Below are 72,089 nucleotides of genomic sequence, written 5' to 3' on the forward strand. Positions count from 1 at the left end.
GAAGGGGAAATTTCTTATAAAAAAGAATACTCATCAACTCTGTAAGCCTGGTACTGTCCCTATTTAACGTATGATATTTATTCACCATTAATTTGAAACTATCGCCAAATATGTTCTCCTACTATATCTATTTTTTAATGTTTATTTTGGAGAGAGAGAGAGAGACGGAGACAGAGAGTGAGCGGGGAAGGGGCAGAGAGAGAGGAAGACACAGAATGCAAAGCAGGCTCCAGACTCTGAGCTGTCAGCACAGAGCCCGAAACAGGGCTCGAACTCATGATGTGAAATCATGACCTGGGCCGAAGTCAGATGCTTTAACCGACTGAGCTACCCAAGTGCCCCTCCCCTACTATATCAAAATTCAGTATATAGAAGCCAGTGAAACATCTGGCAACCTTCCATGAAAATAACCTTTCTATTTGGAATAACTGCATAATTAAAAACAAGGATAGATTTAGAACATCAGCATAATTTTTATAATTAAGAGTGATTATTCATGCTTAATTTTAAAACTATATAAAATACTGTTGTGATTTATCAAGTACAGCAGAAAACAAATATGGATTTGTAGGAAACTCCTTTCTTCAAGGTGAAAACATCTAAAACCAAGGAGAGAAATTAAAAGAATAAGTGCTCGTATAAGGGATACTGAAGAAATATAAGCAGTCCTTATAGTAAATAGAAGAACCTATAATTTCCACTAAACTGCATGTAGGCAATGTAACTATTTGATGTTCTGTTTTATGAACATATTATAAGAGCCTTGGTCTACCATGACTAAATGACACTCTTCAATACAGCAGTGTTTCAGTTCTGCAATATAAATTTATGTTTTCTTCAGAAGTAAAAATCTTTTGGCAGTGAGGTGAAGGAAGAGAAAAAAGAAAGGCTCTGGAGACAAAAGAATAAATGGAATAGATATGATAACTAGGTGAAAGCTTTTGCTTCAGTGTTAATTTGTACTACAATGAGAAGGTTCTTGGCAAGGACACAAACTTTGCTTTTTATATTTATAAGAGTTATAATATGTTGTATGTTTATTTGAAAAAAAGGTCGAATGGGCACTTCCAGTCTTTCTCTGAAATTGCTAGAATAAAAGGAAGCACTTTGGGAAGAATAGGTTGGAAAAGACTACAGGCTTTCTAGAGACCTCACTTTTATTCACACAGTCTACCATTTTATCGCATGCTGCCAAATGACTGAAGATTTAGCCAGGATAAGAAGGTATTTATTTTTAAAGAAAGCACTCAAACGTCTAGAATCAATTCCACCCTAGTGAAATATTCCTTGCTTTTTCTTTTGCATTGAAGAAAAAACCTTGCAAAAATTCTGGGACAACTTTCTTCACTTCTAGAGAAGCAGGTAACAAATGGGACAACAAAGATCCCCAAAACCTCAAGCAAATCCTCCTGGGCATGCATCCATACCTATTAAAATGACGCTACCCTCCCACCCCCCGCCAAGAGAGCAGCCTGCCTATGTGGATAGTCGTTGAAAATTCATGAGGTGCTTTCTCATTAAGAAAGAGGTAAAACAAAACTCCCACTGTTGGCCCACAACGAGGTGCTGAAGACACAATGGGGCTACTTCCTGTTGAGATCAAGTTCCCCAGCCCAGCTCCCAGGGTAATGTGCTAAACATAACTTCTTCTGAAAGAACAATTTGACAGATTAAGTAACAGTTATTTCTCCGCCTTTAAACACAGTCCCTGTCACTCATGGATGCCTTTAAGTGGATTGTTTCTTGGCCAGTAGTGATGTGTATGCCACTGAAAAGTTTACAGTGGGTGAAGGAGCAGGGGTCTGTGCAGAATCTGTTTGCGGCTCACTTGGCAATGGTAATACAAATAGAACCTACTCAGTGCTGTTTCTAAAAATTCTTTGAAAGCCACTGTTTTTTGGTTTTACATTTTTCAATTTTCATTACTAGGTAAAATTCAGCATATATTACATGATGTGCCATTGCCTAGATCATTTTTTCTGTACCCATACATTTTTATAAAGCTTGAGATTTCTAGGTGGTAATATAGTTTGTTTTTTAACTACAGGGAGCATCAATCTGGCTTTGGTAAGAAAATAGCTTTTGTTAGCATATTTACATATTTGCCAAGCTTTGCACTTGATTCAGCTTTTCTCTACTTATATGACTTTTTTTACAGGAATAGTATTTGCCTTGCATGACTTGGTTTTTTATTTGAGCTGTGAGTTTATAGCCATGCAGTTTAATGCTTTGGTCTTTTAAGAAAGAAATTTCAAAATAAGCCTAACCCTTATTCTGCCAGAGCTCTTAGCTCAATTATTTATTTTTCACTGAAGTTATTGATGTTGCAATTAAAGACAGAGAGGTTATAGTTTGCATAAACGATGTATTCTCATTTTATTTCAGAACACTACAACACTCAAACTACTCTTTGAAAAAGGAATTTGAAATATTACACATTAACCATGAGTCAGCTGGAAAGGACCCATGAAACGGCCCTCCTTGTCTCCAGCCCTTTCTCATTGCAGCTGAAAATGCAGAGTGCTGGAACTGCAAACACCTGCAATGAAAACAAAAGGTCTGGGAGGAGTCCACTAAAAGAAATAAGTGGAATAGACTATCTGAGGGCTGTTAGCAGAGGGCTGGCAAAAAGAGTATTGAAGATGGGCCTTGTGTTCTAGACTAGAAAGAAGGAGTAGAATGGCAAGAAAGAAGGCTTTTCCTTCAGAGGCCAGAATGGAAATCTTCTCCATGTATATGTTATGTATGTCATTTAGTTTTAGATACTTTCATTGTAAGTTTCTATTAAATCCTCAAGTTCTAAATTTGGTTAGGGATTTTTCCCCCGATATGTCATCTTAACATTTCCAATGAAGAATTTGAGACCTAGGGTCTACAGAAGCATTTTCATTAATTGCCATTCTAGAGCAATCCATTTTTCCTGGTGGCTGGTGTTAGAAAGAAATGGGGTTCATTTTGAGACTACTGGTTTTAACTAAGGAAACAGAGCTAATACACACAGGATCGGTTAGCCACATAGCTTTCCCACATTTGTGCTTTGGGAGGATGCTATTTTCGTGATAATTAAGTGCATTATGTAACAGTGAAGATGAAACCTGTTCCATATGCCTCAATTTTTCCATTGTGCCATCATCATAGTCACACATTTTACATGGGATGTACCACATGCAATCAAATACTGTTCATAAGGAATCAATTATTTGTTATGAATTATTTTATTCCTTTTCTTCATAGACTAGGAGATTCTTGAAGACAGAATCAATACCTTATTCACTTTAAAATTCCCACCATTGGGGCGCCTGAGTGGCTCAGTCGGTTAAGCGTCTGACTTTGGCTCAGGTCATGATCTCGCTGTCCATGAGTTCGAGCCCCGCGTCGGGCTCTGTGCTGACAGCTCAGAGCCTGGGGCCTGTTTCAGATTCTGTGTCTCCCTCTCTCTGACCCTCCCCCGTTCATGCTCTGTCTCTGTCTCAAAAATAAATAAACGTTAAAAAAAATTAAAAAAATAAAATAAAATAAAGTAAAATAAAATAAAATAAAATAAAATAAAATAAAATTCCCACCATTGAGCCAAGTGCTTGATACATAGTAAATCCTTAATAAATATTTAATGTATATTGAGTGACAAAATGCATCATCTGAGACCCAAACATTTCAACTGAAGATGTGATACCATGTTTCCAAAAGTATTTTAATTATTATTTATTTTTTAAATTACTTGTTCATATTAACATACCTAGGTGACCACTAACCAAGCCAAGATAATGGGTATTTTTGTACCTATGAGCAGTTTTCTCATGCCTTTTCCCAGTTAACGATCTCCTGAGAGAGAGTTCGTTCTAGCCATATTAATATGAATTAATTTCTTCAGTTCCCAAGCTACACATCAATGAATCCAATCCTACTTTGAATTCCTTTCTTTATTTTTAGTTTATTCCACTCAACACATTTTTGAAACATATTTGCATTGACCTGTCTAGTCTGCTCATTATTATTGCAATGTAGTACTACATTGTTTTAATACATCATAATTTGCTTATTCTCCCATTCAAACACATTTGGAATTTTTCTTGGTTTGGGTATGAAGAATAAAACTGTTGTAGACAGTCTTGTATAAAATGTTTTATGGACTTAATCATCCTTCTTAGATACATACTTAGGAGTAGAAATGTAGAGTTAGAGTAACTGTATGTTAAAACATAAAAGAAATTGACAGAGTTCCAAAGTAGTTTCATCATTTACACTCAAACTAGAAGTGTATGAAAAATGCTGTTGTTAAACATTTCATTCTATGTGGAATTTTCAGTCTATTATATTATTTTCTGTCTTTAAATAAAATATTTACATAGAATGTTACTTGTTCATACAGCTCAAAGTTTAAGTCTGGATTTTCTTCCATTTGTTACCCAATATATTTCCACCCATTTTCCAGACTGGTGAAATAAAGACCAGAAATAAAGTCAATTTGCAATATTTCACTTTGCCAACATAAATAATACAATAAATACTCTACTGTTAATTGAAATTATAGAAGTTTATCATGTATCATGCATCCCCAAACTAAGCTTGGACATTTTTCTTTTGTTAGATCACTTTCAAACACACACACACACACACACACACACACACACACACTGAAGCATCATAATATAGTTGTCCAACTTTACTGGAGTTAGTATAATTCATAATTCTCACAATATTAACATTGGTTATTTTGGACATAGAGTTTTAAAACAAGAGCTAAACCAACCAAGGCCTCTGAAAGAGTGCTTACTTTATTAGACATTGAAGACATAAACGCTTTGAAACTATCAATATATATCTTTCCAAAGTACTCCACAGGTTTACTATAGACTCTGTAAAAAATATCTGTAACAGAGACAGTGTACTTAAATTCATGCTCACTGTTCCATAATGTAGAGTTGTCACTAGAAGGAATTGGTTCATTCTGGGAATGAAATAATAAAATCTTCAGACAGCTAGGACCAAGAGTTATTATTTATTTTTATTATTTTATCCGTAATATTGATGCTAATCTTAACACAAAGTAGGCCTGTAACTACTATACAATGAAAAACCTTAGAAATCCATAGATCAATAAAATTCCTTTAACTGCAATGGTTAAAGTGGGCTTGTATTAATCAATGCCTTGCTTATGAATACACACCTTGTTTGTATTGAAAAAACATCAGACACAAAGAGATCCCAAGGTATGCAACGGGTCAAACATACTAGACATTTTATGCTCAACCATGTATCCATTAGTAGTAGCAGATCTGATTGGGGGTCAGCTTGGCTGCTACAAAAAGCTAAAGTGACATTAATAACTCTCCTATTCCCCCAATGCCACCAGGGAAGAAGAAAATACAGAGTGGGCACACTAGCTTCATGAAGTCTTGGTCTGGGAATGTCACACGTAATTCTATTTCATTAGTGGGAACACAGACTTATGGTCTCATCTAACTACAGAGAAGACAGAGAATAGCATTTCTGGGTGCCCAGTAATAAAAGATAGTGGATATTCTAGAAGAAGCTTGAAGTCACTGTGAGAACTTAGATCTAAGCCATGGTCAATGTGTATGGATTTACACTTTGTTGCTGTGAGTCATGATATAGGATTCCAGTGGCTATTTTTTTTAACTGCCCATTACCACATGTACTGATTTATACTCTGTTACTGAGTCATGATGTAGGATTCCAGTGACTTTATTTTTAGGTGTCAATTACCACAGAGCATTTGCTTTATTTCCACATTTAATTTTTTTTTAATGTTCATTTATTTGAGAGAGAGAGAGAACCCAAGCAGGGAAGGGTCTGATAGAGAGGAGGGCAGAGGATCTGAAGCAGGCTACATGTTCATAGCAACGAGCCTGATGCAGGGCTCGAACTCACAACCTTGAGATCATGACCTGAGCCGAAGGTGGATGCTCAACCGACTGAGCCACCCAGCTGCCCTGCTTTATTTCCACATTTTAGGGCTTCCTTAAAGATGATGGAATAAAGAAATACTCAGAATACTTCAAAACACCATCTCACTGTATTGTAATCAAGAATTGGCAATAGAGCATTTGTGGAAATTCCCTGAGTGTGGACACTTCGTTAATCAGACAAAATTTGATATAGTTTCCCTGAAGAATTTTATGGACTAATGTGTGATGTGCTGAGCTTCAGACCTGCTGTGGGAGCAAGGACAGGGAATGATACCAGTGTGAGCCAATGGGAAATGTCCAATTTTAATTAATAATTGCTTACATACCATTATATATCTTACATACACATTCTTAATTGGTGGGTATCACGTTGTTGACATGTTGAGGTTTGTGAGATTTTGGGCGGAGTTTATGCAGTAAATATATGGTCATCAAAAATCAAACTATTCTTCAGGTAAAGCCAGGTAAAAATTCAGAATAGCTAGATTTTGTTTTCTCCTGGACTATAGAAAGACTAACTCTTTGGAATATTGACTAGAACATTATGCCAAAATTTAAAAAGAATACATGAAACCTCCAGAGATTTTCTGTTAATTTAAATAAGAAAAGGGCTTATGTTTTATTATTAAAATTTTTAGCAATTTCCTGTTTCACCATGACTCAGTGTTATATCTGAACTGAGATTAAGATTTGCATTTATTCACTCAAGAAATACTTATGGTTATCAACCACCAGGGGGAAATCAGCAGTGAACAAAGCAACCAAATTCTTACAACTCAGCACTTAGAAGCATATGGAGCCTTATAATAAATGTCTTATAAATATAAAATATTGGATGAGTTTTTATTTACTTTAAAGTATATCAATATACATCCAATGCTTTTAGGTAAAATAATTGAGATAAACTTATACAAAGTTCTTAGTACAATGCACATCATCTATTAAGAAGGATAGTTTACTAGAACAAACATTCACTGGGCATCCACCCTGTGCTAGGCACCACACATGCATCACAATAGTCAATTCTCATCACGACCCTGTGATATAGGTATATTCATTCCTATTTTAGAGATATGGAGAATATAACTTTTCCCCACCACATTAGAGCTAAGAAATGAAATAAATTCATTCAAATTTAGTTTCCTTTAAGTGTAAATAGTATGTTCTTTCTACTACTCTACATTGCCTTCTTTTCTCTGTGGTATGGAGAACATTTAGTTGGGAAATGAAGATTTCATTTGGCAATAGACTAGTATTTTGAAGTGTGTTATTCTATGATCATTGATATTAAATTTTTGTGAATAAAAATATTGGCTTTTTAAAATTTTCAATATTTTAAATACATTATCCCATTGTCCTCTTGTCACATTATTTTCTGACGATAAATCAGATGTTGATCTTATTGGGGTTCCTTATAAGTGAAGATTGGTTTTCTCATAATACTTTCAAAATTTTCTCTTCATGTTTGCCTTTCAACATTTTGACTCTGAGGTATCTGAGTAAGAAGCTATGTGTTTATCTCATTTGTTAAGTGATTATCTCATTTGTTAAGTCTAACTTGATACTCTTGACCATACCCGTCCAAACTAGAGTTTCCATAAGACCAGGCTAGGAGGTGACAAAGAGAGTAGGTGAGGGCTCAAAGGCCACAGACTCTCTGTCCTTAACAAGATTTAGCAGATTCTCTTAAACAAACACTTCTTCATTTTCTATACGCACTTAGGAAAAATTTTTATCATCTCTAAATGATATTTTTTTCTAATTTCCTCTAGTTAAATGCTGTTTTGCTGGAGAGGGTCAATAAAATCGGTATTCTCCTATTAATAAATTCTGTTCCCTCTACACAAGAGGAAACTGAAGTACAATTTCTGGACATTAACAGAATCTGTATAGAGTTATATTAGGAATTTTGGGTGGCATATTTAAATCCTGATATGATTTTGATTGTTGTTGTAAAAGGAAATGAATAAATCAATGAGATTTTCATAATTTTTAAAATTTAAGGACAGAGACGATGCCACATTTGCTTTTGAAATTTTCACAACCTGGCATCTAATAAATGTTCAATGTATTAAATACATAATTACTGCATTACTGATTAAGGTGATATACTTATTTTCCAATATTATTTGTAATAGACTAAACATTCCATGAGAATCATGTGTGTACATTTCATTATATTCTAAGGTTGTAGCTCAGTTCTTAGCATGTAGTAGAAACACAAGACCTCTCTGTTTACTGCATCATTGAATGATCGATGATAGAGGCCCTATATGTATTGTAACCAAGCAAGCTTGTTTAGCCAGGATAGTCTTTCTGAATTAAATGCTCTATATTAGACAGAGTGACTGATCTAAGGCTCTACATTAATTTTAGAAAAGCAATGCAAAAGTTATTGCTAATAATGTTTGAAAACCATTTCTTGTTTAGGTAGATGCCGCCAGACAGACTGTCAGATTCTATCAGTGCAACTTCTCATTCTCTGAACCAGTTTGGAAGAAAAAGATGAAAAGAAATAGTGCTGCTCTCATTCCTCAACTAGGGTTGGTTAGCATGCCAATTCTTGCTGGCAGTTGTGAAGACAGTTTCTGAAAAGGCATCTAAGAAAATATCGTAACTATAAAATGTTCTTCTGTCTGTAGCAGGAAAGCAAAATGAGATTTTCTTTCTTTAATTCCAGCTTAGGCACCAGCAGATTAACAATAAAATAACAGATAACGAGCATGCCCCCATTCAAAAGCAAAGTGCTAGACCATGCACAGAGGAGACTCAGGAAATGGCTTAAACTTGATTTTGCAACACTTAACCAGCAGCCAGTGGATCCTGCAGGTTCCAGCTGGTACAGGTACATCATGAAGGAGTTTCTGTCACACTGGGCCCCTGAGTGTCTATATGGGACAGAATACCTCCACATCAACCTAAATGAATAATAGTGTAAGTAAAAAAATAGTTATTACATTAAGTTTTAAGATGTTACCACAGCATAAACTTGTCCATCCTGATCAATACTGGTATAAAAAAGACGAGACTAAAGTGGCTGAGAAAATGAACCCCTTTAGAAAATGTGTTGATCTGCTCATCAGGAGACAGCATGATGATCACCCTGGCTTCAGGTGAGGCGGAGGAGCTTCCTGGCCACCAAGATGAAAGCATGTTTTGTGTCATCTGGATCCCATTAGATACAGAGACTTAATGAAAGGAGCTAGGACTTGGTGACATAGTACGTGCCATTAAAAAAGCAGGGCTGCAGGTGACTTCCAGAATTGCCAAATAAGTATACTTATAAACTTGTTCTCCCTCAAAATTAACACAAATGTAGACAAAGGATCTAAAGTGTACCTTTTTAGAACTCTGGAAACTAACCAATGCTACAAAATGAACTAAACCTCAGTTATCCCAGAGAAAATACTTAATCTTGGTAAGACAGAGGGGTCTGTGACATTTTAACTTGGAGCTATTCCCACCCACCCACTCTCCCATAGCAGTGGTGCGGGAGCAGAGAAAAGCCAACGGCTTCTAGCCAAAGAAGATGACTGACCTCTTTTGGAGTTCCTTTAAAAGCACCATCCCTAGGAAATACTCTACACTTTGTCTACACTCGGATTCCTGGAAAATCTTTTCCTCAGGGTGTAGTGCCTATTTCATTTGACACAGAATTCAGATCAGCAAGGTAAGGTGAGCCAACTTCTAGAACATTACTGAAAAAAATAGAATTGCTGCCAACATCTCAGCTGCCTGCAGCTGTGCTTTCAATTGGAGTAGTTTGGCCAGAATGTAAAGGAAATTCTGGAGAACCAGATGAGAACAGGGAACTTTAAAAAGATCCAACACATACCTGATGATCTAAAAGGTTTCTTATATGTGCAAGGCTGTGTGTATTACCAGAAAACAAAACAAAAAAACAAAAACCATGAAAAAGGAAAGGCTGACCTTGAGACACTACACAAGTAGTGAAAGTTAAGACTGTCATAAAGTGCTTGAAATGTGAAGGTGCTCTTCTCACACAGATCACTTTACAAAGGGTAGAAAACCTATAGACATGGTAATTAAGGAAATATTCTGACTAATCATTGGCTGAACACTAAAGTATACTGACTTGGGTTTGCCCCACAAGAAGCCAGGTTTAAAAGGGAAAACAAGAACTTAAGAACAACAACTAGCTAATAAACAACTCATTGACCACAAACTGCCGGGAATACAGAATCTATAAAATTAGTGCAACAGAGTTGATAAACAAATAAGCAAGAACAATGGACACACACACACACACACACACACACACACACACACAAAATATTTAAAATGACCAAAAAATACAGTAACAACAAACCTTCAAGAGTTGAAAAATCTGACACCAGAGTTGTTACGCTACCTAGACTATCCAGTGTTCAAAATGAGATGTGAAGAAGAAACAAGAAAGTATGGTATGTATATGGGGGGGGAGGGGGCAGTGAGAAAGGTAAAATATCCCTGAGGAGGCTCAGATTTTGAACTTAGTTAAAAAAAAAATTTAAATGAGCTTTTTTAAACATGTCCAAAGAACTAAAGAACACCATGTCTAAGAAGGAATGCCAAAAACTTCTCACAAAACAATGCCACTAAAGAGAGAAAAATTATTTTAAAAAATTAGCCATGTAAGATTCTGCAGTGGAAAATACAATAACCAGATGGTATATCCACTAGAGTGGCTCAACAGATTTAATTGAGCAGAAGAAAAAAAATAGCAAGCATGAAGATAGCTCAGTATTTTTTTTTTAATTTTTTTTAACGTTTATTTATTTTTGAGACAGAGAGAGACAGAGCATGAACGGGGGAGGGTCAGAGAGAGGGAGACACAGAATCCGAAATAGGCTCCAGGCTCTGAGCTGTCAGCACAGAGCCCGACGCGGGGCTCGAACTCATGGACCGCGAGATCATGACCTGAGCCGAAGTCGGCCGCTTAACCGACTGAGCCACCCAGGTGCCCTCTAGCTCAGTATTTTTTAATCTGAGAAGTAGAAGAAAATTAACAAAGAAAAATAAACAGAGCCTCATAGACCTGTGCGACATGATAAAGCATACATACCAACATACACATAGTGAAAGTCCCACAGAAAAAGCTATCCACACCTAGGTCTATCATAGTCCCATTGACAAAAACCAAAGACAAACAGAAAAATATAAAAGCAGCAAAAGAATTTGACACTCTTGTATAAAAACAGAGTAAACTTCCCTCAAAGAAAAACTAAAGAAGTACCTCAGATTGAAATGTCAGGCCACTGAATAACTTGAATTCACACACACAAAACATACTTTTAGAAAAGCCCAGCATCTTTCATGATAAAAACATTCAACAAACCAAGACTATAAGGGAACTCTCTCAACTGAATATCAGGAATCTATGAGAAACCTATGGTTAACATTATACTTAATGGAAAAGACCAAATGCTTCCCCTGCTAAATTGAGGAACAAAACAAGAATGCCCATTCTTGCTGTACCTATTTAACATTCTGCTAAAGATTTTAGACAACACAATTAGGCAATAAAAAGAAACAAAGGACATTCATATTGAAAAGGAAAAATTATAACTATGTCTATTTGAAGGGACATGATCAAATCATAAGGAATCTACTAAATAAAACAGAGTTGAGAAATGAGTTGGACAGCAAGGTAAGATACAAGATAAATACATAAAACGGTTGTATATCTACGCACTAGTAATAATCAACTAAAAACGAACAGAGCAATCTCATTTGTACAGAATAAAATGGAAAAGGAATAAGGGATAAAATGGGATAAAATGCCTAGGAATAAATTTAACAAAAAGAAGTGTAAGACTTTTGCATTAAAAAGTGTAGGGCACTGTTAAAAGAAATTAAATAAGATCTATATAAATGAGAGATCCCCGTCTTCATGAATTGAAAGACAGCATTTTAAAAATGGCAATAATTTCCCAATTTAGCTTCAAATTCAGCATAATTCTTATCAAAATACCAGTCCTTTGCGTCTATCAATAAAATAGAATTAAGACCAAGAGATAAACACTTATACATATGATTAATTGATTTCCTGCAAGTGTTCCAGGATAATTTAATGAGAGGAAAAATAGTCTTTTCAAAAAATGTTCAAGAAACAGTTCCCATTACCAGATAAAAGTAAACCATGCCGGGCGCCTGGTGGCTCAGTCAGTTAAGAGTCCGACTTCAGCTCAGGTCATGATATCACGGTTCATGGGTTCAGGCCCCATGTCGGGCTCTGTGCTGACAGCTTGGACCCTGGAGCCTGCTTCGGATTCTGTGTCTCCCTTTCTCTCTGCCCCTCCCCTGCTCACGCTATCTGTCTCCATCTCTCAAAAATAAATAAGTGTAAAAAAAAAAAAAAAGTAAACCATGCCTATACAGTAGAATTTCATTGCCACTGCCCCAGAAACATACTTTAGCAGTCTTCTCATGACACTTGTTCATAGGTAGACTAAGAGTAGCAGGAAGAAAAAAAAATGTTCAGTGGAGTTGACTATGCCTGCTGCTATTACAACAACCTGTCCTGGTACCTTTGAAGGTAGCTTTACCTGGCATTGGGGATTATTTTATTTTGAAATTCCAAACAATTCACATTCAATTCATTGTAGTAATGAAGCCTACTTTAACCGCCCCCCCAACAACAACAAAAACAAAAACAAACAAACAACAACAGAAAACATGTGCTTAAGCTACTTAAAAATCTCCAGGAACCACTTTGGCAGAGTATGAAAAATGCAAACTGCTTTCTGAGAAGTCACATAATATGAGGATTTTATCAATGTTTTTCTGGCAATGCTGCTGTGATGACAGGATTTGTCTTCTCTGCCTTTAGAATACAAAAAAAGAGGGAGTTTGTATCAGTAAAAATCTATGGTTCACAGACTATTTCTGAGCTTTCAGTCAAAAACTCTTGCAAGAGGCATACTCTGTAATTAATTAAAACACAAACTGCTTGCCTTACATTTGACTCACTAATAAAGAAGCTGATACATACAGAGATATGGGTCTTGATTTTATTATATCCCATTTTTATAATTTCATCCACATTCTAACTAAAAACCTTTTCTTAACAACTTAAACAAGAAAAGAAAGAAAAGGAAGAAAAGAGGGGGGGAGAGAGAAAGAATCCTGTCTTTTAACGTAGTCTTTTAAACTTTGTGTTCTAATTGATGTGCTTCTATAGAACTTAAAAAATTGATTTAACTAATTAAAATCATTGTATCTCTACAATGTTCCTGGGTTTAAAGCAATGACTTAGTATGTTCCTTTCAATTTCCAGTTTTCCATGACATAAAACTGCCTAATCTTCAAAAAACCTTATGAAATGCAAATGTTCAGGTCTATATCATAATCAGAAAGAAAACAGTAAACTTCAATATATACCTAAGTGGAGAATGCCATTGTATACGTATGTGAAGGAAACACGTAAAATCAGCAGAACTAGATTCAGAGCTCAAGACAAACAAGTAGTCTGAGAGACTGTGCAGAGAAGGGGGCAGCGGAATCCTAGCAGAAGCAAAGCACAGATATAATTGCCCTCAAAAGAGAGTCTCAACCTATATGTCAAATACTAGTCTGAGATCTGACAGAGTAGATATGTGTCAATTAAAACAACCCAAAGAAAAGGACTTCAAAGTGAATAGGACAAGAGGAGGTAATCTTGGAAGGCAATGTTTCATGAGGAGGGTAAAATATCTTTGAAGAGGAGATATCTCTCAGAGGACCAGTAATAAAATAAAAATTACATATAAAAAAAAAAGAAGGATGCAAGAGGTAGAAATTAAAAGTCCCCCAGAGGGGCACATAGGTGGCTCAATCAGTTACCCCTCTTACCTTTGATTTCCACTCAGGTCATGATCCCACAGTTGTGGGATTGAGCCCCACTGTCAGGCTTCAGAGAGCCTGCTTCGGATTCTCTCTCTCCCTCTCTCCACATTCTCTGCCCCCTCCCCTGTTCATGCGCATGCTCACTCTCTCTCTCTCTCAAAAATAGATAAATTGCAAAATAAATAAATAAATAAATAAATACATACATACATACCAACCAGAGAAAAAGAATATCACAAAATTAGAATTCTGACCCCACCCCCAAAATAAAACAAAGCATCATCCATTAATGTGAAGCTTCACTGGATGAAACAAAAATGATCTGGGACTTCAGTAACATAGGAATATGGGGCAAAAATTTGCTTTGATAAAGTTTGATTTAGATATTTTCCTCAGGGAACATCTAAAATATCAAAGACTCAGTGGTACCTAAAATGGTGAAGCCCATACATTAGGTGGTAAATATATGTCATGTCATAACTTTAACATTTGTACAAAGAAGAAGCCAGTGTAAACAAAATCCCTGGTTATTCCTTCATTTTTCACTGTGTAACTCAAGGTTTATATATATTCAGAAATAATACTAGTTCTCCAAAAGTTCTTTCAAAGAGAATATAAATATGTATAATACAAGTTGCACAATTTATCAGGATTTAGGAATGCCAGAGATAGAAAGAAATTAATCTAAATTACCAAAACAAACAAACAAACAAACAAACAAAAAAAAAACATGGTTCTACTTCTCATCTTTGGTTGATCTCAATGTACTTCAAAGCATGACCTTACAGTCATAAGCCTAACTATCAATGAGGCTCAAAATCTTGTGACAAAACACTTTCACTCCTTTTAGAGGTATCAGAAGTCCTGGTCCTTTAACACCTGTGTTAGAGAAAAATTCAATGGGCTCTTTTGTGTCTCTAATAGTTTATATAAAAGGTTTTCTCAGGTGAGTAGTCATTTGTGATATTCACTTGCTCAAAAAAACATCCCTTTTTGATTGATGGTGCCCTTGTGACATTGGGCAGAAGAGTAGACTAACTTTGATTGATGAAAGAGAAAAAACTGTACTATATAAGAATGTGATCTAGAGGAGAATCTGTGGTTATTGATTCCCGTTATATAATTTTCTTTTTCCATCCTGCTAAAGTTCCTATAGCTACATATCCCAGGAAAAGGGAAAAATATTTGTATCTACACTTACATTCAAATATTAGGGTCTTATTAAATCAAAACAAACTCTAAAACAAATATATTGAATCTACTTTCATTGTCAGCTGCTTTTAGAGTAAATCTGTATCTCATCTTCAATAGGACCAGATAATATTACATGCACAACCCAATCCAATGTATGCCCCTAAATCAAAATTCACAAGAAAATTCTGCTTTTATTTACCTCCCTTAGGTCTGAAAGACTTAACAAACATATTGATTCCTAGGAAACAAATGTCAACAACAGAAATGCATTGATAAATAGGAAAATACATAAACAGACTCATAATAAAAGCATTCTTGGATAATATTAATTTAGTAACATGCCATACTCTCAACCAAATCTGGGACATACTTGAAATTATTACATTTAAAAAATCCACTTAGGGATAACAATGCAATGTCTTTTAATCCATTATTTTATAAATTTATATAATCAATGGATTTGACTCCTCTGCACTGAACTATACTATTATAAACACATACACGTGTATAATGCCCTCAGACTAGAAATTGTATATTTTACTATATTAATTATATCCTATGGGTAGTGTTAATCAGAAACTGTCCTGTGTGACACAGCCCTTACTGGAAATAGTTAACTATGGAGAATCAACGTCAAATGGGGTAAAATTTCTACTTCAGTTATGCCATCTGATTCTTGAGAAGAAGCACAAAGAAACATTTGGATCAATTCATTTAGATGGTTAAGCAGAATGTACTCATCTTAAAATAAAGGTACAGAGCAGAGATTCAACTAAATTTTGGAAGCTTGCCCAGAATCCTTTCATTTGCAACATATTTAAAAATCCTAGTAATTCCATCTGTATTCAGTGACTTAATTATTCATTAATTCATTTAGCAAACATTAATGGATCACCTTTTGTGTGTCAGGCAATCTGTAAAATGGTCTCTATGCAGACACTATACTTGGCTTTAAGGATCACACTGTTAGCGGCCATTTTCCTTCATTCAGGAATGATGAAATTGAGAGATCTGGAGCTCCCAATTGCAGTAAACACTTTATTAAAAAAAATTTTTTGAGTATACTTGACACACAACGTTACATTAGTTTCAGTTATACAACACAGTGATTCAACTTCTCCATAGTTATGCTATGTTCACCACAAGGGTAGCTGCCATCTGTCACCATGAAACACTATCCAAATATCACTGACTATTGAAAATGTCAAAAATAACAGTTGATAGTAATAGGCTGAACGCTAGTTTTCAGAAATGATGCTATATGACAACTAAAGTCTAAACCTGAATGCTTAGCTAATTCCTTACAATTACTAATGTGAATTCCTAGAAGGATTAACGTTTAAGAATATATAGCAAAGGGGTGCCTGGATGGCTCAGTCGGTTGAGCGTCCGCCATCGGCTCAGGTCATGATCTCGCGGTCTGTGAGATCGAGCGTAGCATCGGGCTCTGTGCTGACAGCTCAGAGCCTGGAGCCTGCTTCGGATTCTGTATCTCCCTCTCTCTCTGCCCCTCCCCCACTCATGCTCTGTCTCTCTGTCAGAAATAAACATTAAAAAAAATTTAAAAAAATATATAGCAAAGGTTTAAGTGACAACAGGATAATTTATTGAAACATCTATTCACTTTCTTTTCCCAATTTTAAAATACTATAGTATAAAAACAAAATGTTCTACATAGCTATTTGACTAGATTAATAATTAATTAGATAAATTGAAAGTCACGAGGAAAGTTCTACTTCTAGTTATCTATTTGTGTATCATAATAGTTATCACTTAGTGACTTCTTCCTTATTTATTATTTCATATTTATTAATACTATTAAATCTGACAGCAATAAGGAGGTGCTAAGATTTTGCTATTTAATATGTAAGGAAATTGAAGCAAGGAGGTTAACTTTCCCTAACTTACTTAATCTAGTGAATAGGGGAGCCAATGTCCCAAAGTCGACAGTCTGATTCTACTGACCATGTCTTAATATTTTCACTGTTTCGTATAGATATAAGTATGCATATTTACATAGTATTTTATACATTTAAGTGTTATTTATCAATATGTATACACGGTTTTGTGTTTTGTTTTGTTTTTCCTCTTGATCAAGGGCAATAACATGTTGAATAGTGTATCGCAAGAGTTTGCAAGTTTAAGAAAAAAGTTAATAAAGCATCTTTGAATACATTTTAATTTTTTCATGTTTATTTATTTATGAGAGAGTGAGAGAGCGAGACAGCGAGCAGGGGAGAAGCAGAAAGGGAATGGGAGAGAGACAATCGCAAGCAGGCTCTGCGTTGTAGGTGCAGAGCCCGATGCTGGGCTCAAACCTACTCAGGGTGAGATAATGATCCAAGCAGAAATCAAGAGTCAGATGCTTAACCGACTGAGCCACCCAGGTGCCCCTGAATACATTTTAAATCAAAACAATAAGAAAACCTACTAAGTAGAAGACAGAAGAAATTTGAGTACAGATCTTAAAGGAGTTTTACTTCTTGCAATGAAAAAACAAAAACAGCATTGTTATCTATATAAAAGATTCATCATCACATTCACTTAGATTCCCACTTCTTTAGTTTTGATATATGTGCAGTTTTTCAGAAATATTAATAGTATTGATGTTTAGTTGATGTCTTAAGATTAATTTCTTAACTTTTCCTTTTGGATTATGAATCACTTTTAAAAATTATCCCAATTGAATCTTTTTCCAAATGTTAAGCCTTACTTATTGTCTGTCTAAATCTCATAAGACTATAAATAGACCATCTTTATTCATACCTTCACAATGTGATAAAATGAGAAAGCAGCATGTGGCTTATATAAATATACTGAATTTGAAAACAACCCGAATAATGACCATGCTAATGAATACAAATCAGTGTAAACTTTTGATAATTTCCAATATTGAGATCAATATATTTCTCTTATGAGAGTGGTTCTCATTAAAATATACGTCATTTTAATGCCATCTATGTTCATAAAATACCTCAATTTTATTTAGTTTAAGTGATTTAATCTTCGGTAAGCTTTATCTTATTATAAGTCTAAAGCTTTTAAGACTGGAAAGTAATTTGGTAACATCCAATCCTTTTAAGGTTTGAAGATTTTTACCTTAACCTTTAAAATGTTATGATTTATGCATTACCGCATCTTTCCAAAGGTTAAAAGCAAGGTACAACCATACATGGTACCAAGAGACTAACCCACATTTCCTACTTTCATCCCCATCTTCAAAATAGATTCATCTTATACATCTCAATGGAACTTAATTATATTTTTCTAATTCTCTGAATGTTTTTGTTAAACTAAGAAGTTCGTAAGTTAATGGTTCCATTTTACCTTACTGTGTTTGCATTTTAAGAATATAATGGTAACGAGAAACAGAAATTTCTGCCAAACAACACATTTCTTCCTTTCAATCCTATTATAAATCAGCACATAGGCTAGCATCGCAATGCTAAATAGCATCTGCTTTGTTTTTAACTTACTCTGTTTTCTCAGGAAATGCAAAATTTTGTGATAGGTATGACAACAATCATTCATTTTTATACCCTACTTCTAACAAATTCATTTTCATTGAAGTTTGGAAATTATCTCCTCTAACTCTGCCAAGTTATTTACATTCTAATTTGACACATACATGGTCCCTTTTGAATCGTTATAATGACCTTTGTGATAGTGTCATCTTAATTTTTTAAAGTATGTATCATATATACTTCAGTCATTTGTGGGACTATTGACCCGTCTAATCCATGAAGCTCTGTATGCTCATAATTTTTATCGGGTAATCATTTCTGCTTCGATGGGTCCACCTTTCAAACACTGGCACAACATATGATGCCAGGCTTTACAAGACTCACCAATTGATTTTCGGGGTCCAAAAGAGATTAGAGCCAAATCTTCAAGTATACTAAGTCATTTTCAACAGTAAAACTGAAAGAGTATAAAGAAGGAAAAAACTACACATGTATCATAAAACTGTTTGAAATCACTCTTTTGGACACTCACACACACACATACACACAAAAAGCCAAAGTGGTTAAAAACAAAGAAAAAAATATGATCTCTTATTGTACCAGGGTCTTGTTTTTTTTTTTTTTTTCTTGATACCAGTAAATGTTGGGTTTTTTGGCTCGAACATTCTCCCCACATATAACCATCAACTTTGCTTCTGGTAATTCTTTAATTCTCATCTTCGATGCCATCTTCTCTGAAAAGCATCCTTTTACTTCCATTATTGTTTGTTTATTCCATTTTCTTGAATTTCACGCTCCCAAATGAGATTATGGAATATTATATTTATTTTTTTTGCCTGTATGACTACTCTGTAGACAAACTGTATATGAGAGAAGTAAGACACTACCTTTTTTTCTGTTCTATGCCAGTTTATCCTCCAAAAATTGTATAATACATGGATGGATGGATGGATGGATGGATGGTGGATGGACACTTACGCAGATCACTTAACTGAAGTCTGCATACCTCCTTTTTCTCCCTTTATGTTCTAAAAAGTCATTATCTTAGGAAACAACAGGCTTTCTCTAGAAATTCACATATCTGGCCATTATCTCTTTCTATCACATAAGGTTTTTCCCTCTCTATCCATTATAAGTAGACATACTTAACAAAGGGATGCTTTGGAGATGACATCCTCCATAAAACTAATCTGAGTGAAAAAGTTCTATATGCTCTTATTCGAACTTCTCCCTAGGCAATAAGGACTAAAAACCATACGTATTTCAGAAAGTAAAATATAGTATGTGATAAATACTTCACATGTAGCTTTTTGTCAGCTTCCTTTTGTTGATAAATTATGTCAATGTATGTATGTCATAGAAGCACAATATTATAAATGATATTTATAATGTTATATTACAAAGAAAATAGAGAAAAATAATAAAAACAGAAATAATAGTAATTACCCTTTGCAATTTAAAATAAACTGTATGAACTAGTTTATACATAGTGATGCTCACTGGCTTCTCTTTGGGAGATATTTATATTTTTCTTATTGCAGATCTAATAAATTCATTCATCCTTATTCATTCTTTTTTTTAAGGTTTATTTATTTTTGACAGAGAGAGACACAGCATGAGCAGGGGAGGGGCAGAGAGAGAGGGAGACACAAAATTCAAAGCAGGCTCCAGACTCTGGGCTCCATGCTATCAGCACAGAGCCCAAGGCGGGGTTCGAACTCACAAACCATGAGATCATGACCTGAGCCGAAGTCAGTTGCTCAAACGACTGAGCCACCCAGGTGCCCCTGCTTATTCATTCTCAAGACAGTATAATTAAATTTATCTATAACTAAAAGAAAATAAAGGGATAAATATTCATACATATATCCCCCTGCACAATTATGTATAAATAATTACAAAGACTCTCTGTACATATTTTTAATACTTTAATTCAAGTTTAAGGCTCAAAATTCAAATTTAAGACTTTTAACAGTCTTTGTTTCAGTATTTCTTATAAGAACTATTTTTGTTTTAAGATCTCTAGTTGTGTGCACTGTAAGCTTACAAGACTAAGATCAAAGTTGTTCTTCTAAATTTCTGAAGAAAATATGTCTAAGAAGGAATCTATTTCTTTAAAATGCATCTCAAGAAAAGGGAATTCAATGTTTTTACCAAGGCTTAATAAGAAATAGTACATGCAACGTAAGAAAATGCTAATGCAAATAAGTATATTTTCAATTAGAGGAATGTTCAACTTCAGAAACACAGTAACATGGTATCAGTCAATGAAATTCTTTTGTTATGCTTTTCTGTAGTAATAACAGTCCATGTGAGGAACTTTGGGCGTGCATGTGTGTGAACATCCACGTAGTATTTAACACCAAGAACAAGAGTTCCAAGACATCAAGAGTGAGACTGTAACTTTTCTAGTTATCACTTTACTGCTTTTAAAGCAGTATTATTACTGCTTATTATTTTAAAATAAGTGTATAATTATGTATTAACTATAAGTAATAATAATTAATACACTTAATACTTATTAATACACTTATTATTTTAAAATGAATGTAGTATTATATTTATTAACCATAAATATTAATCAATAATAATACACTTAATACTTATTAATAATACACTTGTTATTTAAAAATAAGTGTATATCCCTTCTCAACTTTTTTTTTTACATCTCACAATACTTCTTCTTTGGGAAAACTGAAAAATAATTCTTAGGAAAAGGATAAAAATTGTATTCTCTTTCTCAGTTAAATTACAATAAAATAAAGAAGTCATCATAAAAATTGCTTACAACTGGAAAAACAAAGTGCGATCTAGATCTGTAGGTGAGAAAAACAAAGACATTTTATTAAGTTCTTCTAAATATGAGTGTCTCCAGATGTACTGGTTATTTTTCCAGCATATAAACAGTATTACTTCATGCATTTTGATTAAATTGCCTGGTTATTCAACTGAATTGGTAAGCCATTTTTATCCAAATTGTTGAAAGGTTGTTACATTTGACAAAGTCATGGTAAATTCTATCATGATGGTAGCTATTCTAATGCACGGGGATTAGACAGGTAGATAAGTAGATACAGATACAGATATAGAGTTCCAAATTTATATACAAACACAACAGTGTTAGTAATTTTATCCCTACTGCCCATAATGCAAGCCCAATGTGAATAAATGACAATGACAGAATGACAGCTGGTCAAAGTGAACTTAGTTGACTTTGCTGAGTTTACAGTATTCAAAATCTAAGAATATGCTTTGCCCAGGTTATTTTGTTTTGATCTCCCAATTTCCCTCTTGTTACCATGCCATGACCTCAAGGAAACATAAAGAAAAACAAGAAAACACTACTACCTTTATCCATCCTACGCTAAAATATTACTTAGTTACATCCACATTTTATTTATAATGGAGACGGAAGGTATTATCCTTAGTGTGCCCTCGCCTCCACTTGGTTTCTTGGTGCTTTTGTAATTATTCACTGCTGCTTCTAACAATTGAATGGACTTTTCAAGAAATTGCTACTTAAGATGAAGAGTTACCCGTACTCATTTTTCAATTCACTGTAACTAGATTCTCTCCTAAAACATTCCCATTACTCTCATCAAGGTCACCCATGAAGACTTGGAGGAAGGGTCAGAATAAGAGAGTCACAGACTATCAGGTGGCCTCTCCCCAGTTAAGAGAACCCCTCCCTCCACTTAGGCTTTTAAGTAATGAGGATATGAGGGTTAATCATGGTCCCACTTACCCTATTTGTAACCCTGGGATATAGTACTACCTCTTCTGTTACCCTGCACATAGCCTACATCTTTTAAAATTATTACTTCGTTATTTTCAAATTACCAAATTTGTGTCTGCCAACTGTTGTCTTCAGGACTCCTGATTGGCAATCCATTTCTTTTTGAAACTACATTTCCTTTCATCTGCTCTAGTAGTAGTCGCTCCTGCTTTCCTTTCTATAATCATGGTTCATGGAACTCATCCTTTTCCATACCCTGGCCTTTGCATTTTAGTGTTTTCTAGAGGCTCCCCCTTATATTTCTTCCTAACACTCTCTCTTCATTCACTGTCCCATTGTTTAAATTGCCATCTATATTCAAATAAATTACTTACATCTTTCTTCAGCTTGGATGTCACACTCAACTTCTGGTCCAAGGTGCATATTAAGTGATAACTCCTATGTGTTCCCAAACTGATCACGCTATCTTCCGTCTCCCACATTTATTTATTTCTGAATTTGTTGAATTATACTCCATCTACCCAGCTGCTCAAGCTAAGAAACTGAGCTGTCATTGGCTAAGTCTAATTCCCTGCCTCCACTCATGAAATTCTATCAAGTCTGTCTATAATTGCTCCTTCAGTATTGCCCCTTCATTACACTTCCATTACTATTAATTTAGTTCAAGCACAAATTAATACTTGAACTGAATTATGCCAGTTCCTTTGTTACTAAAATCTATTATGGTGTTTCATGCCTCAGGGTTTCACTCAGGCTATTACTTGGGCCCTTATTTCTAAATATTGATCTTTACCTGACTGACTCTGATTCTCACATATGTGTTTAGCTTCAGCGAGGTCACCATTCTCTACAGAAAGCTTCCCTGTGTCCTCCCATCCTCGGTTACATGCTTCAGTGTGGTTCTATAGCACACTCTTCAAACGTCTACTAAAGCATTTATCATGGTGGTGGGTAAATATCTGTTCATTTATCTTTGAAACCAAGGATAGTGACATATGCATGTTTAATTACTGATATAACACCTGTAACAGTATAAGCAAGCATTCTATTAACTATTACATGAAAGAAGAAAAAAGACACAAACTCCACTCTTAAATAACTTATTTTGGGAAGTGTGCAGATACATTTAATTGCTATAAGTTCTGCTAACTTCACTGAAGTTAGCAGATTGCTCCTGCAGGTGCTATGGTGCCCCAAGATGCAGTATTCCATACCATATGGACTAGTTTTTAAACGTGAAATTCAAAATAGAATGAGAAAAGTTAAAATCATTTTGAGGTTATGTAAGTAAAGAATTAGATGCTTAATATAATTTTTACTCTAAATAAGTTCTCTTTCTTTTTAATGGATACATCACTGAAAGAGCTGATATTGCATAACGAGAGAAGAAATGGGCACAGAAAAGAGCTTTGGATTAGGCTGAGATTGTCCTTAATTTCCTTTCTCTTCAAAGTTCCCATTAATGGGCAATATCTGTATCCTTTGAAAAGACATTCTAAGTAAACTAGGGCTAAGATCAATTCTGCTCTCAGCCTGCAATAAAACTGTCATAGAGATTTACCAAATAAAATAAAATAATGATCGGCAGAGGCGCGGGATCAGCAGCTCAGTCAGACTAATGATATTGAAGGGTCTCACCAGCAGGAAGAAAGAGGCAACTTTGCCATTATATAAAAGGTAGCACTTGTTATTATTGTGTGTTGATTTTTGTGTTTTCTTTTCAGCTATAAATTGCAGAATTCAGACTTTAAGTATTTGTAGATGAAACAAGGAACATAAACTTAAATACTTCTCCTTGGAGAGGAATCAATAGTTACAGTTCTCTCTTTTAAGTCAATATTTTATACTCTCACAAAACGGAGCGCCATATCAATACTCTTAACGTCAGTGTTGTACTCATCCTTATTTAGCCACTTGTGTGCGAAGTGTCCTCTGATTATAGTAAAAACATCTGCAGTGGACTCCAAATAAAGCTCCACAGTAAAAAATAACAGACCATTAACAGTAACTTAATGAGGATATTTCTACTTCCTAAACTTAAAATTTAATCATCACTTAATTACACAAAGCATCACCTATCTAAAATAAGAAATACCACTGAATTTATGATGGGGAATGCATCTGTCCCTTCCATCTAAATGCAATGACAATGAAGAATTCAGATTTAAGTGTCCACAATTTTAATCTAATTTAATCATTAAATAAAAATAAAATAAAAGAGTATCTCAGAAATAGGACTTCAATTACTACATGGATATGATAAAATGAATACATGATATTATCCATCCTTTAAAAAGGAGGAATTCCTGCCATTTGTGACAACATAAATGAAACCACAGGACATTATGCTAATTGAAACAAAGTAGACAAATACTGCATGATTCCCCTTATATGAGATATATAAAATAGTCCAACTTATGGATGGATAGAATTTAATAAGTGGTTTCCAGGGTCTATGGGGTGGGGGAAATGGGTAACTATTATATAATGAAGTTGCAGTTATGCAAGAGATCAATAAGTCCTAGAAAGCTGCTATACAACATGGTGACTGTAGTTAACAATACCGTCTTAAACACATCAAAATTTGTTAAGATGATATATCTCCTATTTTTTAATGTTTATTTTTGAGAGAGAGAGAGAGAGAAAGAGAGAGAAAGAGAGAGAGAGAGAGAGAGAGAGAACACAAGCAGGGGAGGGGCAGAGCGCGAGAGGGAGACACAGAATCTGAAAAAGCCCATCACGGGGCTCGAACTCACAGACCACAAAATGATGACCCGGGCCAAAGTCAGACACTCAACTGACGGAGCCACCCAGGCACCCCAGATGATAGCTCTCAAATTAAGTATTCTGACCACATGTGCACGTGTGCACACACACACACACCACAAAGAGACACAAGGAAACTCTGGGAGGGGGTAAATATACCTATAATCTTGGTTGGAGTAATGGTATCATAGATGTTTGTATATACTGAAACTCATCAAATTGTGCACATTACATAAGTGCAGTTCTTTGTGTATTAAGTATACTTGAAGAAAGCTGTTTAAAAAGAAAAGAAAAAGAAAAATTTCAATGCATGCTTAATGTAACCTAGGAAAATATTTAGAGCGGTTATTTCACTGAGGCTGCATGTGTTTGTGTGTAATAGCCACCAGTTTCCAACTACTGATTAAATTATATAATCAATTCATTAGTCATTGATATTTTTCATATTCTACTAAGCTAAATTATTTCAGTCTTGATAAAGGTGAAATGACCCAGGTAAAAACAGCCTGAAGGCACACAGGCTTATAATAAAATCAAGCCTGGATCTTGGTAGTCTCATCTTTGCCCTTCCAGTGAGAATACTTGGTTTCTCTTTCTAACTCAACTTTGCCCTCAGTACTTTAAGTAGATTTCGGAATTTATAGGTACTTGAGTAGCCCAAGACTGATCTTATAGGCCTCACCATTAAATCACTCCACATTTTAATTCAATTCTAAGGAGGGTTTCTTTTCCAATAATTCTATTTGCTTACCCTTAAAGCCCCAGATACTAACATGACTTAGTTTTAGCCAATAAAATTTTGGCCTGTCTACCCACAAATTCCTATCTAGTTTATGCCCATCATCCTAGATCATTTCTCTGAAAAGCTACAGCTCTACTTTCACTATCCTGTAACCTACAGAATAAGTGAGACTTGCTGTATATCCCAATGCCTCAGAGTATGATATATATTGAGAAAACTGTTGGGTGCTTGTTTCAACTTTCAAATATTACAATACCACATTTAGGGATATCCTTACTTTGAATTTTAAATCATACCTGGGAGGTAAGATTTAACATATTCAAATACGATTCACTTTATTTTGGCCGCAGTGCAGAACCATTTCAGAAATGACATGTTATTTCCTAACGCACAGCTCCAATCAAGTCCTGAAGTCAATGAATTCTGGTCTAATTCAGTGATGGCAGATAAAGACTGATTATCACTGGTCTACCACATTATAAAGAAGCAGCCACAAGATTCAGACTTCAGTCCCCTGATCATGACAGATGATGAACTGCTATTCCCCCAACCATGGATTCTGAAGAAGAGGCAGAACAGGGCTAGATGCGAAGTTTGTTTTTTTTGTTTGTTTGGTTTTTTTTGTTTTTTTTTTTTCATAATACCACAAGATTTGATTCCAAATGCTGTTTAAATCAGGCAGAGAGATGGTTCTTTCTCAAATCAGTGTCTGCCAAATTGATGGAGCAGGGCTAGGGACCAGATTAAACAATGTCCCATAATTTTAATCCCAAGGAACCTAGCCTTAAGTCACTGCGTGAGGGGGCTTTCTGCTGTAGAGGCAATTCCTGTAGGGGCTGGCAAATAAGTTCTGAATTTCAGTGACTGGACCACAAATACGCCTTTGCAGGAAGATCGCAGCAGCACACCCCAGTGTCCAGCTCACGTTTTGAATGTCATCTGTTTTGAATCCACGTTAATTGGGTGCATACCTATTTAGAATTGTTGTATCTTTCTGGTGGATCGAATCTTCATCAACATGAAATGTTACACTTTGCCAAAAGTAATGCTTTATTCCTTAGAGTTTACTTTATCTTATATTAATAGTTACAGAAGCTTTTTTTGGGTGGGTATATACAAGGTTTATCTTTTGCCATCAATTCACTTCCAAGAATTTCGTTTCCTTACATTTAAAGCCTGTCTTTTGGAAGCAACATATTAAAATTCCAATTTGAAATATTCATCTTTTAGTTGATTTTCTGACCTCATATTAATTTGATGTGCTTAGTGATACATTTGGTTTCACATCTACCTTCTCACCATTTGTGCAATATTTAACTTATCTTCTATTCTTTTTTGTCCCCTTGTTTCCCTCCTTCTGGATGGATCAAGCACTTTATTATTTTACTTTAATATTATTTTTGCATTCTTTTAAAATAAAACAACTTTATTTGTTGTTATTTTAATTGGTCTATGATTTAAACATATATTCTGTACTAACTCTAGTATAAATCAAAGGCTAATTTTATCCTACCTTAATAGCAGTGGAACTTAGAACACTATATAGCCATCTATGCCCCTCCAAGTTTGGGCATTATTTTATATTATTTTCCAGGTTTGGATGCTACATGGATTTTAACTTCCAAAGTGTATTTCAAGTTTTGTTTCGTAAGGAAATATTTATTTACATTTACTTTCATGTTAAATTTTCATTGCTGCTCATTTTTACTATATTACTATGGTTCTATACAGAGCTTTCATTCCATTTAACATAGGGTTTAAAGTGAGGTTATCAGTAATTCTCACAATTTTGTTTCTATGCAAATATACATATTTTCTCCTCTCATTTTTTTTTCTTTTTCTTTGGTTTTAAATAGTAGACCAAACTTGAAACAATCCAACATGCAATGATATAGATGAATTTCAAAATCATTAGTCTCAATGAAAGAAGCCATATAGGAAAAAAAAATCCTATATGGTTTCAAATATTATCTGTTTTCAAAACACTAGAAAATGGAAACTAATCTGTAGTGACTACAATGTCAGTCTTGCTGGGCCTGAGAGCAGGAAGAATGGACTATAAAAATGTCTTAACTATAGAGAACAAATTGAGGGTTACTGGAGGGGATGTGGGTGGGGGGATGGGTTAAATAGGTGATGGGGATTAAGGAGGGCACTTGTTGTGATGAGCACTGGGTGTTGTATATAAGTGTTGAATCACTAAATTGTACACCTGAAATTAATATTACTGTATGTTAACTAACTAGAATTTAAATAAAACTTGAAATAAAAAAACAGAAACAAAAAAAAAATGTCTGAAGTATCTCTTTTGGGTGATCAAAGTTCTGAAATTTGACTGAGATTTTTGTTTATTCAGAGATGAAACTACTGTCAGAACTCATTTTACTGTACATTTTAAATATATGTGGCTTATTGTACATAAATCATAAATGTATATAGTTTATTATACATAAATCTAATAAATTTTAAAAGAAGGCCAAGTTAGGAGGATTATCTCTCCTGGTTACTAAGAATTACTGTATGGGGCACCTCGGTGGCTCATTTGGTTGAGTGTCTGACTCTTGATTTCTGCTCAGGTCATGATCTCAGGGTCGTAGGATCAAGACCTGCATCTGGCTCCATGCTGAGCGGGGAGCCTGCTTTAGATTCCCTCTCCCTCCCTCCCTCCCTCCTTCCCTGCCTCCCTCTCTCTCTCTCTCCTCTCCCTCTGCCCCTCTCCTCTACTTGCACTCTCTTGCTCTCTCTAGAAATTAAAAAATATAATAAAAATAAAAGAATTATTACAAATTTGTACCTATTATGAGAGCAGTCTGACATAAGGAGAGATAAGTCAATCAAAAGTAATAGTTTAGAAATAGTATAGTTATATAAATTTAATATAATTGCATATAGATGGGCATAAAGATACACATGTAATCATGTATTATATAATTATTATGTTATATATACTTTATATGTTTCAAGTATATATAATGTGTAATATATGACAATATACATATATAATATATACTTTTTATATGTGTTATAATGACTTTTTACTAAAATTTTAGACTGCTATATATTGTATTATCTTGGATTTAACCAACTGAGATTTGGCAATAATTAATATCAATTCCAGGAGATTGTCAGTACATTTGGACAACACACTTTCATAATTGTCATTTGATAATATATTAAATATCAAACCTTATAATGTCATAAAATATATGTTAACTGAATATTTATATTATACATTTTATTGTAACCACTTCTAAATGGAAATGAAGTCTTTCATATAATACCTAAAGATTTATTAGCATAAAATGCCAGAAACAAATTATATTTTTAAATATATGCTTACATGGCCTTCCTGAGCATGTTTCTATATTTCTTATTGTTTTATCATCCCAATTTATCAATTTACTTTTCTTTCTCTTTCTTTTCATTTGATTTTTTTTAATGCAACTACCCAAAATAGGCAAGCATATTATTGTATCCCAGTAAAAATGGACTCTGAGAGGTCCTGATATAAAGCAGGCAGTTATTTCTTATTATTAATTGCCCCTCCAAGTGATTTCTCATCAGTTGTGTTAAAGTGCTTGAAAACTACTCATAAAGGAAAAATGAAAAAAGAATATGCCTTGTACACTGGAAGAAATTATCCTCCTTTGAAGGTTTCTTTATAAATTGTCAAATATAACCACACTGGCACATCTTAGCCTTTTCCACATAATACGTGATGGATCTTCTTGCCCCCAGATTCTTCTATCACTATACAACCTCGCTTTACAAATTTAACTTTTTATTACCATTAAAAGGAGCATGTATTAGCTACTTTAGATGAGGCTATTTTAATTTGGAATTTCAAGCAACAATTTCAAGATTAGACACACTGGAGACCCAAACGCTTGCTAAAGCAGATAAATCAAAGTGGGGTGTTTCTTTGCCATATGAAGGAAAAGAGGATAATAAACCAACTAAGATGAGACAAACAATACAAGATAATATAATCCTAAAGAGAAAGACAGGATTCTATTAACAAGGGTTATAAATATCAGTTTAAAATCACAAGGCGAAATCATTTCTGCTACATGGTAATTTTAATATGATAACATAATTCTATTTATTCTTCTTCTGTCAAATTCACTCAATATTGTTCTCCCCAAATCTAGTTCTACAAAGTTTCAAAATTCCCTGATGTAGTAAGCTTGATTCCCAATTAATATTCACCATTTTGCTGAGTCCCTTGAAATATGCTTTTGTTGTCATAGATTTTTTAAAGAAGCAGAATATATGTGTGTATATTATACTCTACACATACCACATTGATCAAATACAATCATTCCTGTAGATACTACTTAATGGCAATAATTTTGATAATTTTTTCAAAATTATCTTTCTACAAAATTTTGTCTTCAGGTTTAAAAAATGTAGACAAACTACCAAACCAGTTCCCATAATTTCATGTCATTTTAGGTAATGAGCCATAATTACATTCATTCATCTCTTTCAGCATATACTACACTTTCAAATTCCAAAATAAACTATCTTACTGAGCATAGTTTTGAGAAAATATACATGCAGAACATACAACTAAATGAGAAGATTTTGTTTTGTTTTGTTTTTTAACAAATTACTAGAAAAATTTAGAGTAAGGATTTGAGCATGATAATCTAATAAGGAAACAAATACTTAAGCCTGATTGCGTCAGGCTTTCAAAACAAGGATAAATGTACTACATATGAAGTATACTACTTATATTATAATAACAGAAGGGCATCGGAAATATATGTGCTATAAATAATGATCATTGCTGTTTTCACTGAACAAAGTGAATCTACGATTCCAATCATTTTAAAAAATAAGCCATATGCCACTTTCCCAGAAACTCGTGACCCCAAATTTTCAATCCTTTTCCCTTCCAGACATGACCAACCAGGCATTTGCCACTGCCCATGGTTCATACCCACACACATATATACACACATATCTTTGGACACAAAGTGAAGGACCATTTTATCTACTAGAAGTTCTAGCTGTAATGAAAATTTATTTTCATCCTTATCTTTCAAGGTTTTTGTTGAATTGGGCTACAGTACATTCTGGCTTGTAACAACAGACCCATCCCATTCATTGACGAATCAAGTCTGAGTTCTTTCCTTCATCATTTCTTCATAATGGAAGCACTCTGCCCCAATATAGCCACAGGTTTGAGTTGAAAGGGGCATCAATAGTCGTCTGCTCAGGGCTCCTGGGTGGCTCAGTCAGTTGAGCGTCCGACTTCAGCTCAGATTATGATCTCACAGTGAGTTCGAGCCCCACATCGGACTCTGTGCTGACAGCTCAGAGCCTGGAGTCTGCTTCAGATTCTGTCTCCCTCTCTCTCTGCCCCTCCCCTGCTCATGCTCTGTCTCTGTCTCAAAAATAAATTAATTAATTACAAAAAATAGTCATCTGCTCTACTTACTCCTGCATTTTATGTTTTCTTTCTAACTTCGCTTGTGACCAATCTGTGAAATAGAAGTTCCATTTTTCAGTGGACTGATGCCCCATTTAAACTTAAGACAATACATCTGTTCACTTACAGCAGCTCTGGCCACATGGTCACTTGATATTCTATGGCAAGATGTTTTGTCTCTACCAAGGCCCAATAGCATGGCAATATTCAATGGATCTACTCTTAATAGACTTGGGACAGTACCCCATTTTATTACCTAAAGCTCATATGCCCTACCTCTAAGGGCAGAGTAGTAGTGGTGGAGCAGGGACCACCCAAACTTTACTGTCAACCCAAACTTTTAATCCACAACACTAGAGTTGTATTCTCCTTTTCCTATTTTTCAGTTTTCAGAGTAATTGCAGTCCATTTGTGAGAGAACAAAGGGAAATCATGATCACTTTTACTTTCTTTGAGGATCTGGCCTCTCCTTCAGTCAATGGTTTCAGGTGTAAAAACGGATTCAGGCCTGGAAAAGTTTGTGATTTTTTTTTCTATTGCAATGTCTCTCAGACTCCTGATCATCTATCCTGGATTGTTTTTGATAACATATATTGAGCAATATCATCAATATTAGCTACTCATCCATTTTACCTTTTTCTATTAAGTATCTGCATAATTCTTAGGCCCCTGATGTCACTCTGACCTTGCTGTTCATTATAAAATATCATCACCATGCTTTGATTGTTAAGCATCAATACCTGGCCTCTACTATTTTGAGATCCCATCCTCCCTATTGCTCTCAGGGACCGTGATTCTTAAAATAATCACTTGCTGATAGTGCTGACCAACAATGAGTTTCATAGTGATACTGGTATGCTCTTCATGAGTATGTAAGTTATTACCTCCATCTCTCACTAATCTACACTCAATATCATCATAAGGGTACATAAAAGAAGACTGAATATTCAGCCATCTTCCTTATTTCAAAAATATCACAAGGTATCCAAAACCAAAACAGAAGTGATAAAGGAAGAAATACAACAGCCCATAAATTGTGGGAAGGAAGTCAAGGACTCACAAATCAAAGTTGAATAGGAATAGTATACAACAACCAACAAAGAGACTTGAAGGAAATATAATTCATAATATATATATATATATATATATATATATATATATATATATATATATATAATTCAAGGCATAAAATAATACTTTAATGATTATTTCATGCTTCAAAATATCTTAAAAGCAAATAAATTAAATAAAACAAAAGTCAATTAGAAGATCATAAAAAAACAGATTTAAATAAAACCAAGGACAAATAGGAAAATAAGCAAGGGCCAAAACAACAGAATTAAAGAAAAAATTAATAAAGTACAAACTGTTTTGCAATGGGTTTTCTGACAGAACACAAGTGTCATTAAAACCACCTCTAAACCCAAACCAAAATGGGAAAGGAAAAGACTCATATCAACATCGTCATCACTAGACACATAGATTTGGGCAAGTCTACCACTAATGGTCATCTGATCTATAAATGTGGTGAGATTGACAAAAGAACTATCGAAAAATTTGAGAAGGAGGCTGCTGAGATGGGAAAGGGCTCCTTCAAGTCTGCCCGGGTCTTGGATAAACTGAAAGCCGAACGTGAAGGTGGTTATCACCTGTGGAAATTTGAGACCAGCAAGTTTTATGTGACCATCATTGATGCCCCAGGACAGAGATTTTACCAAAAATATGATTACAGGCATATCTCAGGCCGACTCTGCTGTCCCGATCGTTGCTGCTGGTGTTGGCGAATTTGAAGCATGTATCTCCAAGAATGGGCAGACCTGTGAGCATGGCCTTCTGCCTTACACACTGGGTGTAAAACAGTTTATTGTTGGTGTTAACAAAATGAATTCCACTGAGCCAACCTACAGCCAGAAGAGATAACGAGGAAATCGGTAAGGAAGTCAGCACCTACATTAAGAAAATTGGCTACAACCCTGACACAGTAGCATTTGTGCCAATTTCTGGTCGGAATGGTGACAACATGCTGGAGCGAAGTGCTAACATGCCTTGGTTCAAGGAATGGAAAGTCACCCGTAAAGATGGCAATGCCAGTGGAACCACACTGCTTGAAGCTCTGGATTGCATTCTGCCAGCTACTCGTCCAACTGACAAGCCCTTGTGTCTGCCCCTACAGGATGCCTACAAAATTGGTGGTATTAGTACTGTCCCTATGGGTCGAGTGGAGACCGGTGTTCTTAAGCCAGGCATGGTGGTCACTTTTGCTCCAGTCAATGTTACAACTGAAGTTAAACTCTGTTGAAATGCACCATGAAGCTTTGAGTGAAGCTCTTCCTGGAGACAATGTGGGCTTCAATGTCAACAAGGTATCTGTCAAAGATGTTCATCGTGGCAATGTGGCTGGTGATAGCAAGAGTGAGCTACCAATGGAAGCAGCTGGCTTCACAGCTCAGGTGATTATCCTGAACCATCCAGGCCAAATCAGTGCTGGATATGCACCTGTGCTGCACTGTGCCCGCAAGTTTGCTGAGCTGAAGGAGAAGACTGACTGTCATTCTGGAAAAAAGCTGGAAGATGGTCCCAAGTTCTTGAAATCTGGTGATGCTGCCATCATTGATATGGTTCCTGGCAAGTCCATGTGTGTTGACAGCTTCTCTGACTATCCTCCTCTGGGCCGTTTTGCTGTTCATGACATGAGATAGATATGTCATCTCATGGTTGCTGTGGGTGTCATCAAAGCAGTGGACAAGAAGGCAGCTGGACCTGGCAAGGTCACCAAGTCTGCCCAGAAAGCTTGGAAGGCTAAATGAATGTTATCCCCAATACCTACTACCCCAGTCTTAATCAGTGGTGGGAGAACAGTCTCAGAACTGTTTGTGTCAATTGGCCACTTAGGCTTAATAGTAAAAGACTGGTTAATGATAGCAATGCATTGTTAAGCCTTCAGAAGGAAAGGAGAATGTTTTGTGGACCATTTGGGTTTTTTTGTGTGTGGCAGTTTTAAGTTACTAGTTTTTAAAATCAGTACTTTTTAATGGAAACGACTTGACCAAAAATCTGTCATAGAATTTTGAGACCCAATAAAACAAAAGTGTAATGAGAAACCTGTGTCTTCTTTTGGTCAACACTGCAACCTTGTACTATTCAGGTAAAAGATTAAGAGTTGCCCATAACCTGTTCCTGGTGTTAATATCTGCTGAAACTGAGAATTGGGTTAATGGGTTGTTTTCCCCTTGGCTGGGAAACATTTTTACCAGGTAAGGGAAAGAAACAAGCACATAAAGCTATGGGAAAAGGGGATCTGCAACATAGTTTAGAACAGTAACATCATTAAGGTAAGTTGTAAATGGTTAAATTCTGTAATACCAAACTCAATGTGTTGCATATAAAATTTGTATACTATCACTATTGAGTAAACTTGATGCATTGTCATAATTGAGTTTCCTAGTTACTGGAATGCTTTGTCGCATTTATAAATCTTGTAGTTTAAAGTACCCTGAAAGGTCAGCCATTAAATAACATTATTATATTTAATAGTAGAGTTCATTGTATCCAAACTGCAGGAGAACAAAGTATATACTGGACGTTTACTGTCACTTGAGAACTAGAAACCCACCTCCAATAGGAATTTTCATCTAAGCCAAGCTTCAGTGAAGAGGGAACATTGCTGCACTGGAGATTTAAAACCCAAAGTGGCAATACTCAGCCTAAATGAGGACCTGTCTTGGACTGTAAGGTAAGCTTTGTTTTAAGTTGAAAATGTTTTCAAGATTTTGCTAAAGATGTCCTTCCAAAATCATTACCTAATGAGAAGCAATAAAAGAATGACCATTCCAAGTGAATTTGATGGATGGGTTGGAAAGTGAAGAGCTCATTAAACTCTACTGTGTTTATTTTGTAACTTCTATAAAGTGTATGTAGACTGGTAAATTAACAGTACTTTTCTTTGATTGACAACAATGTAGTCTTAAGTTCTTAGTTTTGGATAGCTGGCAAATCTCTTAAGAACACTGGTGCATTTGATAGAACATTCCATGCATCTTGACTATTTGGACGTTAATTCCGTAAGACCCTATTTGACCCCTAAATTTTAAGTTGCTTTGAAATAGGCAAAATCACAGGACACCTTGTATTTTATACTGCTAACATTTACTAAGTGGAATGTGTCCTAGAACCTAAAGTGGCCATAAATGAGAACTCCAATTGAAAATACTTTCTTTCTTCTAAACTAGGTACAATGCTTGGTCTCTCGACAGTATTACCAGAGACAGTGTAAATTAAAACTTAATAAGACTTTGTCTCCACAGCTCCAAAATACCATTAATTTTTTTCCTCTTATTTGTACAAATATGTTGATCACTATTGGTTTAAGATTAGAGGAGTGGAGATTGGTAAGATTCTTAAACAGCATGTCAATAAATGGTAGCCAGGATAAGAAATCTTATATACTGGAAGGGATTTATTGTTCACCCCTCCCCCGCAAAGAAATCACTTAGCTGCAGAAAATGCCTACCACTAAATGGAGGAAGGAAAGTGGAAATATTATCCAGAAAAGCTTCATTTGGGCTAGTTGGGGTACTTAACTCCATAAAACCCAATGCAATATAGGCTTGTGAAGACAGCCGTCTGGTTTGAGCACCACCTACTGGTAGTCCCTATAAATTATTTACAAACTGTTTCAAAAATGAATCTGTAAATTGAGGATATAGAAGTTTACTTTAGCTCTGTTGAATTTTATGTACTAATTGCCTTGTTTGTTTGAATTGGTTAAAACTAAGAGTGGTTTTGTAAAAATTAAAATTTAAAAAAAAGTACAAACTAATAGCTGTTGCTAAAAATGAACGGAGGGACTTAGGAGAAACATTTGCAAACCATGGTTTCACAAGATAAATTAAAGCAATTTTAAAGAAGGGGGGCGCCTGGGTGGCTCAGTCGGTTAAGCGGCCGATTTCGGCTCAGGTCATGATCTCACGGTGAGTTCAAGCCCCGCGTCGGACTCTGTGCTGACAGCTCAGAGCCTGGAGCCTGTTTCAGATTCTGTGTCTCCCTCTCTCTGACCCTCCCCTGTTCATGCTCTGTCTCTCTCTGTCTCAAAAATAAATAAATGTTAAAAAAAAAAAAATTAAAGAAGGTAAATTAGGGACAAAGCTAATTCATCAGATGATAATTACAAAAGAAAAAGAAAAAAGAGAGAGAACTTGAGACTGGAAACAAAGTACTAAAAAATGAATAAAGAACTGACACTAAAGATTTACACATGTCCAACAAATACAGATTACATATATAAAACACCAAAGCATACCATGGAAGAGTAAAAGCTATTTACTTATCTGAGAGTAAATATTACATCATTCCCAAAAGTTAGAAATCAGGCTGATCTCACATTTCTCCTAAAGAACATTTAATGCCAAAGAACAATGGAAACTCCAAAGTTCTTAGAGGAAAAACAATTGTAAACTGAAAATATTATTGTCAAGTACCAAGTAGACATTTTTTTAACATGTAAGAAGTAAGGCCATGTATAATCCTGGATACATAATAAAGAAAATGCAAAACAGCAAATACAGTATATTATGAATGACTCAAAAAATGAGCTCAAAAAATGAGCACACATAAAAATAACTCATAGAGATCAATGAAAACATTTAAATATAGAATTAATCTAAAAATATTTGCAAATTAGGAGTATAGAAGAGAATATAAATGTTATATCTCTGGTCATTATAAAATGAATAAGATATTCAAATATATTGATGGGAGGAGGGTGGAGTGGATTTGAGAATTATTCATTTAATTCACTTTTTTTAAATTTTTTTTAATGTTTATTTATTTTTGAGACAGAGAGACACAGAGCATGAACAGGGGAGGGGCAGAGAGAGGGAGACACAGAATCTGAAACAGGCTCTAGGCTCTGAGCTGTCAGCACAGAGCCCGACGCAGGGCTCAAACTCTCGGACCGTGAGATCATGACGTGAGCTGAAGTCGGATACTTAACCGACCAAGCCACCCAGGCGCCCCAATTTAATTCACTTTCAACACAGCAAATCAAGAGCTAATATCACATTAAAAATAATTAAAATTACAGAAAAGTAAAATTACAAATTATTTTGTACTCTTAATGTTTTATTATATTGTAATCAGTAAAAAAAATATTCAGGAAATAATGACTCTTCATGTAGCTAAAAAAATCATTTAAAACTTAAATTTTTTCTGTTTCCTTTTTTAATTTTAAGAAAACAGGTTTAATTCATAATTTTTAAATAACATATATATTATGATCCAGTTACCTTTTTCCTTATTCAACCATCACTCCCTCTCATCTATCTTCCAGCTATTTTTTCTATTGCCTCTATTTTTTTTTATCTACCACCTACTGTTTCTACCTATATTCTATATAGCTATCTGCTACTAATTATCTACATGTACTTACATTATTTTTACATATCTATCATCCATCCAAGCCTCTCTCCTCTCTTCCAATTTACCTGCTGTTTACATATCTATATGTCCATCCATCTCTGCCCTTGATTTATCTACAATTATTATTCTCTGCTGTTTTTACACCATGATAATGTTTAACTTGTTAATGAGTTATATGATAGACAAAATATTCTTTAAAGTGTCATTTCTTTAGCCTAAAAGATTAAAAGAAAATATGATTAAAATCCATTAAGGGACACCTGAGTGGCTCAGTCGGTTAAGTGTCCCACTTTGGTGGTTTGTGAGTTTGAGCCATGTCAGGTTCTGTGCTGACAACTCAGAGCCTGGAGCCTGCTTTGGGTTCTGTGTCTCCCTCTCTCTCTGCCGTCCCCCTCCCCCCACCACCACTTGTGCTCTCTCACTCTCAGAAATAAATAATAAAACATTTTTTTAAAACCATTAAAATAGGAGCACCTGGGTGGCTCACTGGACTGAGCGTCCAACTCTTGATTTCAGTTCAGGTCATGATCCCAGGGTTATGGGATCAAGCCTTGTGTTAGCCTCTACGCTGAGCATGAACCTGCTTAAAATTCTTTCTCTCTCTCTCTTCCTCTTCCCCTCTCCCCAGCTTGTGCTCCCTCTCTCTAAAAATGAATTTAAAAAAATCCATTAAAACAAATAATCCTCCCCCCCAAATTCCATTAAACCAGAAAACTTTAAGCAAAATCCTGAAACAACAGAAGGCAGAAATAAACCTGTTACTTGAAATTATTTTAAAGGAAAAGAAAAAAGAAAACAAATAAGTACATATTAAAAATAGCTATCACTTTTTGGGTAACAAACATATGCCAGGTTTCACATCCAATTAATTATCTAAATCTCACCATAACCCCATGAGGTAGAAATGAGTGTCCTGATTTCACAGATACGGAGACTGAACTTCCCAGGTGCTAGCTAGTAAGTGGTAGAGCTAGCTTTCCATTTAAACCAGGACTTGCTGAAATAACACTTGGACTTTGTTTAAAAGTTAATTGATATTAATATTCCAAAAACTGGTACAGGACAAAGTCAAGGAAAGATTTATAAGATTTTGGAAAAACTCCTTCATTTGAGACCATGATGGCTCACCACAATATGTGGCATCTGTCAAGTCCCTGAAGCCAACAGCAGAAGGAAAAGTCATAATCCTTCATAATATGCCACTTGATATTTCCATCGGAGACCCCACAGACAGACAAAATGTTCATGGACTTGACTGTGACCGAGTAGGCTATTCTGTATGGTAAGTCGCAAATAATAGGCAAGCAAATGTATATGCACTTTAAATAAATAAATACAAACATGTTATAATAATGATAAGTAAAGAATTACTTACCTCTTTTGGAATACCTTAGAATAACTGGCATATACTCTACTATAATTTAATTTAGTAAATTGGCATATACTACACTAAAAAAGCTACATATTTTTATCATAGAATTCTAACAAAAAGCTAGACTCAATACTTTTTTTTTTTTTTAATAGAGGAGTTGAATCTCAAGGACATTCGAAAATTTACCATGTATATACAGTTAGTGAATGGCAAGGCAGGGACTCAAAATCAAGAATTCCTATTATAAATCATCCTGCTATATTAGACCACTAAATATATTAGGATCAAGAGGACAAAAAAAATGTGCTCAGTTCCCCTAAAGCCCAGCATTTTTTCTTGTATAAAGGTCCTTGGGTAATACCTTGGCTAACAGTAGTACTATCTAGATCAGTCAACCTCCACCGGCCCCTCCACACACACTATCCAACCCAATATCATTTATGCGGTGCCACCACCAACCAGACACCTAACAGACACACAGACAAAGGAAAGCAGCAGCAGTGGTTTTGCTGGAAAACTTAGCCAGAAAATTGCTTCCCAATTATTTTGAAACTCAACCTAGAGAATTGTTGTGCTTCTTATGGGTATGGCTAATTGAGCAATCAGCAAAGAGGTGGAGACAACTCCAGAAATCCACAGGAGAAAAGGAGGAGAAGTATCATCAGGGCTGTGTTCCCTCAGGGGCCAGGGATAATCCATTCCTTGGCTCTACTAGCTTTTAATAACTCCAGGTATGCTTTGGAGTGCCTCCACTTATGGTAACATCACTCCAATCTCTGTCTTCATCTTCACAATGCTTATCCTTTGTGTATTTTTGTGTCTCTGCTCAGTATGTTTTTTGCTGGGATATTTGTATTGGATTTACGGCCCAACCAGACAACCCAGGATGATCACTTTTCAAAATCCTTAATTTAATTACATCTTCAAAGACCCATTCCCCACCCCCCCCACCCCCCCATGTAGGGTAATATTCACAGGCTTAAGGGATAAGATGTGAACATACAATTTTGAGGTAACCATTCACCTTAGGCACACTGGGGAAAACATTACATAAATCTCTACTGTTTTAGACACAAAATACACAGATATTAACAGAGACCATTCTTCAGGGGAAAATCGCCAAAAAAAAAAACCCAAAAAAACAAAAAAACAAAAAATGGAAAATCACCAATCGCTATTTCTTTCTTTCACATGTACACTAGTGTGCATACTTTCATTACTCCTCAATCCCTTAAATTGGTTGTACTCCTTTTTATTTTCATATTTTGTCCAAAGTTTATTACTGCCACAGGGCTAGGTTTTATCTTCCTCTATCATCGGAAGACAAAAGTCCCTAGACACATTCAATATGATTCTCTTGATACTCAGATTATTGTCTGTCCAACAACACCAGCAGCAGCCCCTGGAAGATGGCTACGAAGGTCAATTATCAGTCTTGATTAAGGGATGACTAGAACAAAATGCTCATTTCAACCTGGATACCAGTGGAGTCCTGGCATATCAAAGTTGGATTGTTACTATTAACTAGAATATACTTCCTCCTTGCCACTTACTCACACACACACACTATATAACAGTCATCATGATTCTCAATATGCCTTGAGACAAAGAAGGTACATTTATATGTTTACATGTACCAGGAGAGATAAGAAGAATTTGGAAATTGGAAGACAAATTTAGGTTATTGCAGATTATATAGTGTTGTCCCAAATTAATTTGAACTACTTATATCCAGTTCTCAATTTTACTGCCTCTTTATACTATTTAAATATTTCCCTTATTACGTATATTTTAAATGTTTTAAGATTTTCATGCTATGTACATATTAGAGAAGTACAATTTATTATTACAAGAACTCCCAGAATTCTTAACTCAGAAGCAACCTTGGAATGATTTTATTATACAATTTACAAATATATATATATAACTTCAAAAAATTTTTTAATGTTTATTTATTTTTTATTTAAAAAAAATTTTTTTAACGTTTATTTATTTTTGAGACAAAGAGAGACACAGCATGAGTAGGGGAGGGGCAGAGAGAGAGGGAGACACAGAATCGGAAGCAGGCTCCAGGCTCCGAGCCATCAGCCCAGAGCCCGACGCGGGGCTCGAACTCACGGACCGCGAGATCGTGACCTGAGCCGAAGTCGGCCGCTTAACTGACTGAGCCACCCAGGCGCCCCTTTAATGTTTATTTTTGAGAGAAGGCAAGACAGAGCACAAATGGGGGAGGGGGAGAGAGAGAGAGAGAGAGGGAGACACAAAATCGGAAGAAGGCTCCAGGCTCTGAGCTGTCGGTCATCACAGCCTGATGCAGGGCTCAAACCAAGAGATCATGACCTGAGCTGAAATTGGATGCTTAGCCAACTGAGCCACCCAGGCACCCCAATAAATAAAGAACTTTAAAAAAAAACATGACTGTTTTTATTCCTGCTTATCTTTAAAATTTACACACACACACACAATCGCTTTAAGCAATATACAAAATGATATAAAATCAAGACACACCAAGTTCCTTCCCAATTTTTAGCAGTTCACTTTTTCTTTTTATGACATTTTTACTTCAACACAGATATCCATCTAACTTACAACAGATATTTAATTTAAATGTCTGTATGTATTTTTTCCTTCAATGTTATTCCAGATCACAGACCTGATGAAATTCTTACTATGTGGCTCATTTAGAAACTCTTTGATTCTAATTCATTCTTCATGTGTCTATGGCTAGTCCCACAGTAAATAGTACTTAGCAAAACCTTTGGTTCTTCAGAAGAGAAGAGGACTGTGATGTACTGAGGGAGGTCAATGTTTGATTACGCAAATGTATAACTCCCCTGCAGCTCTAATACCGGCTGTACAATAACTAAAACAAGGATAATGGTGAATTTAAGAATCGGTATTCCTGCTTAATGTCCCTTGTCCCCTCAATAAAACATCCTAAATATACCAATGTCCAATTATGTATATCTCCTTCACAAATCATACTTGATTTGAAATTTCATGTATCTATCTATATATCCCCATCTCTATCTACCATCTATCTACTATCTATCTATCTATCTATCTATCATCTATCAATCTATCTATGTATCTAGCTTACTACTTGGAGAGGTGGCATTCCTCACTTTAAAAGAATAGTTTCCAAAGAAATTTCCTAATCATTTTTTAAAGGATAATTATCTTTTTGAAAGACAGGTAAATGTCAATGTAATTTATAAGGTGTGTAGAAAGTAATTATGACAGAGGTTAATTGAAATTTATGGAAATGTATTGACATAATTAAACTCTCAGGGATGCCAGAGAAAAATTTAGGAAGCATAATCATCAACTCCTTTCTTATCTACAGTTATACTACAGACAGTACTCTATTCATACACCTCATTTTTGAATGTGTGAATGCCAGCTCTCTTTTGTTTGTTATTTAGGTTATTTTTTATTTTTCATCATGAAAAGGTTATATTTTTATATAAATAATAGATTTTATATAAATAGATCATTTCAAAGAATAGTGAAAAGTTTTTATCTCACAATTGTTCTTATTCCCTATAGTAGCTTCTTCTGAATTATGCTATTATCTTTAAGCTTCCATCAAAAATTCTTCTATTTCAAATTCTGACCAGGTATTTGTACCTGGACACAACTTATTTGTGCTCAGGATCTCATTTTGGCTTACTTTCTCAATATTTCATTCCATTGAGTGTCTAAGGAAGAAATTTTGGGTATTTTTAAAATTTATTTATTTACTTGAGATAGAGAGAGGGAGTATAAGCAGGGGAGGGTCAGTGAGAGAGGGAGAGAGAGAATCCCAAGCACATTCTGTGCTGTCAGCACAGAGCCTGATGCAGGGCTCGATCTCAGGAACCATTAGATCATGACCTGAACCGAAACCAAGAATCGGATGCTTAAATGACTGACCCACCCAGCCACCACCATTTGCAGTATTTTCTTTAAAAACAACAGCTGGCATTGGGGGAGTGGGGAAGGAAGCACAGGAAATAGGGATGAACGAGATTAGCCATATGTTGAAAACTTAAAACCAGGATGGAGTGACATAGAAGTTTATCATACTCTTCTTTGTACTTTTGGTTATATGTAAAATTTTCTGTAATAAAACATTTAAAACTGTACCTTCCCTTGGAAATCTCCTCTTTCCTATATCCTCAAGCAGCCTTCTCTTCGTCAAAAGATCCCTTAACATTCAAATATATTCTCAGCAATCTTTTTAAAAATGAGCACCCCGGTACTTGTTTGCAGGTGCTCTTTCTCTTCTTTGTCTACATTGGTGAGCCTCTCTTGAGTCAATAATTCCCAAATGTATATATCTTCTTTATGCCTGAGATTAAGTATTCAGATCCCTTATTTCCTTATTTTCACCTCGTTTAGATGTCTTCCACATTCTAAGTTATAAAATTCCTAAGTTGATCTGTTGACACATTGACATGCATACACAGAGAACTCTGCTGTCACCTTCATTCATCCCTGTGTCAGTAAGTGGTACTGTATTATTTTACCTGTGTCAGTCAAGAAAGCTAAAATTTCACCATTGGTTCCTTTTTCTCTTATCACCCATCTACTCCATGAAGAAATTGTTTGTTTTCTACTAATAACTTATGGCTCAAATTCAACTGCGTATTTCCACTTCAATATTCTGGTCTCAGACACTATTATCAAATACCTAGATTATTACTACAACAACCTTGATCCCTGATAACAATTTGAATCACACTCACACTAGCCCCAACTTAGTTTTTGTTTGTTTGTTTGTTTAAATCCAAATCTTAAACAAAAGTTAAGTTACACCAGTGTTTAAAAATCTTCAGTGGCTTTTCACTGCATGTAGGATAAAATACCAATTCCTTACAAACATCTTGAAAGTTTTGTGTGTTCTTGTCCATATCCACCTCTGGGACTTCATCTGTTTTCACTCTTCTTTCTTCATCAAATTTGGGTCATTTAACTTTTTTCTTTACTCATTTTCATATCCTTGAATATACCAAGCTCTTTCTTATTTCAAAATATTCTACATTTTCTATTTCCACTCTACAAAAATTGTTTCAGCCTACTTTTTCAGAGGTTATATTTCTTATTTGTCTTCTCATATGATATGTTAAATATTCAGAGATATTTCTGTGAAATAGTTTCTTCATAAACTTTTCTTAAAAATACTATTTATTTAACAGCACTTTTACAAATAGTTCACTTAATTGATTACTTTGTTTTCTATGCCCTCCCCCTTTCTAAATGGTAACACTTATGACAAATCTGTTTTTATTTACTGTCTAGAATAGTATCTGGTACATGATTAATCTTTAATGTATTTTTTCAGTGAATTAGTTTCCAAAAATAAATCTTTAGAGAATATTTCAATATTAATCTGGGGGTTAGTATGTGGTACAAATTCATCTAAGTTATAAATTGTAACACATGTGTCAACATAAAAACCATTATATTTTTAAAAAGTTATTTGCAAACTTTGTTAGGTTAATATGATAACTTTTAGAAACTGTACTAATAGACTCTTTAGGACTGAAAAGGAAGCTGTGGAAATTGGACTTCAGAAATTTACATGGAAAGGTGGATCAAGTTTTCTTTGTTTTTTCTGATGTGAAAGCAGAGTGTTACTTAAGAAATACATAGTATTTATAAACACTAAATTTACCTCATACAGTGATTCTAAACAAAATGTGATTTTACACACAGTAATTATTCTGCCTTATAATCCTGGGATCTGGAAATTATTTTATTCTTATAGTACAAGGGCTTGAGTTTCAAAGAGTTATAATAGCTTGACTATGTTCACATAATTGGTGTGTAATAGGTAGTTCAGAAGAAAATGTGAAGGTCTTTAAGATGGGCAAAAGATTGGTAGGGGTCCTTTAAATGGTATCTGGGGCTTTAGTATACTTTTTGGACTTATTTAATTCTATGGGATCTGCACCTTTCATTTTCTTTGACTATTTCTCTGTAAGTCACAGAAAACTGAAGATAATGCAAGTTGGGCCTTTTTTTGTCCATAGAAATGCAAATTTCAGGTAGAGGTACAACTGTCTTCTATTCACTGAAAAGGTGATTTCAAATATTGTATTTTATAGCCCCTTAGATTTTAAACATTTCGTATCTTGGCAAGTTCAATTTGTCATTACTGATTTTCCTTGTGTACCTCTATCTGTGTTATTGCACTTCAGATATTCCTTTGCACTGACTGTAATACCTTACTCATTCTTTCGTTAATGAATGTGTTAAATAAAAGGTTTGGTGGTCATTGTATAAAAGTTAGAATTTTATCTCTAAAATTTTTTCTTTAGAAGCTGGAACACAAATCCTAATGAACTGACTACAGATTGTGGGTGGTCTTCCCATTCATGCTAGAGTTACTCGTCAGTGTGAGCTGCTTTAGGGATGCCACCTGAAAGTTGGACAAGTGCACTTAGAAAGTTTTGATTAGGCAGGAGAGGAAGCAGAGATTTCTTTGGAGGAAATGCTAAAAATATTTTGCTGAAATATTCTTCTGTATGTGAATAATTTCTCATTAACTGGTGATAGGCTCCTTAAACTTACAATAGTCATACTTCATCATAATTTTGGGAAGCCAAGAAATTTTATTGTTTTAGCTTCAAATATTGAAAATGTTATTGAAAATGTTATTGCTAGCTTTGATAATTACTTGACTATGCATGTAATTGACAAACACCAAGTGCCCCACCATGCAACTTTTAAGAAAGGAGCCCTTGTGACTCCAGACAACAACTAAAAGTCTATTTGGCTCAAATATTTAGTTTTAGGTCTTGAAAGACGGAACAACTAGTTCAGACTGTGTCCCAGTAACATGTTTTCACCCCGTTTAGATGACCAGGACTTCCACATTTCCTTTAAATTCTCATCCATATATTACTCAGTGTTATTATGTCCAACACACTTGAGTTCATGAACAGACCTCCCATATTCTTTGGATCCAGGTCCCATCAGTTACACTTGCTGCATGGAAATCCACTTAGAGGCAATGCTTACTGTTGCCATGGATGGAGCCTACCATCATAATAAGGGTTTAGCAGCAATGGTCCATCTTCCTAAGTGCTAAAACGGCAGATTTCTTATGATTCTAGGGGGAGTCTTTTCTCACTGTGATTTTTTACTGGACTTAAACTGTGCTCATTTCTTTGACCAACGTGATGGAATGAGTTTCTCTTCTATTCTGTGTTACATTTTATCACTTGAACATCCAAATGACATTTCTGGGCCACCCAAATCTGTTACTTAAAAAGAACTCTTATGGGAACATATACCAACTCTTTTCACAGAGAATTCAGAGAAGGGAAGTTGCAATGGCAATCCCTTACACCTTTCCATTTTTGCTCCTCAGTTCTATCTCACCCCTACCTTCAATTCACGGGTCTCATCTCCTGTTACATTCGTTTTCTGGATAGAAATAAACCCACAGAGTAGATGTGCATGAAACGTCTGATGTTCAGGGAGGTTCCATATTCTTCCTAAGTAGTTATGGTGACCTTCCAAGGAGACTTGTTGTGTTAGTTTTCTGTGGTGTATAAGAAATTATTACAGACGTGGTTTAAAACAATACACATTTAGTGTTTCAAATAAACATGAATTTATTCTCTTACAGCTCTGGAAGCCAGAAGTCAGAAAATGGTTTCAATAAGCCAAAACCAAAGTGTTAGCAAGGCCATGCTTCACCTGAAAACTCTAGAATACAACTTCTTTCTTTGCCTGTTCCCCCTCCTAGAGCTACACTCCTTGGCCAATGGCTCCTTTCTCTGTGTTCAAAGCCAGGAGCAGCATTGTGTTATCTTCGCATCTTCTGTGTGTAGTCAGATCTGCCTCTTTGTCCTTATAAGGCCATGTGATTGCATTCAGGGTCCACCTCAATAATCTAGGATAATCTCCCCATCTCAAAATCTTTAACTTAATGATACCTGAAAGTCAGTTTTGACATATAAGGTAGCATTCACAGGTTCTAGGGATTAATAGCTGGCTATCTTTGCAGACCATTATTTGGTCCATCACACTTGCTAACTTTTTACTACTGTTATGGTTGCTGCCAAAGCATCAAATAACAAATTACCCAGCATTTGTCAGTGCCTTCATGCAAAACATTCAGAGGAAATTAAGTGTAAACTTTAGTAAAAATTAGAAGTGAAAATTAAGAAAAAAGAAAGTAAAAATTAGAAGTGAAAATTAAAAAAAAAATGGAAGTATCACATACTACCAGGAATATATTAAAAATTATGCTGAAGAAAGATGATGTTTGGCATTTTTATAAAAGGTAAGCAATCCATGAAAAATGGAGAATTATCTTAATTGCTAGAAAATAAAATTTAAATAAAATTTTAAAGAATAAACAGAAACTTAAGAGATATTTCTAGGATCCTGATGGGAAGGACAGTATATGAATCATAGAGCAGATAATGAACAAAAGTTTGCCTCATTATATACAAAGCAAAATTGACCATAGTCCCAAAAATAACTACTGAGAAAAAGAGAGGTTCATATGCAGATTTATATTATGTAAGAGCTGAGAAAGGAATTCAGTGAAAACAACAGATGAATATATGTTAGCACAATGCTTATTTAAAAAAAATCTTTATCTGGAAACTCTTTCAGAAATAGAATGATATAAGCAGATTTCATAAATTTAAATTAGACTTGAAACTTACACAGAACATTGAACTGAATCTTCCAGCTTTTCTCTTAAATAGGAAAATATTTTCTCTAAAATTCTTGACATACTTTCCATAAGTTATGTTAAAAGTGTCTGCTAATATGTATAGAAAGTGGACATAAGACTCTTGTTGAGGATAACCCAGTAACTATCACTTTACAATCTTTATATTTATCATTAAAATATTTTATTTCACAGCAATTTGTACATACATATGAATATGTTTTAAATACACCTTGTCTTAGTTTCCTGGAGCTGTCGTAACGAAGTACCACAAACAGTGTTGCTTCAGCATCAGACATTTATTGTCTCATAGTTCTGGAAGCTACAAGTCCAAAATCAATATGTCTGCAGGGTTGGTTCCTTACAGGGGATGAGAGAGAGAATCTGCCTGCCCCATGCTTCTCTCCTAGCTTCCGATTGCTTCAGGTGTTCTATGGCTTGTAGAAAGAATTCTGTCTTCATATCATGTTTCCTCTCTGCATTTCTGTCTTTGTGTCCAAATTTTCCCTTTACATATATTTTTATAAGGTCCCTAATGATATAATCTTAACTTGCTCACCTGGAAAGACCATAAAGTGACCAATAAAATCACATTCACAGGTACAGAGGTTAAGACTTCAACATCATTGAGAGGGATGCAGTTTGTTTATTTCTTTGTTGGGATATCTGCTGTCCCTTACTATCAGAGAAAGTAGGCAAGACAGCATTTTGATAAAAATTATGAAGGAACATATTGAAATGCAGAAAACTTGCCAAAAAATTTAAAAAATTGAAAAAAAACAACTGTGTTTCTAACCCCCTCGGAATTGGAATAGGGAAAAGTTTAATGTACTTGACACAATGAGATGTGACAATCTAGCTTATTAAAAAAAATAGAGATTTTAAATCAGTTTTCTCATGGGGGACTAGAATTTTCTAAACCAGAATGAATCAAGATGAATTTCAAGTGTTTGTGATAAACAAAGCCACAAACTGAACTCTATGGGGGTTTCTCTATGTGTGAAAGCTCAGCCCACATTGTTTAAGACTCACATTTTTCCTTTTATTATTTCATGAGTTCCGTTCGAGAAAGGAGGAAGAAGGTGAAACCCAGCCTCTAAGACTTTTTTCATTAAAATCTTTCTCTAACACATTTTCCTTTAATATATTTAAATGTTTTCTTGTGATGACTCTTTTATGTTCTGTACACTCTAATCCCCCCTTATATAATTCTGTCAAAACCTTCTTCATATTTTGCTTCCCAAGTCAATTACCTTGCTTAAACTCAGTGAGAACTGAGTTCTCTTATTGAGAACTCCCATGTCTGGTCCAGGCATAGTTCTCTGACCATTCCTATTAACTCATGAAAACTCATGGTTTCCTACATTCTTAGACAACCTTAATTGCTTCTTTCCTGCAGGTATAAGTTTATACTATGCAAGCCACTATCTTGTGAACACAAAAATTTGCAATTATTTCCTGAAGTCTCTAGGAAGAATTTCTTATATATTTTTCAGAGCCTACACTCTATATAACAACTTACCACTTGGTCATGAATTAATTCTTTTAACATTTAACTGATGTTTATTAGATACATATTCTTAATGCATTATGTCAGTTGGTGCTATTGTCTGCTTCCAGACAGATAATTAAAGCATAACTGCTGTGTGCTCAAATTCCAGGATTGCAACGCCATACCGGCTTGTGGCTAATAGCTAGAGAATAGTTTGTCCGTGTAGATGATCACCTTACAAGTGAGCTCCTATAACCCATTGCTCTACTATAAAGCAGAGCAGGAAGGCATATTCTACATTAAAGTAGATCAATAGAATTTAAGAGCTCACTTCTAAGTGGTGGCAATTTTAGACACAAAGATACCAATTCAAGGACTATAAATTGTTGAATAGGCCAGACTGCTACAACAAAGAAGCATCAATACAAATCATTATCTTTGATATATATCCTTTGTTAAATCAAAGAATATATCCCACAATTACATCAGAGTTGAACAAGTCACAACACGGGATTGGGTGCTATTAACGATTGATTTCATGTTTCTTGACCTTTTCTGAGTAAAAGGTCATCATCTCACCATTCTCTGCATAATGGCCCTCACAGGGCTTAATGAAAATACACTTCTAGACACCCTACTCCAAGAAAATATGGTCAATCGAAAGTAATTTATATTGTACAATTTTCCGGATCATGAATCCTTGGGGTACAAAGTTTTTGATTACCTAATATTAGGTCATCTCAGAGATAAATCAGGAAGACAGAATATCCAAAGTAATTTCTGGTCAAGTAGTCTTCCTAACAATGGACAATGTGTGAGCATATCTGAAATTAAATATCAAATCCTTAAGCTTTTTTTTGACTTGTAAACTCTCTGCAATTTTATTTATCGTGTCTAATCCTTATGCATTCTTACTGTGGAAAATGTCCACTTGTTTGTTAGCACTTGCTATGGCATATAAAATGCGCTGTTATAACATGAGAGAGACATTTGCTACGATATTAGTCAAGGTCCTCCACAGAAACAGAAGCTATAGGATGTGTGTGTGTGTGTTTATATGGAGAGAGAGAGAGATTTTTAAAGAATCAGCTCACAACATTCTGGGTCTGGCAATCTGCAGGGCAGAGTCCTGCAGTCTAGAGACCCACGAGAGTGTTGATGATGCAGTTCAAGTCAGAAGGCAATCTGCAGGTACAAGTTTTTCTTCTCGAAACTTCACTCTGCTTCTCTTTAGGCCTTCAACTATCTGAGTGAGGCCCACACACATTTTGGAAGATAATCTAATTTTCTCAGAGTCAACTGATTTAAATGCTGATCATATAAAACAAAAAACAAAAAAACCAAAAAACTCACAGCAACATCTAGACTGGCGTTTGACCAAACATCTGGGCACTACAGCCTAGTGAAGTTGACACATAAAATTAACCAACACAGCTGCTTATTCCATTACTTTATGTGCTCTTACAGAGTAATGATTCTTTTTTATTCATGCCTCTTATCTCTACCAATATCATCATATCCCCAAAACAAAAACCATATAAAGAGTGATGTGTAAATATACAGTTGGCCTTCATTATTTTCAGATTCCCTATTTGAGAATTTTCCTACTTGTTAAAATTTATTTGTAATCCAAAAATCAACGCTCATTGTATTTTCTCATTCACAGACACACAAAACATGGCAAAAAATTCGAGTTGCCCAGTCATGCATGTTTCCAATTAAGGTCTAATAAGGCAGTGCTCTGCTTCCTTATTTCAATCTTCACCTTATAAATAAATGTCCTTGTCACAATGTATTTTGTGCCTTTTTTTATTTGTATTTTTGTATTCCTGTGCTTTTTGTAAATATGCTGTTTAATATTAGTCCCAAGTGTATTAGTGACGTACTGGCCGATAGTCTCAAGTATAAGAAGGCTCTGGTATGCTTTATGGAGAAAATACACATGTTACAATTATTGGTCGTGATTTCAACGTTAACAAATCAACAATATATTTTAAAAAAAGTTTCTTTAAACACAAACTCATATAAAACAAAGTTATGTCTTGATCAGCTGATGATAATGTTGCGACCAGAGGCTTGTACAAACCTAAGTCTATGTTTCCTCGAGGAGAAATGCTTCAGTGTTCATGAATTCAATGTTGGCAGTGACATCATAGAGTATTACCACTATGAACAATGAGAACACATTGCAGAAACTCCTTGTCTAAATGCACTAATATTCTTTTTGTCTGAGTGCATTGTTTTTTTTTTTATTTTCAATATGTATTATTTTGAGTTTTAAGAAGAATTTGTTCTACATACACAGTTATATTTACTCTGAAGAGACAGATTTAGATAGGCGAATAGATGGATAAATGCAGAGAAATTGAGAAATACCTAAATAAGTACAAGCCAATACATACATACGTTTATTTTCTAATTCACTAAAAAGGTCTCTAAGCAATGGCAGCCAGTAAACTTGAGCACCCAATTCCCAGAGCTTAGTTACCAATACTTTCTATTACTGAAAGAAACAGTCTTCCAAGGAGAAATGAGCAATTCTAGGGCTGAGAAAGTGGAAGTACAAAATGGGCCTGTAATATATTCTGCCAGAAATTAAAAATGTGGTCCAAGAATGATAAAGATATGTCAAAAAATTACAGGGGCCAGCTTCAAGGTTCTTCCACTAGACAAATCTGTGACAATCTGACAACCCATCAAATAAACTCAGAATTCATAAAAATCAAATTTTCCATAAGTGAATAAGTACTAATTCTCTTCTAATACTCACAGAAGAATGTCAAAGGATAAATATATTTAAAATGATAAACTTAGAAAATTCATCATCATGATAATTCAGAGACTAAGAATCAATGAATTTTAAATGAGTGGGTGAAAGTTGGATAAAAGGTATTTATTTGTTCTCAACATGTATCCCCACATAGTACTTAAAAAATGCAGTAAAAATAGTAACTTGTCTGTGGAGAAATCCAACAGACAAGTCCTTGACGAAGTGACAAAGTTAACATCACCAGGAATATGAGAAGTCATGTGTCCCTGATATGATATACAGAACACAAAATTACTTCTGATACTCTGCCAAAAATTCACCATCAGAATTTAATCACGAGGAAATATCAGGCAACTCCAAATGTAGACACATTCTACAAATATACTCTATATTTGTTGAATATGTAAAGATCATTAACTAAAAAAACCTGAGGATTGTTCCAGATTAAGATATTCTTTCAATCAGTAATAAATAATATCACCACATTTTCTATCTTTAGTCTGCTCCCAAATCAGTGATTATTTCCTGCTAGTGTAACTGTTAGTTAAAATAGAGTATGTGCAATATTAGAATTTTGTCTGAGTCCCCAAATTATAAAAATAAAACAAAAAATCACATAGTATATATATGCCCATAGGTGAACAGTGTCTTCACAGAATATATTTAAAGGGAATTATGGTAGCATTAGCTTACTTCTATTCGGTGAATATTTAAGAAATGACTTGAAGATTTTAAAGATACAGAATTTAGTCATTCGAATTCTTAGCTGCACTGTTGATGGAGCGCAGTGTCTGCTCCAACTATTGGCAGGCAAATTGAATGATATCATAGGCGAATCAATAGGAGAGTGTGGAATCTCTTTTGGACTTTAGAAGAGCTAGCAATTGCTACCCAGAAAGAAATCTAAGACTTACAGCTGCTACTAGAATATCTGTGGTAGCAGAACAGAGAAAGAGAGCCCTGGGTTGGAGGAGACCAAGCACTTTCACCAACAATGCGATCAAGCAACCAAGAGCATCATGAACTATCCCTCACCGGAGGACTTCATACCGGAGGAGCTTAAAGTCTCCACTGATGAATTCGTCATGTTTTCTAAGGAACCATCCAAACATCAAAATACCATCCAAACACACACACACACACACACACACACACACACACACGCACACGCACACACTTACATGCCTTCACAAATAACCAAAGCAGATTCCCAAATGTGAGGCCATTCAAAAATAAGACTAATAACACAGAAACTAAATGGAAAACTTAAAGTACCTATAATTATTTCAACCATAGGTAAAGAATGAAAATTTGAGAACATTAGAATTGAAACTTGTGGAAAAATAAAGTTCTATTATATTATTACTATGTATTAACATTATATTATTTAACTAATCATTAATAATGATATAGTAATATATAATATTAATATATGTTTATATTATATTCATCTTTTCTAAAGTCCGATTACTCAGTAGAACAATGCATTCTAAATACACAAAAATGTGTTGTTTTCTCACTTTCAGAACTCTCCATAAATCCACCCAAATTTATGTTGCATTAACTTCCAAAATACATGATTCCCTTTGATGAAGCAGATCTCTAAATTACCTGAAGCCTACACAGGTCATCATATTCTCCCTAATTTCTGCCTTTGAGACTTTACTTGCTTTTAATATTTATCATGTTGATGCTTTTTTCACTCTCAAGAGCCAAAGTCCATTGCTTTCTTAAAATCTGTCATATTCTTCTGAATTAATACATTAAAAACATATACAGGTTCTCCTGGGTGGCTCAGTTTGTTAAGCATCAGACTCCTGATTGCAGCTCAGGTCATGATCTCACGGTTCAGTTGGTGAGTTCGACCCCTGCATCAGGCTCTCTACTGACAGTGCGGAGACTGCTTTGGATTCTGTCTCTCGCTCTCTCTTTCTACCCCTCCCCTGCTCTCTCTCTCAAAATAAATAAATAAGCATTAAAAAAATAAAAATTTAAAAATACATACATAGGTCACATAATTACATTCTTTTTTATTAGCCTTTTGTGGGTTAGGTCTGCATATTTCAGTAGAGAATTAAGTTCCTGAGTGTGAACATCAAGTTCTCCATCCCTGAATGAAAGAGTCTTGTGTGCATAATGGGAATCCCATATTTATTCAATGATTCTTACTCTGATCCATAATTCAAAATCATTATAGAAGATGTGCAGTGAGGAAATACCTTAATGACTTTTAAAAGTATTTTAATGGCTCTATTTTGAGATTTTCACAATTTCAATGTCTGTAGAGAATTTATTTTTAAAGTGAAGATGGAAAGTTCAATACATTAGTGGTATGAATTTTTGAGCTATATATTTTTAGCAAAACAAATTACCCAAAAGAATTCTAAATGCTCCAAAGCATGCTGGCAGTATAACTAGTGTCTATGTATATTATTGCATTATTAATAAAACCAGATTTTGTAGGTTTTCATGAATATTTCTATATTCCTTTTATACCCACAGGAAATAAACCAGTAGTAAGATAAAGGAAATAAAAATGATAGTTCTATTGACCTCAAAATAAGTGTTTCCTGGATGAAATATGGTTACATATCAAAACTGCCTAGACATGGCAAATATAAGAAAATCAATTTTTAAATCTTATAAAATCCTTGTACTAGGAATAGACTGGTATATGCTATTGCACAAGTTTTTTTAAAGTGTGAGCCTCTGATGTGGAATGTAGAAGATAAATGCATATTTGACTGGCAAAGACTTAGTAAATCTATAAATTTGTGATTCATCCAATCATTCATTTATCTCTCCATCAATTCATCTATGTATCCATTCATCTATTCCCGGAAATACAAGTACGTAAGTTAATCAGCCTCAATCTCTTAGGATAAACTAGTTAGATGCATGGTTAAGGCAATCTTTTGTATCTTCTTGAAAAAAGAAAATATAGGGGTGCCTGGGTGGCTCAGTCAGTCAAGCGGCAGACTCAGTTTTGGCTCAGGTCATGGCCGCGCGGTTCATGGATTTGAACACCCACGTCAGATTCTGCACTGACAGTGCAGAGCCTGTGTGGGATTCTCTCTCTCTCCCTCTGTCTGCCCCTACCCTATTCATGATCACTCTCTCTCTCTCGCTCTCGCTCTCTCTCTCTCTCAAAATAAATAAGCTTAGAAGAAAAAATGTTTAAAGAAGAAAAAGAAAACCTAAATTTTGAATTCTTGTGACTAATTTTTAAATGTTACCTTTATGCATTTGTTCTTCACATATGAATATTTTAATAAAAGTTCAATAAAAGAGCATTTATAGCTATGAAATAACATTCAATAAAAATCATTCTGAACATAAAAAATGTGTCTGGGTATAATAAATACTCTACTGTAATAGAATTATAATAACATTTATACTAGTAAACTAAGAAGAAACACCTTTAGTCAGAAAATAGGGTGAGAAAAGGAGGGAAGCCAGGCCTACAGTCTTGTTATCTGAGTTGAATATCTAGTTTCTATAAATTAGACTAATTTGATGATCTGGAACACTTAATGAAAATTCCCAAGAATGCCAGAATAAAGGCTAAGACCAGACTTTTCTTAAAAAATAAGAAAGTAGATGGTTTCTACATGAAGATAATGTTTTTGTTCACCCTAATATGTCTGCTTAGGGATGACAAAGGGATATAATTTAGTGCTATGTTGGCTATATTAATGACCATTTAAAATTTGTTTTTAATGTTTTTATTTATTTTTGAGACAGGGAGAGACAGAGCATGAGCAGGGGAGGGGCAGAGAGAGAGAGGGAGACACAGAATCTGAAGCAGGCTCCAGGCTCTGAGCTGTTAGCACAGAGCCCAATGCAGGGCTCAAACCCATGAACCGTGAGATCATGACCTGAGCAGAAGTCGGACGCTTAACCGACTGAGCCACCCAAATGTCAGTATTAATGAGCATTTTAAAGAATAATCTTCCAAGTGAAATTTACAAATTGAGAATATTCATCTGGAAACATCTGAATTAGTCTATGTGCTGACCAACAAATGCAAAATGGTAAAACTCATTCCTGCACACAAAAAACACTAGAGCTGGAAAATCAAGGATCCTATTTCAATTTACAGATCAAGAAACTGAAATCCAAGAGACTGGGGAACCTGAGTGGCTCAGTTGGTTGAGTGCTCAACTCTTGATTTCAGCTCAGGTCCTGATTTCTCGGTTGGTGGGATTCAGTCCAGCACAGGGCTCTACACTGACAGCAGAAGCCTGCATGAGATTCTCTCTCTCCCTCTTTCTATCCCTCCCCCAAGGACATGCAAGTGTATATGCACTCACTCTCTCTCTCCCTCTCAAAATACATACATAAACTTAAAAAAAATGCAAGCGATTAAATGATCATGTGAGACTTTGGGTTAAAGTTGACAACCATCTGTAACATTATAATAAAGATACTGACAATTATAATGGCAACGTGTTGCCAATATTTGATCAAGAAAATGTGTAACGGGACAAGAGGGAACAAATTATTTAAAATTAATAAATTAAACTTTTCTAAATACTCCCTGAATAAGAGACCACGAAACTTCTGTCCCAGGCCAGCACTAGTACCCCATTGAGTATTTGAGGTCTCTTTTGTTAGTGCAAAAACTATATTCCTTACCCAAATTTCCTCACTTCTAGTTTACATTTCCCAACATACTGAAGGAACTCAGATTTCTGTTATTTCTCTTCTTTTCAAGAATCTTCTATCATGTGTCTGTCAATTAGTTCTAAAATAAAATTTTGGGTAATTTCTTATAGTTCTAACAGAAAGCTACTTTTTAAAAATTTTTTGATATTTATTTTTATTTTTGAAGGAGAGAGAGAGACAGAGCATGATGGGGGGAGGGGCAGAGAGAGAGGGAGACACAGAATCCGAAGCAGGCTCCAGGCTCTGAGCTGTCAGCACAAAGACTGACGTGGGGCTCGAACCCATAAACCACGAGATCATGACTTGAGCCGAAGTGGGAGGCTTAACTGACTGAGCCACCCAGGCTCCCCTTCTAATTTTTTTCTTAAAATAATCCGTCTCATAAAATAAAATCAGAAGGTATTCCCACTTCCAGGTGCACATCACTGAATTCTACTCCCCATAAGTGTCTATATTAGCTTTCTATTTGTGACATAAAAAATTATCACAAACTTGGTAGTTTAAACAACATGAAATTATTATCTTACACTCATACAGGTTAAAAACTGATGTGTATCTCATGGGGCAAGGTTTTTAGCAGGGCCACATATCCTTCTGGATGCTTTGGAGAAAAATCTGTTTCCTTGCTTTCTACATCATGGAAGGCAGAAAAATATACCTTCCCTTCAAAAAGAAAAAAAAAAAAAATGCTCATATCCTAATCTCCCAAACCTGTGAACAAGTAATGTTCTGTGAAGAGGGGAAAATAAAGTCGCAGATAGAATAGAGATTGCTGATCAGCTCTTATTGAGGTGGAGAGATCATCCTTGGATTATCTGGGTAGTCCCAGTATAATTACAAAGTCCTTAAAAAATGACAAAAGAAGGTAGGAGTCAGCTTGACAGCCAAAGATCTGAAGACACTTAGTGGCTGGCTTTGAAGATGAAGTGTGGGGCCACCAGTCAAGGAATATAAGCAGCCTCTAGAAGCTGAAAACAGGAAGGAAATGGATTCTCCCTTAGAGTTTAGAGTATTTTCAAATCTGTTCTGAGCCTGCAACTTCTCCTGGGCGTGCATAATGACTTCTAATTCCCCACACTCCTGTGGTTGCTTTTGAATACCATAGTCTTCAATATCTGGCTCCCAAAGGGGCGGGAGTGGGGGAAGAAAGAAAGAAAAATAGGGGGAAAAGACACCAGCCCCTGAACTCCCCAGGAAATATTTCAGCCACAGGAGGATGGGCTTGCAAAATATTGGGGCAAGTAAAAGCACAGTGTCTTGAGGCGTCCTCATCTGCACTTTTGTGATTAGAACCAGCAATCAGCAACCAGAGCACAGCTCTCTGACACTGGGAAGGTGAGTGCTCTTTGCTTACCCTGCCTTTCTCAGCCTATGTGAAAACTGCTCCAGGGACACAAGCTGCCTGCCAACAGGGTTGAGGGCACAGGATGGGTTGGGTTGCTGCTAAGGTGCTAAGAGCTGAAACTGACAAAGTTGACTGCAATTTACTGTCCAAACCTTCTACTCCAAGTTGAAAGCATTCAATAGACCCTACTGTCCCAAAGGAGTTAAATCACACAGTTTCTACTGGTGTAGTTGTTGTCCGGGTGCAGAGATAGATTTCCACTGCCAGCTACTCTGCTGCTTGGAGGTGTGGTGCGGGAGAAGTTGACCACAAGGGGGCAGCATAAGGGAGTCTCGTGGCTGATGAGATTGTTGTGTATCTTGACAGTGGCAGTAGTTCCATCACAGCGGGTGTATTTGTCAAAATGGATGCATCCTACACCTCAGTATAAAAAATGACGACATTTGATCCTTGGCTAGACATTTGGTGATATTAAGGAATTACTGTCAGTTTTAGAAAAAATAAAATGGATTCTGCCTTCCTCTCTTCAGAGGCACATACTGTATTTTATTCCTTTAAGTTTATTCTTTAATTTTTACCACTAAAATTTTCAACTATGCACCAAGTCAGAGAGAGAAATACAATGAGTTCCCACGTACTCACCTCCTAACATTAAAAATGATTAACTTTCTACTTGTTGCAATACCTTTCTTCTTTTTTAATAAAAATATAGCAGTTTAATGGAATATCACATCCTCCATTTCTTGGAGGCATTTCTAAGAACGCTTGGTCAAAGCTGTCCAGCCCTTGGCCTCTCCTAGGTCTTCCAAAAAAGACACGCTGGCATCATAACCCTCAAGACCTCAGAATGTGACGTTATTTGGAAATAGGGTCTTCGCAGACTGGATTAAGATGAAGTCACAGTGGAGTACGGTAAACTCCTGATTTAATATGACCAACACCATTATAATGAGATGGTTATGGCAAGAGAGAGACACAGGGAGACATCTAGATGGAAGCAGAGATCGGAGTTATGCTACTATAAACCAAGGAATACTTAGGGCCACTACTAGAAGCTGGAAGAGGCAAGACAAGATCTTCCCCTAGAGACTGCCACCAGCTGACGCTTAATTTTGGACTTCCAGTCTCCAGAACTGCCAAAGAAAAATTTCTAGTTTTAAGTCACCCAGTTTGTGCCATTTTGTTTACAGCATCCCTAGTAAACTAATGCACCATCTAAGATACACCCTTTTCACATCAAATGTACAAAATCTTGGTAATTGGCATTCGGCCGAGATTTAGAGGCAGAGGGTAGCAGCTCATTGTCCTGTGGTATGATTTGAATAAATTTCCTCAACACAACGTACAAGGAAGGTATCTGACGAGCAATTTCCTTTCCGTGCACAGTATCATACTCCCTTAGTCACCTAGTTAACAGGACTGTTAAAAAAAAATGTAAATGTAAAAAAAAAAAAACTTTAGATCTCTATATGAATGGCTTTTTGATACTAAGAAAATTAATCTAGTCCTCGTCTGTAAAATAAGAACGTGGGATTCCAGTTAAACATTGCTATGGAAGATCTGCTTTATCCCCTTTCTTCTCCAAAATTCCACTAACTTGAGTAAATAATAAAAGGATTATGAGAACGCTTATGCCTCATCAGTCAGCTCTGAGGATTAATTCAAGTGAATGCCCTCCCTCAAGATACAAGGACAGTCATCTGACAAAAGCAATTTCAGTGTACAAGCATGTACAACGTCTATCACCTGGTAACTGTAGTATGCAAAAAATAAATATATAACTGTAAATGGGTTAATAACAGGAGAAAAATTTAAAAAACACATTAGGGGAATCTAGAGTTCCACATACAGGAATCACCCAACAAATATACACAAAGGATACTTAGTATGTTTTCATGTTTGATTATCTCCTAAATTATTTTTCAAACCTCTGTCCTCCCATTAAAAAACCAAAAATTTTATAAATTGTTTTACATTCTAGTCAATTATGTTGAAGTCCATAATTTTAAAGAAATTAGTATAATGTTCTTAATCCAACTTTGCAAATTTAAATCCCTTAACATTTATTTTACCATATGGGAAGAGAATGAACTAGCTAGTTTGGTTTGTCCCCACTGAGAGGTACAGTATTTTGTAACCTAGAATGTTTTATTTCTTTAACACACCTATATATATTATTCCACTTTTTTTGTCTTACTTCAACAACCCACTCGTGCGTGTGTTCGACTCTGTACAAAAATATACTGTCACACCACAAAACTTAGTTGTGTTTCTGGATACCCTCAAATTATATTTAAATATTTTACAAAAAACAGATAAGATACTTTGCCTCGAGCACATACAAATGGTACAAAAGATGTACACGTGTGGATGGACAACAGAGAACTTATGAAAAGTAACTTTCTATTATTACAAGAATTTACTACAGGAAATTTGTTTACCTATAAACTTTTATACTCTCCAATCCATGAGGACATAATACCAAAAAGCTATTATTGCTACAAGAAGAGCCAAAATTCTCTTTTCAAGTGTGAAAAGAGTTTTTGAGGATAAAATAGAACAGGCATTTTTCTTGCTAGTTTTTTTTTTTTTTTTTTTTTTTTTTTTTATAAACAGGACTAAGTTTCTGGATGTGTTTAGAAAGGAAGTATAGAAGGCATTATTTTGTCTCACCATAGCTATATACAATTACAAAAATTGAAACCATTCATGTAGGAAAGTTATCATTAACAATAACTAAACGTCTTACTTCGGTAATTAAGTGGAGTAAACATCAAATGGAAATAGGAGAACATTTGACTTCTCCCCCCAAAAAGGTGACGCTGTGTGCTCAACCATTACAGTTACAGGAATGAGACTGTTGCTAAGCAACAAGCCTTCTATAATCACGTGAGGCTTTTGTATCTGAGGAAAATTGAGGCAAAGAAAAGTTTAGAAAGCTAATGAGGAAGAAATGGCTTCAGTGCAAATTGATCAATAGTGCACCTGACCAGAAAATCAACTATTAATGGGATTAGAGGAAGAAGAGCTACTTAGAGCTACTTGAGAGCAAATTTATTATCACCAGGTGTGTTTAATTGTCTGCACTCTAATTCTCTATGTCCTCACCTTGTTTTGTCTGTGTACGGCAGTACTTTCCGATGGGGAAGTTCAATAATAGGGAGCAGCATTTCTACTCAGTGGGTTTAACAATAACCCCAAACAATGTTTTGATCACTTCATTTTCTGTATCATTTAAGAATCCAATAAGCTGTAATTGGCCTTCTCTCATGCTACAGTTACATGAATGGCAATAAAGTATGATTTGAACTGAGCTCTGCCACGTGTGAAAATGTAGTCGTGTCTGGAGACTTTTTCTCTAATAAGAAGTTCGGAGACTGGGGGTCATGATGGGGTAGGAGTCAAGAGTAGAGTTATAGGCAAACTCTGGGCTGTTCTCTTAGTCCTGTCTGTGATGAGAAAGGAGGTATGGCCAAATCTGAGTGGAGAGACCTTCAAGCAGTCGCAGAGGGGTCCCCAACAAGCTCAGGCGTTAATGCTTACTAAAGTTCTTCTGCGGCCTAAATTGGTGAGCTCAGCCGGACCAGTGTTCCTTATTAACATTCTTTTAAACTAGAGTAGAAACAAGCATAGTGGTCTTAAGCAAACAGGAAATCTTTGGGGAATATGTAAGCGCTCGGCAAGGATTTGCAGAAGTCCTTAGGAGAAAAGCCTTGATAAATCAGGGTTAATTCCCTCAGGTACCTCAGAAGGAAGCTTAGATTATGTTATGTGGCTCTTAAAGAAAATCATGACCTCTGCAGGCTGCAGAATTGGAAATATATGAACTAAATGAAAATAACCTATTCTCTGGATGGTAACACGATTTGGGAGATCAGACACAGAAAACAAATGAATGAGAAGCTGGGAAAATACAAATGCGAAATGAGGCCCCAAAGGAAAAAATTGATGAGGCCTTTTCTCTTCTGTCTAATCTCATTAAGGCTTGACTCAAACTCAGAAGTGCAACGTGCTGTCTCAAAATGTGCACTGATGCAGACCATCTCGTGGAATTTAGGTCACATCTGATTTCTCAAGTAACTACAAACTGCAGTGTTGTTGGTGTTACATATAACACTAGGCTGTGTCTATTTCTTTCATTTAAATACGATGTTTAATCCTAACAATGTAAGTAGAGTCGTGCTCACTGCCACACACAGTCTATTTCACTAATAGCATCTCACTGACGGTTGCATTCATCATTTCCTTCTACTCGACATTTAACTTAATTGTTAGAAATGAAAAGAACCCATACGTTAAAAAAGAGGAAAATACCATTATTGTTTAATGTTCACTTTCAAACACATTTCTTTCTGTCTTTAACTGTCTACGAGGTTTATATGAGCAACTCATTTCATGAGAAACTAATGGATTTCAAACGACCGTTGCACTGACATTCCATTGTGTCTAGCCTGTGGCTGAAAGGGCAGGCTGACAGTGAAGAAAGCCACGATTGGTTTACGCAGCAGCCTTCATGGACCTTCATGGAGTACAAGTGAACCCCCTCACATTAAAGAACAATGCACCCTTCTTCCACAAACATTCCCATCTCAAAGGTGTTTGATTATAACTGTGTAAATAATTTCAGAAACGCTACATATTACAAAATAAATACCATTTATTTTGGAGGCACCTGGGTAGCCTCTTGATTTGGGCTCAGGTCATGATCCCAGGGTTGTGGGATCAAACCCTGCATGGGGCTCTGTGCTGAGGGTGGAGCCTGCTTAAGATTCTTTCTCTAGCTCTGTTCCTCTCCCCAGCTCACTTGCTCTTTCTCTCTCTAAAATAAAATAGTTATAAAGAAATACAATTTTTATTGCAACCTGGGGAAAAAATAGGCCTGATTTCCATTTCTAGCTCTACCAATGGCTGGTTTGACATTTTGCAAATCATTTTGGGGGACTTTGTTCCCTCATCTATAAAGTAGAGAGCTTGGATTAAATGATGCAAGTCTCTTCAAAAGCATATATTTGATGACCTTTTGTAATCTAGAACTATGAAACACAGCATTCCATATGTCTAACTTACACACTTCCTGATGCAGTACAAAAATAAATAAATAAATAAATAAATAAATAAATAAATAAATAAATAAATATCTCCTCCAGAGAGGAAAAGAAAAAATATTAACAACTGTATTTTAATAGCAAGAGAGGGAAAAAAAGGACCTTATAACCTTATAAATGTAATTCCATTTTTACAAAGTACTTAAATTTAAGGATTATGTTTTGCAATAATTATTCACTCCCAAAAAATATTTTAAAATCTGTGTAATTGGAAGTATATACATCAAAAGAATTTTCATATAACATTTTTCTTTAATATAGAAAGGCTGGCATTTGAAAATACCTAATAGCAAGCAGTTTAACTTACCTAATCAAAGTTTTTGTTATGTTTATAATTCCATTATCACTATTTTATTTTTAATTATCTGACAATTATCATGTTGGGAGCTGCTCAGGTAAAATTAATTTTTAGATAGATACATTGCCTACATGCATATAAACTCATTCTTTAGAAAGAAATTTTATCTTGAAATCTGCCACAAAATAACAACTGGCCAAAGTCTTTCATAGTCTGAGAGCATATATATTATCAAAATACTTAGGTGGGTTCCTGTTTAATATTAGTTATTATCAGTGATTCTCCAGTTCCACCCAGTACATAAAAGTTCACAAACACAAGATTTTACTTTTCTAAAATGCATTACCTTTTGTTTTCACAGAAACTGTATTCTAAGAAGAATAGATAATTGCTTATCTTTACTAATAAAATCATGCAAATATTTCAGTCTGGTTTGTAGTTGTTTTTTATTAATAGAAGCAGAATTTAGTTTTATAGAGGTATACAGTGACTAGAAACTAAGCGCGTACATGACGACATCCCTCATGACCTTGTGACATGAGATCACTTAATCAGACTGCATGTTTGTGTGTGTTACTACATATATGAGAGACAACGAAGTAGAAGAGACATAAAAACTATGCCACACGGCATTCAGGGCTCAGTTCTTTGGGTACGAACCCAACCGAGCAGTGCCGACACGAATAAAGTTGCTTCCTGGAAAGGAAAGCCTCAGGGTCACAACTGTGCTAGAATTCTGCTACATTCTCATAACAGATCTATATTCTTCATAGCTAATATTATCATATGGATAAGGATACTGAAGCACGTAAAATTTAAATAATTCGCCCATGCTTATGCCCCAACATACAGGTATTTGACATCAGCCAAACTGGCAACTGATTTTGTGCTACAATCAAGGTACCCAGGCTCTCTATAAAAAAACAAACTTGTTTACCAATTTGAATGTAGTTTGCTTTAAATCCTACTAGATGGGGTATTTAATCTCAGTGTTTATCTGGGCTTCCTATACTCCTCCTTCTGCGCAGTTACGTATGTGATTTTATACACACACATGCATACACACATGCACACACACAAATATATACTCAGTTCAGAGGAAACAGGGTAAGTGCCCTGCTCTGTAGTTCACATGGGTCATTGCTCATCCTCAAATGTCACATGAATACATGGGACGGTGGACACTTCAAAGCCTTGTGTCTCTTCGTCTTCTAAAAAGGCACCCCAAACCCATAATTCTTAGGGCTTATTCCTACCACTTCCTCCCTTCAAGAATCATCTGGGGGAAATTCCTTTCCAGCATACTATGTGTGAATCCCTTTAGAAACTGAATACATCTTTCTCTTTTTATAGAAACTCTACTTCCCTTCACACCAATCCTGCCACCTCTCCATCTTCAACTCCAAGACTTGGGTTCCATTCCAACTGGGAGAACACATCACTGTAACTGTTTCTTTTTCATTCTCATGAAGTAAGTCAGGTTTTATGTACAAAAAGAAAGGAAAACTTTAATCACTAATTCAATTGTCCTACCATGATTCTTAGAAAAGATGGAAAATACCTCTCATCTAAGAAGCATTCCCTACATTCACATAGCCAGTGAGCTCATAGAGGTCTCTACTTGTTTCAGAAAACACACAAAGAGGGATGCCTGGGTGGCTCAGTCAGTTAAGTGGCCGACTTTGGCCCAGGTCATGATCTCATGGTTGTGAGTTTGAGCCCCACGTCGGGCTCTGTGCTGACAGCTCAGAGTCTGGAGCCTGTTTCAGATTCTGTCTCCCTCTTTCTCTGCCTCTCCCCCGCTCTGTCTCTCTGTCTCTCTGTCTCTGAAAAATGAATAAACCTTAAAAAAAATTAAAAAAAAAGAATTAAACAATTATGTACTCTTGAAGTGTCAGCCCTCTTTTCTCATTTAAATCATTTAATTTACAAATTATCCTACATGGTCTGTATCCTGATGATCTTCCTCTTAGCAGGGACATATACAATATGCATTATAACCAACAAAACGTTTTTTTTTTTTCCCTAACCTGAGTGTGGGTGAGAGGTTATCAGTCAAGAGTGTTCTAAAGATTGATCTTTACTCTCTGTACATCGAGATTAAGTTTCCACCCATCACCTCTGTGCACTGACTAGTGCTCAGGCAAGAGTCATTTTGGTAATTTTCATTTATATATATACATTTTACGGTTGGAGTTTCCTTGAAAATGAATGTTAAACTTCAGAGCAAATCTGTCTTTGGTGCCATAATTGATGGGCCTAAACTTCCTGCTAATTGAGGTTTCAAATCTTCTCTAATCTTCTCTTTTCCCTCTCCTGCCTTCTCTCCAATGCCCACCCAACCAATAAACCATAGTATCTCCCCAATATCCTGAATTAAGTCACTCTTTCTGGTTCTCTTAATCACATGGTCATCCTTATAAAATCTGCTGGTTACTGGAGAAAATGATGTATTTTCAGGTGCTAATTCCTCTTTACACAATGGTAGTTCTTAGTTTTCTTAAATTAAGACAATTAATACAAAAAAATTGACCTCATTTCGTTTATCACAGTCCCTCAATTACGTAATATTGTTTCAATCCTTAGCCTTCAGTGTTTTCTAGCAGAACATGCAAGTTATTATAGATACAGTGGATATAAAATTTGCTCTGCCAATACAAAGAAAAAAATATCTACTATGATTTTTCAAAGCAAGCTTATAGGATGCAATTGAGTTTTTTGCAGGCGTCTGCATTTTTTTTTTAATAGTAACTACAAGTGCCATACTCTTTTTCAAAGACTTTTTCCCCCCAGCAGATTGAAAGCCATACTGGACTCAAAGATTTACCCTTTTAACAGAATTTGTGACTTGACTTAGATTAGTGAGAGAGAAAATAAACACAACTGCTTTGATGATATATTGCTGTAATGCATCATCAGAGTACTGCTCATGTGATAAACTACAACATTACTATAATTCATCATGAAGAGTGCTGTCACTCTAAAAAGTATTAGTGTAATACATCAGCAGCCATCAGCATTCACTGCCACTTCCAACATTGTTTAAGGAATTCTATTGTGCTACCATCTGCCAGGCAGAAAAGAACACCCTGCCTAAACATGAGCATAATGGATTAATTTTATTATTAAATTGTCTTTAGAAACCCACTTTTTCCCATGTCTTCTCAATATTTATTAACTTCTCCTTCAACTCCTTATCGTACCTTATCCGGAAATTAATCCATGAGCTACAGCATCTAAGAAACTGCCTTTGTATCACACCTTTATTCTCTAAGTCTGCAGATGGGGGTAGCCCTCGATTCTGCAACAAGAAGGCCCATGAGGGACAAGGGATGAGCATCCAAGTTGGATTTTCTCTAATATGACTTGATGTGACTGGACTCATTCTTACCAGGCTATTTTACACAGTTTCTGGTATTCTATAGAAGATTCTCAGAAAATAAAGTCAAAACTTCCTAAGGCCACGGGCATACATTTATACAAATGGTTCCCCTTCCGTACATGTCACTAGACTTTCCCATCTCATGCTAACCCACTCTTCAGTCAACAACTGCCTAATTATTTCTATTCACTCTCTCCTGCGGAGTTTAATATCTATTTTCAGTATTTTACCAGTTTCCTGCCAATCATGGGTGTCTTTTACCTTGTCATTCTGGTCTCATGGCCTGCATGATGTGCATTTATTATATACCTCCTTCCCAAGCTGCTTTTAGGGGGTTCGCCTCACATCAGGACATGATAGTGTGCACGTGGGTGCTGTTGGTAGCCAGGGCTGAAGGCCAACTCCGTTGAGAGTTTGTTTTTGTTTCTTTCATCACTCAGTATTCATCATATACCTCTCTGCCATTTCATCCCAGCAATGTGAAACACCTTAGAAATATTAAAATGAACTGGGTATTAGACATAAGTGATAATGATTTCAAGTGTTTGTGGTACAAAACATGTTGGATACTATTTTTTTAATGATGTATTATGAGTTTTGGGGGTACGTTAGGACTTTTGCAATCGAATTTAAAATAGTTTATCAATATAGTTCGATGATTAGGTAGATAGATTTATTAAACATAGCAACATGTTAGCAATTGAATCTAGATGCCAGGTACACAGATGTTTATTGTATTACCTGTTTCTACTTTTCTTTATACATGAAAAGTTTCCCAAAAACTTTCACACACACACACACAAACTAGAGAAACATAAGGTAATATAAAAACCTCTTTAAATCCTACTCCTAACAAACCAAATTTACAACTATTTTATAAACAATTAGCAAAATTCAAAAATCCATAAAATATTAACTGAATCTAGAAATCATTAATTTGATGAGTATAACAACTGCACTGTTTTGGGGACATGCTTAATTTTAGAAATACATACTATTTAGGAATGAAATGATATGATTTTGCAATTTGTTTTTAGATATGGGTGGAATAGAAAAATGCAATATATTACTAATTAATAATTACTTATTATTGAAATAAAATTATAATTTTAATTGTTTTAATCAGTAATAAGCACTGATACTTGTTGAATGTGTATCTAAGGCTTCTGTATATTATTTTCCATTTTTTTCTTAATGTTAAAATTCATATAATAATATTAAAGGAAAACCTAGAGTAACTTTCTTCCAGCCAAATTTCAAAGATTAATAACAGATTTCTTTCTTTTTTTTTAATAACAGAGATTTCCACCATTCATTGTTTCTATACTAATTTCCAGGTACTTAGCAGGCTTACTCATATTCATTTAACTGTACATAAAAATGACATGAAAAGATATCAACACTCATGTCTCTAAGTAATAAAACTGAAGGTCAGAGAGGTTAAGTAATGAGTTAAAGTTTACACAGCTATATGAAGGACAAATCTCAAGTGGTCAACTGCATCTCTGGTTCATGCGATCTCTCCAGAATACACAGTGCTGTAGCAGCCTCTATCTGGAATGTTCCTTGTCTTGATATTAATAGAAAAAGTAATGTGACAGGCTTTACGGTAACCCTGAAACTATCGGCTCAGAAAAGACATAACCATCACTCACATTTACGATCTTACTGGCCAAATTAATTTGTATAGGCAAGAGTGCCATCAAAGAGAAAGGGATAACCTAATCCTCTCGCAAACAATGGCATAACAGGTAGGCGATGAGCAATATTTGGTATAATGGCACTGCTACATCACAACCATATCACCTAAATTTTTGAACATAACTATCATAAACGTTATTGCCAATGTATACAAAATGCATATGAGATGGTACCATAAGGATAACATGAAATATTGTGCGAGTGACTTCTACTGAGCTACTCACTCTACAGACATAGGGATTATTATTTTAGAATTTCTTATGTCAGCTTTTGTGTGAGTCATATTCCAAAATTTGATATTGAAGAGAAAAAATGATAATAGGTCTTACAAAGTTTTGGTTTTTTAAACATCTTAAGTATCATCTTTTGAATCCACCCAACTCTGTGTAAAATACCATTTAAGGTTGCATTATGTTGAGATATGTACTTTTGCTGAAATATGTAATGCATACCATTCCAAATAAATACTATGATAAAATATAATCATTATTTTGCATCAATCTTTTAGAGTGCAAAGTGAAAGAATCCCAGAGAGCTGATTGGAGGTTCAGATTTTTTAAATGCTTTTCATTTTTTTTTGTCTAGTTATTGGGAAAATAAATGGTTTCTATAGTTAATCATGACTTTAAAAATTAAAATCACTTGTACTTGTAGATTAAAAACAAATCTAGATCATGATAATAGATCAAATGAATCAGGGTTGCAATTTATTTTGAGATCCTTTAGAAGAAGTGGCATGTTTTCAAAGCCTCAGATCTTCAAAAATGATATTTGAAAAAAATATTAGAATGCTTTCTCTTACATTCAGTTTATCCAGAAAAATCTCAGATATGATAAGGTAATCAGAACTAAATGGGTAATGGCATTTGTGACTGCACTGAGGATTTTAAAAATGCTTCTAGATTTTATCATCAAAATACTTTTTTAATCCCTTATTCATACTTGGTGACTAATGAGAAAAAAACCAGTTTTTTTTTAATGGTCTTATTTTTCATAAGAATGTATATTTTAGGACACGAAAGAACACTATATTGAGCTCAAGGCTCCATTTTGCAATGCTACTTTGAGAAACTTTTCAAATGATTTAAATATATTCTAATGATTTCCTTTTTTATGTATCCTGTATTTTTACATTATTTTTATCAGTATGCTTTAAATTTTTCTTTCCTTTGTTTTAAAGTTTGATAGAGGGGCGCCTGGGTGGTTCAGTTGGTTAGGCATCCAACTCGGTTTCAGCTCAGGTCATGATGTTGAGGTTCCTGCGTTTGAGCCCCACATAAAGCTCTGTGCTGACAGTGCAGAGCCCTTTTGGGACTCTGTCTCCCTCACTCTCCGCCCCTCCCCCACTTGCACTGTCTCTATTTCTCTCAAAATAAGTAAATAAACTTAAAAAATATTAAGTTAGATGATAGAATTTCATATTGTGTTGACAAAACAAAAATTAAAACTAACATGGAATCATAATAATGCTTTGTTACATATATTTAGGACCAATGGGAAATATGATTTTCACTATATTTTCCTGGTAACCTAAAAGCAAGGGATTGTATACATTAAAAAAAAAATAGAGGGCTTTTCCCCCCACATATGTATCATAAACTTTACTATCTCTCTAAACAAACTGTATTGAAAGTCAGTTCTTTATTGATAGCTTAGAATCACTATGGACATCAAATATTAATTCTAATATCAGTTATTCTATTATGCCCCATTGAGATTCATAGGGCATTTTTCCACTTCATTTATGCTTAAAGTTTTGTTTTGTTTTTTCCGTTTGTATTCTAATATTTTCTTTCCTTATTTTTTTTGCCCCTAATGGTTAAAGTTGTATTGTTCTCAAACTCTAGATTTATTTGTTACCAGGTTATCTCTATTTTCTTCTTTTTGATATCACTACATGGTCCTCTGTCATTCCCTGTTGCAGATGGAATTATCTCCCCTAAAAAAGGTATGTTGGAGTTCTAAGTTCCAATATTCCCACAGCATGATCTTATTTGGAAATAGGATCTTCACAGAGGTAACCAAGATAAAATGAGATCATTAGTATAGGCCCTGAACTGATTGGTGGCCTGACAAAAAGGAGAAATTTGAACACAGAGACAAACATGGACAAAGGGAACATGATGTGGAGATGACCATGTGATGACAGAGACAGACACTACACTGAAACAGGTATAAGCCAAGGAACATCAAGAATTACGAGGATTTAAGAAGAGGCAAGGAAGAATTCTACCCAAAGTCTCAGAGGCAGCATGGCCTTCTAATGCCTTGATTTGGGACTTCTAGACTCCAGAATTGTGAGACAATACGTTTCTCATATTTGAAGCAACCCAGTTACCCATTTTGTGGCACAATGGTATGATAGCCCTAGCAGACTAATAATACACAGACACACACACACACACACACACACACACACACACACACACACACACACATCTTTCAGTGCAGTTGTGCACTGAAAATAGATAAACTTGTTAGTATCTTTATAAAACATTAGTAAATGGGTCTCAAGTAACTTAAAGGGCTTTCTAAAAACTCATTTTATAATACAGTTTCTGTAGATTTATTGACCTAATTTTGAGAATACTAGAGTTTCAAAAATTACAAATTTTAGACAAGTGAGTTTTATTGAGTTCATGTTGAGGTCAGTTCTATGATAATGTGTGATGGAGGATGAACATGAAAGAGAAAAAAAACACTGTCTTGATAATACCATTATGTTTTCTGAAATAACATTCACTTATCCAAATGAGCAACATGCTGCTTGACCAATACTTTCATAACTTAGAGAATTGTTTCAAATATAAAAACTAAATATAACATTTCAGAAACAAAAAATAATATTGCTAATGATAGCCTAATTTTCTGGGCTTCTATGGTTTGATTTAATACAGTTGGTGTGTGTGTGTATACACACACACACACATATATACACACACACATATATATACACACACATATAAAGGTAAATAAAATTGAAATTATTAACTTTATTCCTGGAAGAAACTCAAAGAAAAACCTATCCTACAAAGTATCAATAGCCCAAAAATCTAGAAAATCCAAGATAATAGTTTAATATCAATTAAATCCAAAGATACTATCTAGTTATATTTCCTCTAGCAGTCCTATACATATGCTCTAAATATGTACAAGCATACAAGTTCATCTATACCTACATATACACAATTTTATATATATATATACACATATATTTAACCTATTTGTAACTGCTTGAAATCCCATCAAGTTTTTTTTATCTGCTATTAAGTAAAGGGTTCTTCATAATTCAAATTGTATCTTTAAAATAAACTAAGCAGAAAGAAAATACATACTAAAACATCATGGTAAAATGCAAACATTTTTCAATTAAAAATGTTGAAAAATGTTGTCTTTATCAGCAATTGAAAGTGATTTTATTACAACACTACATTACAACTTTAACAGAATGCATATATATATATATATATATATATATATATTTTTTTTTTTTTTTTTTACGATAAAGATCAGTAATTCTTTATTTCCTGCTGTGACAGAAAGTCATAAGCTTGACTTAGTTGTCATTTTAAAGGGCTTTTCTTCTTTAACTTCTGTGATCTCTGAATTTCAGAAGCATATACTGCCATAAAGCATGAATGATTTGCTAATTCCCAGTTCAGAAGGATGACCTTTGAGGAAAAACGACCCGGGTAGGGAAACAAAACAAAACAAAACAAAAGCCTCTATTACATGTTCGTAAGTTTTTCTGCTACTGGGATAG

General features: G+C 35.1%; 1 pseudogene; it reads left to right on the top strand.

Annotated features, from left to right (window-relative positions):
• The first annotated feature begins 32,491 nt into the window (after positions 1–32,491).
• LOC109252063 (elongation factor 1-alpha 1-like) lies at positions 32,492–34,152 on the top strand (annotated as a pseudogene).
• Positions 34,153–72,089: the final 37,937 nt, after the last annotated feature.

This window comes from Panthera pardus, unplaced genomic scaffold (genome assembly GCF_024362965.1).
Source record: "Panthera pardus isolate Hobbes unplaced genomic scaffold, ASM2436296v1 HiC_scaffold_20, whole genome shotgun sequence".
In the NCBI taxonomy this organism is placed as follows: Eukaryota; Metazoa; Chordata; class Mammalia; order Carnivora; family Felidae; genus Panthera; species Panthera pardus.